General features: G+C 45.8%; 2 protein-coding genes across 2 annotated transcripts; both read left to right on the forward strand.

The window, feature by feature from the left end:
- The first annotated feature begins 1,599 nt into the window (after positions 1 to 1,599).
- On the forward strand, positions 1,600 to 18,934 carry LOC147358897 (membrane-spanning 4-domains subfamily A member 7-like). Its single transcript, XM_086341902.1, has 6 exons — positions 1,600 to 1,765; positions 5,540 to 5,702; positions 11,509 to 11,643; positions 13,402 to 13,458; positions 15,148 to 15,354; positions 18,472 to 18,934. Exons 2-6 carry the CDS (start codon positions 5,553 to 5,555, stop codon positions 18,589 to 18,591), a joined length of 669 nt encoding a protein of 222 aa, XP_086198028.1. The 5' UTR covers positions 1,600 to 1,765; positions 5,540 to 5,552; the 3' UTR covers positions 18,592 to 18,934.
- Positions 18,935 to 22,864: 3,930 nt separating this feature from the next.
- Positions 22,865 to 51,684, forward strand: MS4A14 (membrane spanning 4-domains A14). The gene is made up of 6 exons (XM_086341903.1): positions 22,865 to 23,002; positions 27,256 to 27,384; positions 30,014 to 30,064; positions 33,303 to 33,452; positions 37,884 to 37,982; positions 49,486 to 51,684. Exons 1-6 carry the CDS (start codon positions 22,865 to 22,867, stop codon positions 51,502 to 51,504), a joined length of 2,586 nt encoding a protein of 861 aa, XP_086198029.1. The 3' UTR covers positions 51,505 to 51,684.
- The last annotated feature ends 1,345 nt before the right edge of the window (positions 51,685 to 53,029 follow it).

Here is a 53,029-nt window from a genome sequence, read left to right on the forward strand (position 1 = left end):
CATGTGCCCAGATAGGAAACAAACCAGAGAGGAAGTTCATTACTCAGGGAAGGGGAAGTCAGGAGCTTGTCAACTGGGGGTAAGAAGGACGTTTCATACTGTTTATGCAGAGCAGAGACTGAAAACTAAAACTATGGGTGGGAAATATGAGTTGCTTAGAACAAGTCCTGCTGTGCATAGGTGATAATCATTTGTCAGCTTCAGGAGGTTGAATCAGTTGTAATGAGACATAGTCAGCTTTATTTCCTAGCGATACTTACCTTTTATACTCAAAATTAATTGCTAGCCAAAATGATGGGAAACACTGACAAACGAATGTTGGGCTTTAAGACACCAGTAAAGTCCGACATAACACAGGTGCTGTACATTTAAAACGGAAGATGCGATTCTTCCGCGTGCATGTTAACAATAACCTGCAAAGTCATGGTAAAATGGCCCCGTATCCATTCACTGCCACTGGCTTGTTTGAGGAAATACCTAGGGAGTAGGCTTATTAAGTCTTCAGTGTTCCATTTCATAATTTTGCAAACATTTTCGACTAAACCTTCAAAGGCAGGTGATTTTGTCAGCTTCGGTCTGCTGGTGCACCCTGCCATTCTCAAATGCCGCAGACAGTGCGGTGTTACAAGATGTGCCGTTCCCCACGGCCCTGGATGCTGGCAGGCGCAAGCTCAGGGTGCCAGGAAATGAAGAGACATCCAAAGGAAGCAACAAGTGGGCAGTGAGATGCCATAGGTTGCTTTCACTTTGCCAACAGCTGGGGCAATGGGGAAATATATCAGTTCTCCCAAGTTCAAAATTAGTATCAGTATTATCACAAGTTGTGGAATGCCTACATTCTGTAAACTCTTTCTGGCCTCTCCCTCTAATTTTCCCAACAGCCACAGAGTGGAATTAATATTGTCTACCCACATTATTATTGTCTACTTTCCCAGGTGCTCAGTGGTAAAGAATCTGCCTGCAATGCAGGAGACACAGGTTCAATTCCTGGGTTGGGAAGATCCCCTGAAGAAGGAAATGGCAACCCACTCCAGTATTACTGCCTGGGAAATTCCATGGACAGAGGAGCCTGGTGGGCTACAGTTCATGGGGTTGCAAAAGAATTGGACATGATTTAATGGCTAAACAACAAGCCTCATTTCAGTTCAGTTCAGTCATTCAGTCATGTCTGACTCTGCGACCCCATGGACTGCAGCACGCCAGGCCTCCCTGTCCATCACCAACTCCCGGAGTTTACTCAAACTCATGTCCATTGAGTCAGTGATGCCATCCAACCATCTCATCCTCTGTCTTCCCCTTCTCCTCCTGCCTTCAATCTTTCCCGGCATCAAGGTCTTTTCAAATGAGTCAGCTCTTCACAGCAGGTGGCCAAAGTTTAGCAGATAAGAAAACTCAAGCTTAAAGGAATTAGCTGAATGTACCCAAGGAAAAAGGAAATGAATTCTAACTGGGGTTGTGCATCTCACAAATCTTCACAAGCTCTTTCTCTTATCTGTTACTTCTCCTTTGTGTTATTTCCCAGACCTTGAAATTCAGAAAGAGGAAGAAGTATTTTTCATACATCAATTGTCTGTAAATAGAGCAAATCATTTCTTGTGTAATCAGAAGTACTGCTATTCTGAAGAAGGGACGGGAAGTGTCAGAAGTGGGAGGGCAGAGGAGCAAGGTCGCTGTGGCAGGAACAGCAGTGGGAGGTTCTGGCTGAGCTCCCCGGAGCAGAGCTGCCCCACCAGCCACAGCACACAGGACTGGGCTGCAGGAACAGGTAGGCACCTTGGTTTGGGCTTCCCAGGTGGCTTGGATGGTAAAGAATCTGCCTGCAATGCAGGAGACCCACGTTCCTGGTCGGGAAGCTCCTCTGGAGAAGGGAAGGCAACCCACTCTGTATTCTTGGCTGGAGAGTTCAATGGAGAGATGAGCCTGGAAGGCTGCAGTCCATGGGGTCGCGATGAATCGGACACAACTGAGCAACTAATGCTTTCACGTTTTCTTTTGACTTGGATCATGAATTTGCAGGGCAAGGACCGTCCTTTAAATGGGCAGCCAGGAACAGGACTCTCATTCTGTCTCTGACCCCCTGCTTGGCTTGCTAAGCCTTCCCAGGTTTCTGTTTATTTACTTTCCAAATCAGAGAATGGAGTGAAATGATTCTTAGGTTTCCTTCAAGATGTTGAGGGGATGATTTTCTATAATTCTCTGCATTTCCTGGTGTGTCAGTCTTACACAGAACACGCTCTCTGTGTTCTGTCTAACACTGTGCAGTTAGATTGAACCCTGAGCACCGAGCCCCACTGCTCTATTCTAATTCTGTAAGACAGAAAATTGCTCTTTGCAGAGCAGGTGGCCTCCAAGTGGTGACTTGTCTTCAAAGTTGGGGTTTTAGAAGTGTTTGCAAAGTTGGGAGCTACCACAACTTTATCTCCCCTTGATGAATGTGGAAGGAAAAAGGAGTTCTCTCAGACAGTGGAGCTTGAAGACAATGGCATCAGTCTGGAGCCTTCTTGCAAAGTCATAAAGAAACTTGGTGATATAGAATTCTTCCTAAAACCCAGCCATACGTGTCAAAATTCAACTAGTGTAGCCTTAAACTCATTAAAAACACTTCTAAATGTTACTCTCAGAAGGTAATTGAATAGACGTGGCACCACAGAGGGGCAAAGATATTCCTTGTGGCGTTGCTCATAATGGTAACTGTCAGAATGGGCTTCCCAGGCGGCTCAGCTGGAAAAGAATCGGCCTGCAATGTGGGAGACCTGGGTTCAATCCCTGCACTGGGAAGATCCCCTGGAGAAGGGCATGGCAACCCACTCCAGTATTCTGGCCTGGAGAATTACATGGACAGAGGAGCCTGGCAGGCTGCACGGGGTCACAAAGAGTCGGACATGACTGAGCGACTAAGCACAGCACAGTATCGAAGTTTCAGCTTCAGCATCAGTCCTTCCAATGAATATTCAGGATTAATCGCCTTTAGGATGGACTGTTTATATCTCCTTGCAGCCCAAGGGAGTCTCAAGAGTCTTCTCCAGCACCACAGTTCAAAAGCATCAATTCTTCAGTGCTCAGCCTTCTTTATAGTCCAACTGTCACACCCATACATGACAACTGGAAAAACCATAGCCTTGACTAGACGGACCTTTGTTGGCAAAGTAATGTCTCTGCTTTTGAATATGCTATCTAGGTTGGTCATAACTTTCCTTCCAAGGAGTAAGCGTCTTTTAATTTCATGGCTGCAGTCACTATCTGCAGTGATTTTGGAGCCCAGAAAAATAAAGTCTGACACTGTTTCCACTGTTTCCCCATCTGTTTGCCATGAAGTGATGGGACTGAGCCAGAACTGTGTCTGAGTGTCTCCTGCGGAGGTCGGGGTCAGCAGTGGCCTGCCACAGGGGCAGGGGCTCTGGGTGCAGTAGACCTGGGTGTGGCATAAACCCTCTTGGAGGAGGTCACCACTAACCCCACCATAGAGCCGCCAGAACTTAGACAGGACTTGGAAACAGACTTTTGGAGGGCACAAACAGAAGCTTGTGCACCAGGACCCAGGAGAAAGGAGCAGCGGCCCCACAGGAGACTGGCCCAGGCTTGGCCGTGAGTGTCCAGGAGTCTCCAGCAGCTGTACACTGGAACTCACACAGCATGAGAATCAACAGTAACGTCTGTAAAACTAAAGTTGTAAGTGGTGAAAGATAATAAACACACATGGTACATGAGAATACAGCGAGGCAGAGGCACCAACTAGGACTCCAGCCCCAGTCTCGGGCTTAGAGCCAAGCATAGACTAGAGCCCTTGGCTACAAGAACTGACAAATACAGCAAGGATCCAGAACCACAAAGATTTTTTTTTAATCTTTAAGTTGAAGGTCAATTTTTTATTTCTTTCTTTCGAATTTAATTTTTAAATTTTTTATTGTGGTAAGAGCATAGAACATGAGCTCTTTGTAAGAGAATTTTAAATGTACAGTATTGTTATCTATAGGCAAGATGTTGTACAGCACATCTCCAGAGCTTATCTTGCATAACTGAAACTTTATACATATGTTACATCAACTCCTCACTTCCTGGAAACCACCGTTCCATTCTAGTCCTGGCTTTTGTGAGTCTGCTGTTTTAGACACCGCATGTAAGCTGCATCGTGCAGCCTTTGTCCTCTGTGACTGGCTACTACACTCAGCCTTCCCTAGGAACAGTCTTAAAAGAGAAGGAAATGCCGCACAATGTGACAATATGATGAACCTTGAGAGGCTGGTTCCTAAGAGTGGCCCCAGCAGACAATCATGGGACTTCACTCAAAGTGTGACCTGAAAAAAGAGATGTTGTTCTGAGAACAGATCTGGGGGCACCCCAGAGGCAGCAGCGCTGCTGAGCTGGTGGGCGGCAGACAGCTCTCTCCTTGAGTCCATGCTGAAGCTGCCAGCGTTGGGAAGAAAGGAAGGGAAAGAAAAGGATGCATGTGGTCCTGAGAGGAAAATCACAGGTCGGATGGCCTTGGTGCTGACACTGCCCAGCTATGCGAATACAAGCTTGCACTAGTTACGTCGGCTACAGGATGGCAGGCCAAGTACTCTGCATGACACTTTCATTTAATGAAAACCACTTGAACTTATTATCCCTAAGTTTCTAAATGTATAAAGTGGATTTAATAACGTCTAAGTTGTTATAAGGATTACAGCTACTACAGCCCAGTGCCTAGAATTCATTGGGAGTTAAATAAAAGTGTTCATATTAACAATTGTTAAACTAATAGAGACAAGGGGCTTGTTCTGGTGCTGCCCCCGTGGTCATGTCTGGCTCTTTTCGACCTCGTGGACTATAGCTCGCCAGGCTCCTCTGTTCGTGGGATTTCTTTCTGGCAAGAACAGCTGGACTGGCTGCCATTTTCTCCTCCAGGGGATCATCCCCACCCAGTGACTGAATAGGCAGATCTTACCACCAGCACCAGCTGGGAAGGCCCCGTTCTAGGTGAGATAAGTCATTTGCTGAAAGGGACGTGGAATAGGATCGATCAGCATCTCAAAGGAAAGAAAAGAAGACTATGACGGAAGACTGGGAAGAATAGATGTAGCATAAAATTACAGTACGGGGGGGGCTTCCCGGGTGGTTCCGACTGCGCTTCCGCTGCAGAGGGCCTGGATCCGCCCCCTGGTTGCTGCGAGGGCTGGCCATACCATACCGGCGATGTGGTTGGGGATGTTCCCCGGTGAGGCCGAGGTACAGAGGGCTAAGGGAGAGGGTGAGAGCAGGGCGGCTGGAAGGAGAGTGAAGTGGGTGCGAAGCGAGCTCCCTGTGGACTGTTTGCCTGCGCACCGTGCGACTCCTCAAAATGCTTCCAGCCTTGTCGCCGCGACACGCGTCCTGTCCACAGCGAAGGCGCTGCAGCAGGCTTGCTGCTGGCCATCACTTCCACTGCTCCCCGCACTCAGCTGGCTCCTAAAGGGCAGGTCACCTCTTGGACAATGGGGAAACACGTTAAGCTCCTGCAAAGTCTGGTTTCCTGTCTTTAAGTCAAACCTTGGGTCCCAACTGGGTTCACTTCTTTTTCCAGCGTCACCAGCACCATGCCATCACCGCTCAAGCTCATGACCAAGCGAGCCCTCGATGCCTTCACTCCAAAGGGCGTCGTTATTTCCAAAAGAGAGAAGCCTGGACACGTCTACCAGAAAGATGACCTGCCAAAAGGTCTGCCAAAAGAAGCCACAGTTCTCGGAGTAAGTCCATCTCCTTACAAGGGGAGCCCTGGGGAAAATATTATGAATGTATCCAGACCACAATCTACAATGGACCTGGGAGAATCTCTGTTTTTACCCTCCTGACTCCAGGCTTATTGGGACATGAAATGGAGCTTTATAGGAAGACCCTCCTGTAAACTAACTGAAACCATTAGATCTTTTCCACCAGAAATCTACACAATAAATCCTCTTATAATTTATCTTTACTATAGTAGACTTAGGATTTAACCATTTGATTTTACTCAGTATGTTTCAACTTGATTTTATTTTGAGCATATTTCTCAAACATTTTGAAATGAGACAATCTGGAGTCGTCTCGCTGCCATTTCCTCCCGTTCACGGGAGGAACTGTGAGACGCCCAGGCGTCCTAGGTCACCACCCTTCGTATTCAGCACTGAATTCCCACGTGCTCCTTAATGTCGCCTTTAGAGACCTAACTCCCATGCATCCCCAGATTTGGAAATCTGCCAAAAGTCAGAATTCAGGGCTAGTTAACAGCACGATGGCGCTTCGCAGGTGGCGCTCGTGGTAAAAAATACACCTGCCACTGCAGGAGATGCAAGACACGCAGGGTCAGCCCCTGGGGCGGGAAGATTCTCTGGAGAAGGAAATGGCCGCCCACTCCAGTATTCTTGCCTAGAAAATCCCATGGACAGAGGAGCCTGGTGGGCTACATCCATGGGGTTGCAAAAGAGTCAGACAGACCAAGTGACTGAGCACTCACAGCTCACACACAGCACAGCAGCATCATATTCTTTATCCCTCATTTTCTTTTCTCAAAGCCTCTTCTGAGGGCTTGTGCAAACAGAAATCTTGTTCCCAAGGGTACAGTTTTCACTGACACACTCACTGCTAGGCATGGAAATGAAGGCAGTATCTTCCTAGCTTCTCTTGGAGACTTCCAGATCAATCTTTTCCTCTCATTTCTAGAAACTTCTAGAATCTCCTGTCATCCTGGTAGGTTATTCACTCCAGCTTTTAACAAAGGACAATGCAACTGTCCTTTTCATTTATTACTTGAAAAATCCCACTTTCAGTCTCTCACCTGAAAAAGATATTTTTGAAATCTTAGTTGTGTTCTGAACGATGGAAGAGAACAACTATTTCAAGCAATTGCAGACAGTCATAGACTTCAAAAGGCACTTGTTAGGGTAATTCTAACATTAGGGATAATTAAGAATTGATGGAATAAAATTTTAGGAAGATTGAGTTTGGTTTAAAAAACCTAAGAATAATCAGTGTTTTAGAAAATAACAGTAAATGATATACTGAAAAGTTTGAAACATGATCATCTTTAGGATAACCATCCGATGAATACGTTGCTTGAAAATAAAACCAATTACTGTTTATTATTCTACTATCATTTACCAGTAGTCACTCTCTTAATTTACTTCTTTCAAATAGCTGGTTCTGAGCTGACTTGCCTTTCTCCTCGTTTTGCCCATGCAGCCTATAATCTAGCCTACAGTTAGCCTAGAATCACAAACACATTTCACCATTTGCTTCAGCAATCAATAAGAGATATCAGTAAGAGATAAGTTTTCATTCATACATTCACCTGTCGTTTATCGAGCACGTGCGGTGTGCCAGCTACTGTTTTACACACTGGAGTTAATCAGTGAACTATACACTTCAGAGCTGTTTTTTTTTTTTTTTTAAGCCCCATTCCCATATTCCTTGAAGGAATTGGAGAGACAAAGACACATTCCAGTGAGTTCCCACTTCGTTCACTCTCCCAGATAATTCACTCTTTCCCTTTCAGATTTTGACTGTTGAGTCACTGTCCCTCCATACAGTAGAGTTTCCATCATAAGCCATTGCTATTTCAATATTGGTGTTTGTGATCTTTCCCAACGCCGTGCCCTCTTAGCTCCTTGACCTCTTCTCCCCAAGGATCTTGTCCAGCCTTCCTTAGACAAACATTCCCTGGGTCATACCCTGTACCTTATCAGTACTAAGAGCAGGAACCCAGTTGAGAAGGTAACAGGCAGGAAACCTCCGGGCCCCCACATGGAGGAAATAGGCAGCAAGCATCAGACGATTTTTCATCTCTCTCTTAAGCAGCAGGAGAAAACAAACTACAAATGTAAGATTTTTCCCTTCTCTATACAAATTTAAAAGGTTTCTTTTAAAATTCTGTGTTGCCATGACGACACCTGGTTCCACCTGAACTTCAGTTTTCTCAAACCTTGAGCTAGCCAATGCGGCTTTTCTTATGGAAATGCTTTTCTTAAGCTTTGTTAATGAACTAAGTATTTTCCTTAGATTCTGTCTTTCTTCAAGTCCATTCTTCCTAAGACTCAGAACGGATCAGGGCTCAACAAACCAGTATGTTTTACTCACGGAAATGTTCTCTTAAGCTATGTTAATGAGACTATATATTTGCTTGGAAACCTGCCTTTCTTCAAGATTCATGTCAATTGTCTTATGGCCTGGGATGACTCCCCTGGTGCCAGTGTTGTCTCAGAATGCATGTTGTGGGTGAGCAGCCCAGTGCCACTCTCTGAGTTTTGAGACATTTCCTTTCTCTAATTAGCAACCTACTAATGGGTGTATAACTTCTTGCTAAAAACTACCATGGGGCACTCTTTCTGTCCCCTTCTGATGTCTATGTTGGAAGCTTTCTCTACCAGATTTATGCTTTAATAAATCTTCATCACACAAAAGCTCTGAGCGATCAAGCCTCATCTCTGGGCCCGGATTGAATTCCTCTCCTCTGGAGGCCAAGAATCCCGGCATCTTCCATGGCTCAGCAACAACCTTTTGCAATCATTATCTATTTTTCAAGAATCTCATACTACAGCCACAAATTCTAATCTCTCAAGGTCGTTCCCTCTGACTTCCATTGACTCTTTGTTTAACCTTGCTGAAACTTACTAATAATAACCCTTCCTCACAGAGCCTTCCTCTCCCAGCCACGACCCCCAGGGGCCACTCTCTTGTGATGCCTTCAACAACCTCATCCTCGCATCCTTAGAGCACACTCTCCAGGAAAAAACCTATGACATTGATTTAACTCTAATGCTGCCCATTTGCCTAATCTGTACTTGAATTCACACAACTAACCATGCCTGAAAACATGCCCACATTCACATGCACACATACACATCACTTCTTATTTACGACCATAAGCCCAAACGGACTGTCAAAGCTGCCTGAAATGTGCATGGTATTTGTTTCATCTGTTCACTTTCCTATGACCCCAGAAAACCACTTCATACATTCTTTCCCTCCCCCGCCCCCAAAACCTCTAGAGTCTTCCTTTTCCATTGATCACCTTGCTTCCTAAAAGGCTAAGAAAGTTGAGCCTATCTGGTGAGAAAGTCTGAAAGCTGCTACACATCTATAATTACCCACATCTATGCTCATGTATTCTTTATCTCCTCCCCATTGCTGAAAATAAAATAAATGCCCACCTTCTAATTAAGATATTCTTCCCTGGGGGCAGTAGATCCCAACCCTTTTCACTTGCTCCAGTAATTCTCTGAAAATTTTCTTAATCAATTCCATGAAGGCAGAATCTTATTGCAATTTCCCCCCATCTTGAAAACAAATAAACAAAAAGCAAAAGCAAATACTTTTGACTTCACACACCCTCCAGCTGATGCCCCCTTCTCCCCTTGCATTCCCAGGAGCACTTCCTAATGGGGGAAGTCAGTGTCTCTAATTATTCTTGGATGATACTCTCTCTTGAGCCATATCTGGTGGTATCTGTCCCCTTTGCTCCACGCTGCTAACCCAGTTTCCAGGCCTTTGGTGTTGATTTTCTCAAGCTAATAGAAAGGTTTGATGCAGCTGATCACTCTCTCCTACTTGAAATACTATATTCTTGGATGGGCTTCCCTGATAGCTCAGTTGGTAAAGAATTTGCCAGCAATGCAGGAAACCCCAGTTTGGTTCCTGGGTTGGGAAGATCAGCTGGAGAAGGGATAGGATACCCACTCCAGTCCTGTTGGGTTTCCCATGTGGCTCAGCTGGTAAAGAATCCACCTGCAATGTGGGAGACCTAGGTTCGATCCCTGGGTCCGGAAGATCCCTTGGAGAAGGGAAAGGCTACCCACTCCAGTATTCCAGCCTGGAGAATTCCATGGACTGTATAGTCCATGGGGTCACAAAGAGTCAGACATGACTGAGCGACTTTCACTTTCTTTCTATTCTTGGACATCAGTCCTTCTGGTTTTCCTCCTTCCTTCTGGGTCTTGCTTTTTATGTTTCTATTTTTCTGATCCTAAATTTGGGGTTCTCCACAGCTCAGTCCTTGACTCCATTCTCTTTCCATATCTGTTACAATGAAGAACTCATCTGGTAATAGGGATTTAAATATTATCTTCACTTACAACTTGGAACAAGAAGGCTGTATCTGTTGCCAGGATCTCCCAACTTAAGACTCACATATGCAAAAGCCTATGTCCATCTCCACTTGGGCGTCTACTCGACACCTCTCCCTAGCCTGCCCCGGGCTGAAATCCCGATCTTCCACCCCAAGCCCAGTCCCCATACAGTAATGCCAAGTTTAAATCAGTGTTGACTCCATCACTTCAGATACTCAAGCCGAGCCCCTTGGAGGCACACTTCATCCCTTTCTCATAATCCACATTCACACCATTAGCAAGTCCGATAGGTTTACTCTCCACAGCGCATCTAGAACCGCCTCTGTTATCCACATCTTCCTCCAGGCTGGCGCCATCTCACGTGTGAATTACGGAAATGCCCTCTCTATTCATGCCCCTGCTCTGTCTCCTTACGATCTACTCTCAACTCAGCAGACACGACGATCTTTTAAAAACGTGAATTAGATCATGTACTATCCTTGCTCAAAGGCGTCCAGTGGGCTTGCCTTTTTACTGAGAATGACGGGCAAAGTCGGTAAAAAGAGCCTGCAATGCCGTACATAGTTTGCATCACACCCTTAGTACTTCTGAGGGCTCAGTTCCTAATACTTTGCTCTTAACTCATTTTGATCTCCAAGGAATTCATCAGGAAAGGACATAACACACGTCTGGTGACAGTGCTTTTTCACTCGCTTAATTCCCCTGATGTCTGGGATAGTCAATAAATATTAAAACAGTGAGTTTTAAAAGTGTTTAATAAGTATTAAACAGTGAGTAAAGTGAGTAAAGCTCCGTATCAGATGAATAGGGCTGGAAACCTGGTTCTTCCATCTGGCCACTGGCATGGGTTTTTACAAGTTATTTTGACTCTGGTGCCTCATTTTTCTTATCCATGCGTGAGACGAGATGAATAGCTAAAACGCAGAAAGTGTTCAACAAACATAGATGACTGTCACCACCATTGGTGTCATTAAAAAGTATGAATAATTATTAAAATCCGATGATGAATAAGATGAACTATGGCACTAAAGACTTTCTGCTCTACTTCAATTGAAATTGAGCCTTTTATTAACATTCCCATGATAAATTTGCTTTCTATAGCCATCCAACTGGACCATTGTCTAGAAAATTTTTCCCTATGTATTTGCCCTAGACCAAACCAAACCAAACAAAGACCTGTAAACTACCTTTTGCAAAATAAAGTTAAAAATGCATCTATCACTTCCTGATTTGCTAGGTTAATAATTCTATCAGAAATAAAGAGGTTAGTTGTATATGACTCTCTAATAGAATGCCTATTGGCACCTTGTAACACTCCCCCGCTCCTTCTAGTGACAGATGATGGCGTGTACTCTGCACTCTTCAGAATTCGCCGTGTGCGTGCAATGACAGCTCTCATCTGTTTACAGTGTTCTCTGGAATATTTTACAGTTTTCCCTCTTATTTCTTTCAGATCATCCAGATCCTGTGTTTCCTGGTGATTTCAAGTTTGGGGGTCATCTTGGTTTCTGTTCCCAATTCTTCCCAGCTCAGCCCAGCAATTTCCAGCATTCTGATGACTGGGTACCCATTTTTAGGAGCTCTGTGTGTGAGTAGAGTGGGGTCTCCAAGAGGGGATATGCTTTATAAGTGCCAGCTGGGTGCTAAGTCATGGAATGACTCAATCCCAAGAAGCAGGAGAAGACTGAGTTCCGCCACCTTCCCTGTATTATTATTGCACATCGCGTGTCTCTAGTTCAGGAAAAGCGGCAGAAGGACAGTCCATCCTGCGTGAGCCTCCCAGGGAGTGGCTGGCTGGGGCAGGAGGCAGTATGGTCACACAGTGGGCATGCCAGTGCAGCATTTCTTACCTGGCTTCATGACATACTTCCAGAAAGCAGGTTTTTCCTATCCTTCTTTGGCCCTTTGGTGAGGCCATTGGAATCCCTCCAGTTTAAGAGTAATCCACCTGTCAGCAGAAAGTGAAAAGCTGGTTTTTTCTTAAATAAAATGAGCGCTGCTGGTAGATGCCACAGATCTGCAGAGGATTAACTCACAGTGGTAAGACTCATGGGACTAGGGACACTCTTGCCACAGATCTGCAGAGGATTAACTCACAATGGCAAGACTCATGGACCAGGGACACTCTTGCTGCATAAAGTTTTTTTGAGGCCTTCCACATAGTGGCTCATGGCAAAGGGCCCAGCAGATCCTTTGCCTTGGAGATTAGCCAGGACCTCCCCACATCTCCCACAAAAGGCCACTTCTCCATGCAGCATTCCGGCAGAGGAGAAAAAGGCATGTTCTGGGCAGACAGACTTTTGCCACGGTGCCTCCTCTGTATGGACACCGTCCTCGTGTGGGCAAACCGTGCATTGAGGCAGGGGGAGCCCTGCTTCCGCCCCCAGAGCGCTGCTTGTCCTGACTCCTCTATCTCACCCACAGTCTGGGCTCCTGCATTTTCTAACGAAAGCTAGAAGTGACTCACGCTTGACCAGCTTTGTCTGCAACCACCCGATCCCAAGTTTAAACCACAAGCTTAACCCATGTTTCAGATTCTCAGAACATTATCCCTCCACCAACTGGACTCTTAATACCACTGGGATCAAATGCAGACTTGAAGGGCTTTAAAAGACTCTTCACATATAAGACTTTCACATCTGACCCTTCCCATTTTCCTCAACTCCCAGCCTAGCTCAGGTTACTGACACCAACGGCTCGATGCGCATGTGTTTCTGCACTTTGCGCCATTGGAGCCTGTCTGCTACATGCTTTAGGTGGCTGCTCCTGCCCTTCTGAGCCCTCAAGTCACGGTCTTTCTCGGTCTCCTCTCTTTCCACCTCGTCATCTAGCAACACTTGCCTCCCTCCATGTGTAGCTCCTTCCCAAACCTCCTCAGCTCCTAGTGATTTCACTAATATAAATTCAGCTCCTCTGTGCATCCTGCGGATTCTTCAAAGTCAATGGAGGCATCCTGGGGGTGAATATCAGGGGTCTCTATCCATATGGATCCCAATGAATTGACATGATGTATTGATTGAGCTGGGGCTTCCCGGGTGGCTCAGTGGTAAAGAATCTTCCTGCCAGTGCAGGAGATACAAGGGACGTGGGCTTGATTCCTGGTCAGGAAGATCCCCCAGAGTAGGAAATGGCAACTCTCTCCAGTATTCTTGCTTGGGAAGTTCCATGGGCAGATGAGCCTGGCGGGTTACAGTCCATGGGGTCGCAAGGAGTTGGACACGACTGAGGAACTCAGCATGTGCGCGTGTGCACACACACACACACGCACATTGATTGCCTGAGAGGAACATGGTGGTCACATTTCTGTAAGTCAACTGAACTGATCATTTCTCTCTTTTCTGAGCAGTTTGCCATTACCGGAACCGTCTCAATTATCTCTGGAAAAAAATCAAATAAGCCTTTTGTAAGTATGAGAACCATTGATTCTTAGCTGACTGGAATAAAAGGAACTTCAGAGTTAACTCTTTGGGGGGGATTTGGGCTCTTCCCTCCTAGACTAGTGCTCTTTGCCCTACAAAGAGGCCTCTAGCATCATATTCTAAGCATGGAGGAGGTTTACCTCATTTGCTTAAATGGTAGAAATTTTTGAATATACCACGGGCTCCTTACGACTTGCTATCTTGGCCCTGAAGGGGACAGACGCCCATCTTGCTAGAGCCTAGAGGTCCTTTCTAGGATAGGGAGATCCTTTTCTAGAGGCAGAGGTGTGTGGGCGTAGGTCCTGTTGCCATCTCCTCCACCTGCTTAGAAACAGCCGTCAGACTGCAGCCATTTTGCTGACAAGGTCAGGAGGGGGCGAGGGGAGCAGGCGCTGAGGTCTTTGATCCTCTCCATAGCAAGCTCCCCTTCGCACAGCCACACACCCACAAACATGACCTCAGGAGAAGCCACATCCCGACTCAGGAAGATCCACAGTCTGGTTAGCGATGGATGAGGGCACATCAGATGGTGTATGAGAGACGGTGTAGAGGCCAGTATAAGCTCCTGATGCTTGAAGCTGAACGTCTTAACCCCACAACCAGTGGACAGAAAAATGAAGAGTTCACAGCCTCGGATGGGGTCAGAGCTCTGTCGCTGACACTTCTGCGTGCTTCAAAAAGTTCCTTCCTTCTCCAGCCCCTGGTTTTCTCATCTACAAAATGCAGAAGAGAAACATGTGGCTCTCAGAGCTGGTTTTCCCAAGTGCCCTGAATTCACTGAAAAGGCAAGCCACAACCAGGATGACCTAACGCGATGTGACTTGCATGTGGGACCCAAGATGACACGGGGGCTCACATGTGGGACCCAAGACAGTACGTGGGCTCCACTGCCTACACTTGGCAACTCTGGGCAAAGACTCTGCCTGTTCAGGCTGCTGTTCCTTCAGGGATTCAGCATACAAAGCCCTGAAGCTATGGGGCCAAGAGATAAGAGGACAGAGCAACCATCCTCCCCAACAGCCGGTATCCCACTGTGATGTTAAAACAGAAAAGAGCGTGCGCTGGGAGCCTGACACCAAGCCTGGCTCATTTTTGTGGAGGAATCATATCCTGTGGAAGCTCTTTTCCCCAAGATGTAGAATACACCCCAGGAGAGAGTGTGACAGATGTGGTTCTCATTGCTCTGATTCGCCTCCAGATGGGTAGTCCAACTTCTCCAGCTGGTTTCAGCCTTTTCTCTGAAGCTGCTTCTTGATGGGAAGAGAGTCCGAGAATGGTCCTCACAGGAGGGACCAAAGGCCACATTCCAGGGCCCTTAGAGCAAAAGAAGGACGCTCAAGCTGCTGAGGGAGCCAAGGAGGCCCTGGCAGGCGCCCGGGAAGCTCCTTCTCCATCTTGGTGGCCCTCAGAGTCAAGGAGCCAGACCTCTTCCCCTAAGAAAGAACCGTTCATACATTTTCTCATTCAACAACCTTTTACTGATTATATCAGGTGACAAACCAGGTAGTGAGAAGGGCCTACAGAGTAAATAAAACACAGTCTGTGTCCCCAAGGAGCACACGGGTTGGAGGAGAACAGACGCAGGGAAGCCCCATTGCAGAGAGTGGATGGAGGGTGAACGGCCTCACGTGCTGCGTCCGTGATGAGGTCCCAGTGCAGAATTTTTCTTCCAGGCCATAAACAGCCTCATCTTCAGTGCAGTGAGCTCTGTGGCTGCTGGAGTGGGCCTCATCCTCCTCGCTGGCAGCCTGGTAGCCCTGAGTACGGCCTCCCAGCAGTGTGACTCCGGAAGGGATTACCTATCCTCGCTGCCTTATTCGACGTACTATTACTCGATATATGACGTCAAGGACTGTCTCCTGACCAGTGTCGATCTAACAGTAAGTAGACTGCACTTCCTGTCATGTGATACCTCAGTGTCCCTGCTTCGCAGACTTTTCTGCCTTTTCAGCAGTCTCCAGCCCTGTTGGTTTGAACGTCTGGAAGCAAATAGGAAAGACAAAAAATTATGGTTGAAAGAGGTTGGTCAGCAGGCTGCATAATACGGGCGAAGCACTGTGCGAGGTCAAAACAGGGAATCAAGAAGGGCTGTGCGTGATGGCCTGTTTGGTCATCCTTCTTAAATGATAAATACCCCATTCTCAGTAGCTTTAGCCCTCAAAGTGCCCCCTTCGTTGAACAGGCATTCCCACCGCCCACAGCACAGACAGAAACATTTCCTTTCGATTTGATTTGGGATTAATGCATCATATGGTAAGCTGGTATGGAACTTGAGCCTTAAGCCCAAGCACGGAACTACTAGACTGGCCTGGCAGGGCTGCAGACAGTGAGAGATGGTCTACCCAGGGAGGACTCTTAGCAGGAATGCCAGCATCCCTTGGCACCATCTTCTTGCCACACTTCCCCCAAACCTGATGGTCATCACCTGTTGATTATGACCATCTTGGCTTAGTCAGTCCTCTATATGCAGGCTCAGAGTTTGGAAACCATAAACTCTGGCCCTTTTAGGAGAAGGGTTACTCCCCTTGTGACTCCTCTTCGTCTGAGCTGGGGAGACAAAGGCAATCTGTGTCATCCCCTTGGATCTGTCTCTTGAATCACAGAGACTGTGTGTGCGTTTCTGAACTCACAGCCTTCTGTGAGGTTGCCTGTGGGACCCAGAGGTTGCCAAAAGCATCTGCTTTGATCCAGGAGCTTGAGGAAGTGGAAGGGTACAGAGACTCATCTGGCTGGAACTCAGCTTGAGGAAGCCCAGCAGACAGAACAACGCTGGTGCACGGGAGAGGTCAGGCAAAGCAAGGAGAATGAGAGAGGCGCTCTCCCGCCGTGGGTAATCAGACCTTAATTCAGCAAAAACGCATCTCAAACTGCCTCCCCCGCTCAGGTAACTAGAGCCAAAGAGAACTTCCTGCAACATCAGAGGAGCTGCGACTCGGCAGACCCGGCAGAATTCAAAGCCCACTCTCTTTATTAACGTAAAGATTACCTGGGGAAAGTAACAAAGTTAAAGTTAAAAATACATATCAAGAGATGGAAGACAGAAAGAAGGGAGGGTGGCAGGAAGGTCATCTTACATCCTAGAAAACTAAGAAGGATATTAAAGCCAGAGCAGAGGTCAGAAGACCGTGGCGGCCTGGAAGGAACATAGGTGTTGGAGGTGGGCTCATGGAAGTTTAATTCCCATGATACGATCTGAGGCTCTTCGGGCACGCTGGATGTAGGAAGCTCGCACCGAGTGCCCTGCAAAATGTTAGGAGCTGAGACTAAATATTTAGCCTATTTAAGAAATAAGACAAGGAGAACACTCTGTCCTGCATCTCAAGAAGCTTCCAGAAACTCTTCCATAAAGGTTTATAGGATGAAATCATCTCCCCAAGCCTTGTGCAGATAGGGTACCCAAATCCGAAATTACATATAAAATAGAGGAACCTTGACTAAAATGACTAACTTAAAATTGTCCCCGGATCTGTGAAACTCCCAAGGTACTATCAGAATCAAACCCAACTCCCATCAAGAGCTACTGTTGTTCCATCACTAATGCGTGTCCCACCCTTTGCAGCCTCATAGACCACAGCACTCCAGGCTCCTCTGTTGTCCACTGTGTCCTGGAGTTCGCTCAGGTTCTTGTCCACTGAGTCAGTGATGCTCTCTAACCGCCTCGTCCTCTGTGTCCCCTTCTCCTTGTGCTGTCTATCTTTCCCAGCTTCAGGGTCTTTTCCAGTGAGTCAGGTCTTTGTATCAGGTGGCCAAACTATTGGAGCTTTAGCTTCAGCATCAGTCCTTCCAATGAATGTTCAAGCTTCATTTCCTTTAGGATGGACTCTTTGCAATCTAAAGGACTCTCAAGAGTCTTCTCCATCAACAGAGATGTCTGTAAGTCCAAATTATGCGTTTCCTACCTACCATGAACTCTCCAACCATCACCGCCCACACACTGAAGTTATCTAAGAATGAAAATATTTTGAAAAACATTAAGGGAAAAAATGAGGGATAGCAGAAAATAGGACAAACATGAAATGTAGTTACCTGAGAGTTAGAGATTACATCATAATTTGAAAAAATGCTATAATGAAACTGCATTTTAAACAATTAAAGATATTTAAAAAGGAATTAAAACCAAATGAAAGAATATGGCAACGAACAAAAAAACAAGTTGATCTGAAAAAGAGCCAAATAGTATGATTATAAATGAAAATTAAAATATTTGAAATTAAGAACTTAGCATCAGTTAAATAGGAGATACAACATATAGGTCTGATTAAACCACATAGAACACAATACACTAAGATAAAAATTTAGAAAATATCAATGAGAAGTTAAAAGACACGGAGGACACAGTGAAGGGAGAAGGTTCAACACATCTCATATGAGCTCCAGTGGGACAGCGTGGTAGACAGGGAGGATGCAATAGAAATAAGCAAGAACTTGGCAGAATTTAAGAAAGATATGGGAGTTCAGACTGAAGGACTGCACTGAGATTGTTGCAGGATGAATAAAAAGCCCACACCTAGAAACAGCGTGGCAACCAAAGACACTCAAGAAAAAAGAGAAAATAATAGGAGCGCCTATAGGTAAGTGAGCGACCTCCCTGGTGGCTCAGCTGGTAAAGACTCTGCCTGCAACGCGGGAGACCTGGGTTCGATCCCTAGGTTGGGAAGATCCCCTGGAGAAGGGAACGGCTCCCCACTCCAGTGTTCTGGCCTGGAGAATCCCGTGGACTGTATGGGGTCGCCAGGAGTCGAACACGACTGAGCAGCTTTCACACACACACAGGGGAATGAAGGCTGACTCTCATCTCTGAGTGTGGAATACCGAGGTCTTGAGGGGAAACCCTTGCTATTCATTTCCCTGCTTCGGTTCAGAGATCCAAAAGGAAAAGCAGGAAAGAGGATGACGTGGTCCTCACCGCCCCTTCCTCTCTCCACTGTTAGAGTCTTCACTCGCAGTCTTGTCTCCTGAACGAGTCGGGCACCAACCATCCCTGTGTTGACTTACAGGGTGTCCTGCTGGTGATGCTCAGCTTCACGGTGCTGGAGCTCTTAGCAGCTGCATACGCTTCTGTCTTTTGGTGGAAACGGTCGACTGTGACAGCCCTGCGTTCATCCAGTCACGAATAAGAAGAACCGGGGGACTGGAGCCGACATACGCACATCACGACGGATGAGATAACTAATAAGAACCTGCCGCATAGCACAGGGCCTTTTCTCAGCGCTCTGGGCTGGCAAAGAGGGAGCGCGTGTGCATGGACGGCAGACTCACGAGACTAACACGATTCGGCAAAGCAGCTAAACCCCAGGAAAAACAAAAAGACGAGAGGATGTGTGGTCTTGCGCTGGTGTGAGCTGGCGCGTCGTGTGGTTTATAGGCCCTGCTTCTGTAGCGCTTTCATACTCACATTGCTTAAATTTTAAACATCATGGATTCCAAGAACACTTCAATTAAAAAATACTTCTACAATAATACGGCTCTATTTCTGTCAGTTAAATATGCCTCTGTTCTCTGTCTCATTTAACAACCTTATTCTTAAATATCTAAACTCAAAGATCGAATTTAACCAGAACGCTCTCTCCCATCTAAGTCCTAGACCAAACAAGAAATTAGACACATAGAAATATAATTAACTTGTTACTGTACTGGAGTGAATAGAACTGCCCAATAAAGAGGCTCCTACTGTCTCCCCTGGTCTAGGCTGAGGCCTATCCTAGAGGGAACGTGCGACAGAAATCCACAGCATGCCTTCCGAGTGACACGTACAAAGATGGGCACAAAGTGATACACACCAGAGCCCCTACAGGAAACTCCAAACACCAAAGTGATACACACCAGAGCCCCTACAGGAAACTCCAAACGCCAAAGTGATACACACCAGAGCCCCTACAGGAAACTCCAAACGCCAAAGTGATACACACCAGAGCCCCTACAGGAAACTCCAAATGCCAAAGTGATACACACCAGAGCCCCTACAGGAAACTCCAAACGCCAAAGTGATACACACCAGAGCCCCTACAGGAAACTCTCCAAATGCCAAAGTGATACACACCAGAGCCCCTACAGGAAACTCTCCAAATGCCAAAGTGATACACACCAGAGCCCCTACAGGAAACTCTCCAAATGCCAAAGTGATACACACCAGAGCCCCTACAGGAAACTCTCCAAATGCCAAAGTGATACACACAAGAGCCCCTATAGGAAACTCTCCAAATGCCAAAGAGTAGGAAAGACAAATAAAACCGTGGTGTAGTCGGACAATGGATGGGCTTCCCAGGTGGCTCGGACGGTAAAGAGCCTCCCTGCAACGCAGGAGACCCAGCTTCAGGTCCTGCGTTAGGAAGATCCCCTGGAGAAGGGCATGGCAGCCCACTCCAGTATTCTTGCCTGGAGAACTCCATGGACAGAGGAGCCTGGCGGGCTTCAGTCCTGGGGGTCACAAAAGGTACAGCTGAGCGACTAACACACACAAACAATGGCGTGTGATATACCAACGCAAGTGGACAAACAGCAATTATATGCCACATGGACGACTCCCACAGTGTATGATTCCACGTGTACACGTGGAATCTAACTGAGAGGGTCAGGATAGTGGTTACCTTTGCAGGTGATGATTGGAAGGGGACCCAGAGGGCACACGGGTTCCTGGAGACACTGTTTTTCTTGATCTGGATACTAGTGCTCTAGAGTGCACTAGAATGTTTTCATGTGTGTGTGTGTGTGTGTGTGTGTGTGTGTGAATATTTTACACTGGGGCTGGAGAAACTTTGAGATTTCTTTTTACCCAATAAGCCAAGCAATGCAATAAAATTGTATGTTATCCAAGAGCTATTTCTTATTTACTTTCTACTGTTAATAGAAAGTTTCTTCAGAATATCTAGAGGATTGTATTCAGCATTATCTAGGTTAATATTGCAAACTGATGGGAGGATTGGTAAGGACATTTCACCTTTCATTTCTAACCTCTCATCCAAACCCTTACCCCTAGCCTGGTTGTCTGTCAAAATTGGAGTGACCATCTGCTCAGTTCTAAAGTCAGAAATTTGGGAGTCTGTCTTGGCTCCTTACTTTTTGCTTCATAACCACATTCAGTTTGGGAAATCAATTAGCAAGAATCACTAACAGGAAGATCTAAGAAACTTGTAGCAAGAAAAGGTGTGAAAAGTTTCAACCAAGCCCAAGAAGACACTGCAGACATTTATCATACATATTAGAAGTCCAAGTTCTTAGCCCTGATTTTCTAAAAATGCATCTTCCTCAGAAACTTAACCCAGAATCACTGGCTGAGTCACACATACTCAGATCCTTATCACAAACTCTCTGATCCTTCTGATCTTAGCCAACTCCAGTGAGAGTCTCCTTGCTGAAGTGAGTTAGCAGCCTCACTGAGTAGGCAAGGAGCTGAAGGCATCCTCTAATCTCCAGCCCTGGGAGATGCTACAATGCACAGAACAACTTTCTATGGTGGCAAAGAGTCTTCAGGCCCCATATGCCAGCCATGTCAAGGTTAAGAAACCCTGCTATAACTAGGAAATACTCAAGGTAATATTTGAACATTATGGGAGGTTTTGTGAAACTATTTGCTTTATGGTTTAATTGTTAAAATCATAACAAATGTAAGAATAGCAAGGAGTAACATGGAAAACGGGGCTTCCCTGGTGGCTCAGTGGTAAAGAATCCACCTGCCAAAGCAGGAGACAAGAGTTCAATCCCTGATCCAGGAAGATCCCACAGGCCACATGGAACAACTAAGCCCATGCTCCACAACCGCTGAGCCCGAGCTCCAGGGCCCGGGAGCCGCAACCATTGAGCCCGTGCTTCAGGGCCCGGGAGCTGCAACCACCAAGCCCGTGCTCCAGGGCCTGGGAGCCACAACCACTGAGCCCATGTGCTGCAACTACTGAAGCCTGTTCGCCCGAGAGCTGGTGCTCCACAAGAAGAGAAGCATCGCAGTGAGAAGCCCATTCACCGCAACTAGAGAGAACTCCCATTCACTGCAACAGAGAAAAGACCCAGCACAGCCAAAATAAAGTAAGTAAATGAATAAACGTTTTTTAAAAATTACAAAAAGGGGGCTTCCCTGGTGGCTCAGATGGTAAAGAATCTGCCTGCAATGTGGGAAACCTGGGTTCGATCCCTGGGTTGGGAAGATCCCCTGGTGGAGGGCATGGCAACCCACTCCAGTATCCTTTCGGGGAGAATCCACGTGGACAGAGGACCCTGGCGGGCTACAGTCCCTGGGGTCACAAAGAGTCAGACACGACTGAGCGACTAAGCACAGCACTAGACTCAGACACCCTTTCTCTCCTACCATCCATCTGCTCTTCACTACAGTGGTGATAACACCAGCACTTACAAAAGTGTGCTATGCAGATTATCTCATTTAATTCTCACTACAGCCCTATGTTGGGCTGCCCTGGTGGCTCAGATGGTAAAGAATCCACCTGCAATGCGGATTCGATCCTGGCTTCGATCCCCGGGTTGGGAAGATCCCCTGGAGAAGGGAATGGCTACCCATTCCAGTATTCTGGCCTGGAGAATTCCACGGACAGAGGCGCCTGGAAGGCTACAGTCCATGGGGTTGCAAAGAGTCAGACATAACTGAGTGACTTTCACACACGCACACACAAACACGGAAAGCAAAATTCCATACAGAGTTTTACATTGTTTGAGTTGCATTTGCATAGCTCTAACCAGGAAGACTCTCACTTGACTTCATCTTACCTGTCTTTTTGAAAGCTAGAGTTACACCCTATGGAAGTGGCAACTACATCTGGTCCAATACCTGCATGTACTGATTTTCACGCTGGAAAGAAAGATGGTTAATCAGTACCGAGACAATCAGTCAACCACGAGTGGGAAACGCCTTTTGAAAGAGGGTGGCAGCCCGGCTGACGCAGAGTTTGGAGGTAGGCGGGCAGGGTCTGACTCCTTCCCCGCCGCTCGGTACGTGGCCTCGAACAGTTTAACCTTCTGTACCTCATTTTCAGGATGGTAGAAATGTTAAAAGAATCAATGTGAATACATGTTAAAACAGAACCCCTTCCGCAGTGCCAGGAACACCGTGGGTGTTTCCTCATTTAGTTCCTTTCTAGCCCATGAACACAGGCCCTGGGATTTGTTGGTACACCACCTGTTTATTTTGTGTTGACCATCTGTTTACAAATAAGTGGACAATAAAGCAAGTCTTCCAGATAACCGGATCCTTCACCAGGAAGACAGAAGAAGATGCTCTAGAATTCTAGGACTCTGTGACTCAATGACTGTGATTCTGTGGTTCTAGTGCTGGGTAATTGCTAAGGGCTCATTGCCAAGGACTCCATGTGAGACTGATGGCAGACCATGATTTTGGCTGCAATGGTTACTCACCCATTTTTTTTCATAGAGTTTTGCCATTGAATCATGGAATCATCATCTGAGGTCAAAAGATCAACCCACGTCATCAGTGTACAACCAAACGAAACTGTACTGACTGCACTTCCCTATGGCCCTCACAGTTCTCTGCTGGAATTCCTGAAGGGAGAGCCGAAAGTCCTGGGGGTAAGTCCTCGCCCACTCATGGGTCTTCTTGGAAAGGAGACCATGTTATTTCTCCAAGTATGTTTGCAGAGATGCTTTTCAGAAAAGACATTGATCCCCTCAGTTTCCCCTCATCTGTCATCTAAAATACATCCTTCTTTCTTATACTCTTTTAAAAAGAGATAGCCTGTCTATTTATTCATTTATCTGTTACTATTTGCTGCCTTGGGCCTTAGTTTCAGGAGGCGGGATCTTTTCGTGGCACATGGACTCTTAGTTGTGCCTCGTGGGTTCAGTAGTTGTGGCATGTGGGCTCAGTTGCTCCTCGGCATGTGGGACCTTAACTCCCTGACCAGGGGATGGACCTGCATCCCCTGCACTGCAAGGCAGATTCTTAACCACTGAACGGCCAGGGAAGTCCCTGCAGCCTTCTAAGTCATGAGCATGTACACATAATTGGATATTCAGTAGAAGAGCTAACATGTAGCCTACAAGACCACTTCCCTACATTTTACAAATTATTTCAATTCAGTTCAGTAGCCCAGTTGTGTCCGACTCTTTTCGACCCCATGGACTGCAGCACACCAGGCCTCCCTGTCCATCACCAACTCCTGGAGTCCACCCAAACCCATGTCCATTGAGTCAGTGATGCCATCCAACCATCTCATCCTCTGTTGTCCCCTTCTCCTCCCACCTTCAATCTTTCCCAGCGTCAGGGTCTTTTCAAATGAGTCAGCTCTTCGCATCAGGTGGCCAAAGTATTGGAGCTTCAGCTTCAGTACCAGTCCTTCCAATGAATATTCAGGACTGATTTCCTTTAGGATGGACTGGTTGGGTCTCCTTGCAGTCCAAGGGACTCTCAAGAGTCTTCTCCAACACCACAGTTCAGAAGCATCAATTCTTCGGCACTCAGCTTTCTTTATAGTCCAACTCTCACATCCATACATGACCACTGGAAAAACCATAGCCTTGACTAGATGGACCTTTGTTGACAAAGTATTTATTTATTTTTAATTGAAGGATAATTGCTTTGCAATATTGTGCCAGCCTCTGCCATACATCCTGCAATGCAGAAGACCTGAGTTTGATCCCTGGGTTGGAAAGGTCTGCCTGGAGAAGGGAGAGGCTCCCCACTCCAGTGTTCTGGCCTGGAGAATCCCACGGAGTGTACAGTCTATGGGGTGGAAAGAGCCAGACGCGACTGCGCGGCTTTCACTTTCACTGCCGGACGTCAACACGGATCAGCCTTTCTCGCACGTGTCCCCTCCCTCCTGAAACCCCCTCCCACTCCTCTAGGTTGTCACAAAACGTCCCTATGTTTTGATCAACAAGGGAATTAAAGTTCTGTTTAGAAACATGCAGGGTTTGCTCATTTCTCAGCAATGCTTCTGAGGGCTTACCATACACAAAAATAAACTCAAAATGGATTAAAGATCTAAACGTAAGACCAGAAACTATAAAACTCCTAGAGGAGAACATAGGCAAAACACTCTCCGACATACATCACAGCAGGATCCTCTATGACCCACCTCCCAGAATATTGGAAATAAAAGCAAAAATAAACAAATGGGACCTAATTAACCTTAAAAGCTTCTGCACATCAAAGGAAACTATTAGCAAGGTGAAAAGACAGCCTTCAGAATGGGAGAAAATAATAGCAAATGAAGCAACCGACAAACAACTAATCTCAAAAATATACAAGCAACTCCTACAGCTCAACTCCAGAAAAATAAACGACCCAATCAAAAAATGGGCCAAAGAACTAAATAGACATTTCTCCAAAAAAGACATACAGATGGCTAACAAACACATGAAAAGATGCTCAACATCACTCATTATCAGAGAAATGCAAATCAAAACCACTATGAGGTACCATTTCACACCAGTCAGAATGGCTGCGATCCAAAAGTCTACAAATAATAAATGCTGGAGAGGGTGTGGAGAAAAGGGAACCCTCTTACACTGTTGGTGGGAATGCAAACTAGTACAGCCACTATGGAGAACAGTGTGGAGATTCCTTAAAAAACTGGAAATAGAACTGCCTTATGATCCAGCAACCCCACTGCTGGGCATACACACTGAGGAAACCAGAAGGGAAAGAGACACGTGTACCCCAATGTTCATCGCAGCACTGTTTATAATAGCCAAGACATGGAAGCAACCTAGATGTCCATCAGCAGATGAATGGATAAGAAAGCTGTGGTACATATACACAATGGAGTATTACTCAGCCATTAAAAAGAATACATTTGAATCAGTTCTAATGAGGTGGATGAAACTGGAGCCTATTATACAGAGTGAAGTAAGCCAGAAGGAAAAACATAAATACAGTATACTAACGCACATATATGGAATTTAGAAAGATGGTAACAATAACCCGGTGTACGAGACAGCAAAAGAGACACTGATGTATAGAACAGTCTTATGGACTCTGTGGGAGAGGGAGAGGGTGGGAAGATTTGGGAGAATGGCAATGAAACATGTAAAATATCATGTAGGAAACGAGTTGCCAGTCCAGGTTCGATGCATGATGCTGGATGCTTGGGGCTGGTGCACTGGGACGGCCCAGAGGGATGGTATGGGGAGAGAGGAGGGAGGAGGGTTCGGGATGGGGAACACATGTATACCTGTGGCGGATTCATTTTGATATTTGGCAAAACTAATACAATTATGTAAAGTTTAAAAATAAAATAAAATTGGAAGAATAAAAAAAAAAAAAAGAAAAAAAAAAAAAAGAAATAGAAAGCTCAACTGTCACGAATAAGACCACTAACTCTGAGGAAATCCCTGGCCTGTTTCAGGAGGAGCTAGTGATCATCTTTGAATCCCAGCAGGGGGGACAGAGGAAACCGGGGCCACTTTTCTAAATATCTTATTTAAGGAGTGAGCTTGGGCTGTGGGAGCACCTCTCTCAGAGCTAAAAGCCTTTGGAGGTGAAGTTAAACATCGCCTTTGTGTTGTTACAGGCACTGGGAGCTCTTTGAAAACCACCCTCAAAGCTCATAGTGAGCTGCAGCGTTGATACACACACAATCTGTCATAAATAGACTAGAGCAAAGCTGTGTGCACAGCCCCCATCCTTAGTACAAGAATCAGAACACTACCGGGACAGTTGTGACCCAGGGCCATAGACGTGTGGCCTGGGGGAACCCAGACGCCTGAGCGGACGCAGAGACGCTCTGCGCTGAGGAAAGCCGCGGACCCCCAGGAACCACCACGCTCCCCTCTCCCTGTGACCCCTAATGGGCTGAGGGGCCCACGGGGTCACTCTTGGCTCTGGACAGGCCTTCGCATCAAGAGGTGAGGCATAACCTCCCCCCAACTTCTCTGCTCCAGCTCAGGGAACTTCACACACTTTCAGAGCACTGGACTGAGGCTACAATTCTCAAAAAAGAAAGAAAAGAAAGTGAAAGTGAAGTCGCTCAGTCGTGTCTGACTGCGACCCCATGGACTGTAGCCCACCAGGCTCCTCCGTCCATGGGATTATCCAGGCAAGAGTACTGGAGCGGTTGCCATAATTCTCAAAGGCTATATTTAATGTGGAAAATGTGTGTGTGTGTGTTGGGGTGAGGATGGTAACAGGAGGCTGGTTCTACAGAAGGGGAAAGAATGTCAAGGTGAGTAGTTTGGGATCGGCGTCCCGAGAAGCTTGCCGTCTAGGGCAGGGGTCCGTGGCAGCCCACGGTCTGTGAGAAACGGGCCGCAGAGCAGGCGGTGAGCCCCGGGCGGGCGGGGGCGAAGCTTCATCTGTGTTTCCAGCAGCCCTGGCTGCTCACGGCATCACCTGTCAGATCAGCAGCAGCTCTAGAGTCTCATCAGAGTGTGAAGGCGACTGTGAACCGCGCCTGTGGGGGATCGAGGTTCACGCCTCTTTCGAGAACCATCCCCAAACCATACTCCCCAGCGCCCACACCCCACCCCCCGGCTGTAGAAGAACTGTCTTCCGCGAAACTGGTCCCTGGTGCCAAAAGCCGAGGACCGCAAATTTAGAGGGAGAGTCAGACACATGCTCAAACCCGTGAGATGCAGACGGACTGATAACCCCAGAGACACTGTCAGCAGGGAAGGGTGAGCACGAAGGATTCGGACACGGACACAGGGGAGTGAGGGGAGGAAGGCCGCCGGGCCTCCTGAAAGCCTGAATGGTGGGTAAACAGGAGGGGAAGGCACGCAGGCGGAGGGGCGCGACATTCTAGTGGCGATGCCCACTCGCCTAGGAGGCTCCAGAGAGCCCGGGCACGCGTGGCCTCACCGGCCCATTCTTCTCTTCACAGGCTTCCCAGGTCCTGCTTGCCCTGATCATTGCCGGCATCGGAGCTATATTTGCATTGAATTACTTCAACTTCGCCCAAAGCTTCCCCCTGGTTTTCTTGACAGGATATCCATTCTGGGGAGCATTTATTGTGAGTACTGTTAGGAGCTTTGGAGGAATTACCAAAAGACTGGTTTGAATTGACTCCAGTCCTGAGACAATGAATCCCATGCAGGTGGTCCCCAAGGAGACCAGATAGCCAATCCCCTCCCCGGGAAAAGAAGTGATTCCATCTGGGTCATGGCAGTACCACCATCCTCATGGTGATAACCGCTCTTACGTGTACAGTGTTGAAAAGTTTTCCAGCCCTCGTATGTATAGTAAGTCATTTGCTCCTTACTACCAATCTGGGAGATTAGATGGGCATATATCCTACTTTTCCCTTTGCAAATAAAAAAAATGGAATTTGGGAGTAGGTAGCAATTTAAACCTGCCTGGCTAACACTCACAATCACAGCCTCTCAAAGCTTAAGGAGAATTTTAACACATTATTATGGCTCAACTGCTTCATTATGCCCAGAGACAGTTTATGAATGTCATTCATCCAGCTAATGAAAGAATCGTAAACATAATTCCTAGTACAGACCTATATCTGTCCAATCCCCACAGCCTTGGTTCCTAATCTTATGCCATCATATTTAAGGCTAGACTCTGTAGAGCTTCCGCTATTAAAACCTAGAGTCCCAAAAGGGCATGAGTGTTGTCTGTTAGAGTTGTCGTTACATTCTCAGACCTCAGAGTCATGCTTGCTGCATAGCAGGCGTGAATGAATCGCTCCGTGAACACATGGGTGAAGTAATGAAGAAATGAGACACTGTCTCTGTTAACGCCCTGCCTCTCTTGATGAGCACAAACACCCGGCACCTTTCCTGAGACACCAGCAGTGCTCCTAGCTTCCATTTCCCAAACGTCAATGGCGTGAGACAGCGTGACTTTCACAGCGCACACAGAAAGCAGGCAGACCAGCTCCTCGCTTCCCCACGTCACGAGAGGACGTTCCCAGCGTGATACTGTGTGATCGGCACGCGTGAACGACAATGAGGGTCTGGCACATTACTTTTTAAAACTCCACTCTTCACTGAAGAGGTATTTACTGAGCACCCATCCTACATCTGCAGGAGGGTCCTAGGTGCCAGGGCCCTGGTGGACAAGGCCCTCTTTGGGAGAAGTGACGAGCTGCGCTTAGAAATAGACAGGGTTAGGCATCTGGTGGCTAGGCTATAAGCGAAAGTGCAAGCAGCTCCACAGGCACGTCACCACATCCTGCTGCGCCCTCGGAGGAGTTCCAGGCGTCAGGTGAACATTTAATGGGGACTCACCTGTGCTGGGAGGCCAGGGAGGCGCTCTGCACGTGGGTGTTCACCGCACAAAGTAGAGGGAAAGCTCGCTCCCGGCAACAGTGAAGCATGAGCTGAGGGCTTGATGTGGGCGAGAGCAACAGAAAGAAGACCAATGAGTCTATTGCAGTGGCATAAAAGGAGGCCAAAAATGTAGGCTGGAACCAGGTCATGCCGATCCTTATGGTCGTAAAAAGAATGTGGTGCTTTAATACGAGAGCAAGGTTAGTAAGATCGGAAGCCTTGTTATCTCTAAAATGTTATGTCCCCTGAGAGGGTAATGAGCCCAAGCATGATAAGAGCAGATCTGGGAGAACCAGCTGCGGGGAGGCTGCAGGATTCCAGAAATGGAGAGGTGGTACCTTGAACTCTCTGGGCGGCAGCAAAGATAAAGGCGGACGGCTTCGGGAATGACCTGGAAGTAGAGCTAGCCTGATCGGTGACCCAAGCTGGGAGGTGAAGCTGAAGGAGGCATCAGAGGTAACATTCTGATCCCTACATGTCTTCTCAAGGTCCTTGACTCCAAGGCCCAATATCCCTAAAGTGGAAAACCAATTCCCATGGCAGAGGTTCTTATTATTGGAACATAAAAAAAAAATATGGACCCCACCCTGGGGGACACTGGTCTCATTTTTTCTGTGTGGTTCTAAGCTCTCTGCGCTTCCCGGGAGCTCAGTGGTAAAGGATCCACCTGCAGTGCAGAAGTTGCTGTTGTTCAGTCGCCCAGTCGTGTCCGACTCTTTGCGACCCCATGGACTGAAGCATGCCAGGCCTCCCTGTCCCTCATGATCTCCTTCATATCCATTGCATCAGTGATGCCATCCAGCCATCTCATCCTCTGATGCCTTCTTCTCCAGGAGACGTGGGTTCAATCCCTGGGTTGGGAAGATCCCCTGGAGAAGGAAATGGCAACCCACCCAATATTCTGGCCTGGAGAATCCCATGAAGAGAGGAGCCTGGCGGGCTACCGTCCATGGAGTCACAAAAAGCGACTAAACAACAGCCAGGCTCTTTGTGTCTCATATAAATAAGTGGGTAAGATAAGACTAGATTCCAGGCCCCGCACTTACTCAGAGCAGACAGAGCTCACCTTCACTATTCCAGGCCCAGAGCCCAGGACTGTCTTTCTTTTGGAGCCCAGCAGGGTGGTACCTTTTGGACCTTACGCGGGCAAAGAGCCCTTGTTGAGTGACAAGCATGGCCAGCACAGGATTTTTTTCTTACGTCAGGGCCCACCGTCCTTCCCTGATGGAAGAGGCCAGTTACGGAAGGGTCTGGGAGGGTCACAGACATGTCGGTTACGATATAGTCTCCGAAGGAGGTTATACTGTAGGGCAGTCAAGCGCTCCATCGCTGGTAACTTTTCTCTTTCCTTCCCCACAGTTCACTGTCACAGGGTACCTCACAGGAACCCACAGCAATGACAAGTGTGTGGTAAGTCGCCTTGTGACTTCTGGGCAGTTTGAAACTGTACTTCTTTTAGAGCATCTTTGGGCAGAAAGCCTTAGGTAATAAAGGACCCTCCAGGGAAGTCTTTGCGCATCAAGTGTGCAGTTGAGGCCCCTGCTATTTGGCAGCAGCATGAGCCCTGCAGCCTTCCCCTGGGTGCCACTGCCTTGGTCAAATCAACCAAAGGAGCTGCTTATTAAAGACCATTTTACACTCCTCTAACTCAACAGTGCTTAACTGGGAGTAATTTTGTGCCTCCTCCAGCTCCACCCCCAGGAATATTAGACAAAGCCTGAAGGCACTTTTTTTTTTCCTGGCTGCCAAGCTCAGAGTGCAGGATTTTAGTTCCTGACCAGGCATGGAACCCACGGCCCCTGCAGTGGAAGCCACAGGCTTAACCACTGGACCGCCAGGGAAGCCCCACGCTGAGGACATTTTGATCATCACAGCCAGGGGTGGGAGGGTGAGGAGGGCTGTTGTCATCTAGTGGGTAGAGGCTGGGGATGTTTCTAAACATTTTAAAATACAAAGGATAGTAAAAGAAAAAAAAAAAACTGTATCTGGCTCCAAATACTTATTGTGTCAAGGTGTATAAACCCTACTGTAAGCAAAATCAATCCCAGGGTCCCAGTTGTTACACCCTCACCCCAACAATGGGCTCCCCAGGTGGCGCAGTGGTAAAGAATCGCTTGCCAGTGCAGGGAATGTGGGTTAGAGCCCTGGGTCAGGAAGATCCCCTGGAGGAGGAAATGGCAACCCACTCCAGTGTTCTTGCCTGGAGAATCCCATGGACAGAGGAACCTCGCGGGCAGTGCATAGGGTCACAAGAGTCAGACATAACTGAGTGACTGCACACACACACACACACACACACACACACACACCCCAGCAACGACAGACTCTTCTCGTTGGGGTCTGCCCAAAGTCTGCAGGAAAGAGTCTGGCATTGATGCTGATTGTTCTAGGGCTGAATCCAGGCCACCACTCATCGCTGTGTCAAATCTGAAGGATTATTTTGAGGATTTAATAAGATACCACATATAAGACAAAATGATACTTAAATGTTTACATGCCTAACCAGTCTGATTTTTTTAAGGCCCTGGAGAAGTAGACCTTCTCTCAAAGCCATTTTACCTCTTTCTTTATGGTCCTCTGCCAATATCCCCTAGAGACAGCTACAAACCTCAGGGGCTTCTAGCGGGGACGAAGGCCTCCATCTCTCTCTACCTGTGGAGATAGATACGGACAATGCAGACGAAGCCTCAACTTTCATTCTTCTCTTGCACTGACTTCCTTTTGGACCTGAGGGATAGACCGAGGATAAGGCAGACCTGCCCACGACTCACTGAGCTGGAGGCAGACCGTTACGTCACGGGGACAGCAGTGCTAACCTGGGCGGTGTAAGACCTGGCTCCATCAGAGCTCTTCCTCCGAATTCACAATCACCTGACCCCAGAATCCTACTGACCTGTGACGTGGGGATAAAAGGGGGTTTGCCGACATCGTAAAACTGTCATGAGGATGAGAGGAGACTAAGCTGTGCACGCTCTTTGTAAACTGTAAAGCAGAATACACCTGAGGGGGTGTTGAGCTAGAGATGTTAGTCCATGAAATGTCCTCTGGGAGCCAGAACAGAGCCTTGAAGGGACAAAAGACTTGGGACTGAGCGAGACGGTATATCCGTGTGACCCTGGGTATTTTCTGCCAAAATCCCCGTGGGCAGAGAAAGATCTGCGTTTGGGGCAAACATTAAAATCATAGGTGTACTTCCAAGTTACACCACAGAGAGTCACACGTCCTGCCGGATAGGACAGGGTGTGTAAATGCATAAATGTATCACTGCACTTCCAACAGATGTAGCAAAGTCGAGTATAGTAACCATCCGCGGAACTGAGATAGGAGACTTTTCTGTTTCTCTTTTAAAAGAGCACTATCCATGCTGGGATTAGGTAATGAATGACACCTCTCTTCCTTCAAAGGAACTCAAGAGTTATATAACAAAACGAAACAAAATTAAAAAAAAATAGGAAGTAAAGGGAATAGGAAATTGGTGGGGCTATCTGAACTGTTAATAGCTTGGAGGTTCGAAAAGTGAGAGCCAAAGGAAGGAAACCATTAAATCTCAGTCCAAATTCATTGCCATCTGTAAGATGTTACTGATTTGGTTGCTTACGGTTTGAATCCTCTAGGGGGTGAGGTAAGCCACATGAAGGTAAGACCTCATCTTTCGTGTTTACCTTCGTGAATCACGGGCTTAATGTGGCACCTGACACACAGCTGACCTACATGAAATATCTATTAAAATAAGCAGATATGCCCTAAAGTTAGGTGACTCCATTCTCACTTGTAAAAGCAGAAATGGAAACTCCAAGAGATCTGTTGGTGTGTATAGGGTCCTAGTTCGCTGCTGCTGCTGCTGCTAAGTCGTTTCAGTCGTGTCCGACTCTGTGCAACCCCATAGACGGCAGCCCACCAGCTCCCCCGTCCCTGGGATTCTCCAGGCAAGAACACTGGAGTGGGTTGCTGTTTCCTCCTCCAATGCAGGAAAGTGAAAAGTGAAAGTGAAGTCGCTCAGTCGTGCCCGACTCTTAGCAACCCCATGGACTGCAGCCCACCAGGCTCCTCCATCCATGGGATTTTCCAGGCAAGAGTACTGGAGTGGGGTGCCATTGCCCTCAGACTGAAAAATCGGTTCTAATTACAAGGCCAAGATACTCTCTAGCACACAATTCTGCTTATAGATTATGAAAGATGACACATTAGGATAGAAAGGACGTTTTCTTTAGCATTAACCACAGAGCACCCCAGGGGCTTCCTAGATGGTGCAGTGGTGAAGAATCTGCCTGCCACTGTAAGAGACACAAGAGATGCAGGTTCGATCCCTGGGTCAGGGAGATGCCCTGGAATAGGAAATAGCAACTCATGCCGGTAACCTTGCCTGGAAAAATCCCATGGACAGAGGAGTCTGGTGGGCTACAGTCCATGGGGTTGCAAAGAGTCGGACCCAGCTGAATACGCACCCAACTACAGAGCATCCCTGCCTTCCCGGATTGCTTCCTTAGCTCCCTGGCTCATTCTAAAACGGCCTGGCCTATGACTTTGATGAATTCAGGATACTGATGGAGCAACTCCTCCCTGAGGGTTACGGGGAAAGATAAAAGCACAAGGAAATTCTTTCAAAGCGTTTATTTATTTTCTTGTTATTTTTTAAACTATTTTCCAGGGACAAGGTGTCACGGGCCTGAATGTTATCAGTTCTGTGGTCGCAGTGGCTGGAATCATTCTCACCATCATCAGCTACAGATACCAACACAAGTACTGCCAAGGGCCTTCCCTTGAAGGAATATGCGTGATAGGTAGAGTCCTTTACAATGTAAGTGGTTTCATTCTGGGCAGTGAGTCTGTATCATCTTGTGTGAACAATGTTCATGGTGCATCGACTCATTCATTTAGACGCCTGTGATCGAGGTTGCCTCAGCATTTGAGCTCACTGTTGAGAAGAGCCAGTGTGACTCAAGAGCCATAGAGTCTGGACTTGACTTCTGGTTTTGTCACTTATAAGCTTGTGACCTTAGCCTAGTATTTCATCTTCTCCAAGCCTCCATTTTCCTCATTTGAAAAATGAAGACGATAAGATAGCCCACTGGTGTATTATGACGATCACATACACCAGAGCATGACTCGGCACAGTGTAAGGGCCAATAGGATTTAGCTCTTCCTATTAGTGTTGACAGGGATTGGATTCGATTTTACCTTATTGGTCTTATCAAGGAATAGAATGATCTAAAAAGTTTGCTCAGTTCAGTTCAGCCGTTCAGTCGTGTCCGACTCTTTTTGAACCCATGAATTGCAGCATGCCAGGCCTCCCTGTCCATCACCAACTCCTGGAATTCACCCAAACTCATTTCCATTGAGACCGTGATGCCATCCAGCCATCTCATCCTCTGTTGCCCCCTTCTCCTCCTGCCCCCAATCCCTCCCAGCATCAGAGTCTTTTCTAATGAGTCAACTCTTCGCATGAGGTGGCCAAAGTACTGGAGTTTCAGCTTCAGCATCATTCCCTCCAAAGAAATCCCAGGGCTGATCTCCTTCAGAATGGACTGGTTGGATCTCCTTGCAGTCCAAGGGAGTCTCAAGAGTTTTCTCCAACACCACAGTTCAAAAGCATCAATTCTTTGGTGCTCAGCCTTCTTCACAGTCCAACTCTCACATCCATACCTGACCACAGGAAAAACCATAGCCTTGACTAGATGGACCTTTGTTGGCAAAGTAATGTCTCTGCTTTTGAATATGCTATCTAGATTGGTCATAACTTTCCTTCCAAGGAATAAGTGTCTTTTAATTTTATGGCTGCAATCACCATCTGCAGTGATTTTGGAGCCCAGAAAAATAAAGTCTGACACTGTTTCCGCTGTTTCCCCATCTATTTTCCATGAAGTGATGGGACCGGATGCCATGATCTTCGTTTTCTGAACGTTGAGCTTTAAGCCAACTTTTCCGCTCTCCTCTTTCACTTTCATCAAGAGGTTTTTTAGTTCCTCTTCACTTTCTGCTATAAGGGTGGTATCATCTGCATATCTGAGGTTATTGATATTTCTCCCGGCAATCTTGATTCCAGCTTGTGCTTCTTCCAGCCCAGCATTTCTCATGATGTACTCTGCATATAAGTCAAATAAGCAGGGTGACAATATACAGCCTTGACGTATTCTTGTCCTATTTGGAACCAGTCTGTTGTTCATGTCCAGTTCTGTTACCTCCTGACCTGCATATAAGTTTCTCAAGAGGCAGGTGGTCTGGTATTCCCATCTCTTTCAGAATTTTCCACAGTTTATTGTGATCCACACAGTCAAAGGCTTTGGCATAGTCAATAAAGCAGAAATAGATGTTTTTCTGGAACTCTCTTGCTTTTTCCATGATCCAGCGGATGTTGGCAATTTGATCTCTGGTTCCTCTGCCTTTTCTAAAACCAGCTTGAACATGTGGAAGTTCACGGTTCACATATTGCTGAAGCCTGGCTTGGAGAATTTTGAGCATGACTTTACTAGCGTGTGAGATGAGTGCAATTGTGCAGTAGTTTGAGCATTCTTTGGCATTGCGTTTCTTTGGGATTGGAATGAAAACTGACCTTTTCCAGTCCTGTGGCCACTGCTGAGTTTTCCAAATTTGCTGGCATATTGAGTGCAGCACTTTCAGAGCATCATCTTTCAGGATTTAAAATAGCTCAACTGGAATCCCATCACCTCCACTAGCTTTGTTCATAGTGATGGCCCATTTGACTTCACATTCCAGGATGTCTGGCTCTAGGTGAGTGATCACACCATCATGATTATCTTGGTCATGAAGATCTTTTTTGTACAGTTCTTCTGTGTATTCTTGCCACCTCTTCTTAATATCTTCTGCTTCTGTTAGGTCCATACCATTTCTGTCCTTTATCGAGCCCATCTTTGCATGAAAAAGTTTGCTCAGTTAATGCTAAATATAGTTGGAGAAAGTGTCTAAGGCACTTAATAAAGTGTTTTTTTAAATAATTTTAGAGCACAAATCATTATATATAGAGTTTTACACATTACAAGAGATGAACCGTATCTTTACCAGAAAATATAGGGATTATTTTAAGTATTAATCTAATAAGTATTTAATGACATTATTTTTATGCATGTCAGCAATTGCTAAGCAAATTTCGGCTTTCATTCAATCCCAATCAGTCAAATATTGAAGGCTTTTGTCCTTAAATGCTAATGAGGTTTGACTTGGGTGGAGAGAAGTGAAGTGGGAACATGGGAAATTGTCTCCTCTGATAAAGAAGGAAAACAGCCATCAGTGACTGAATGTGAGGTCTTGTGTAATCCTCATGTTTACCCGTTAAAGTGAGCCTGGTACACTCTCATGCGTTCCGAAATAAATTACAGAATTAGACTCATAAAAGGTTACTAAGGAAAGTCAGAAAACAGTGTAAGAGACAAAATCCTAACTGGACCAAGAACGTGACGCTCCCCTATTAGCCTTATCCCTTTTCCCAGGAGGCCACCACCGTGCATTACATTAGCAAATACCAGGAAGAAATTGTCTTCTGAGGTTAGGTGCGCAGATGAACGGACTCTGCTCCTGCCCGGCACAGATGTGCGTTGGAGGATTAGTAGCTCCTGCATTCAGCGGACTCTGCTCCTGCCTGGCACGGATGTGCACTGGAGGATTAGTAGCTCCTGCATTCAGCGGACTCTGCTCCTGCCCGGCACAGGTGTGCACTGGAGGATTAGTAGCTCCTGCATTCAGCGGACTCCGCTCCTGCCCGGCACAGATGTGCACTGGAGGATTAGTAGCTCCTGCTTTCAGAATCCAGGAGACTCTGTTCCCAGACCTCCTACGTATATCACTCCACAATTCCTTGCTGAGCACAACCCAAAGGTCAAAAACAAACTAAAAAGACCCAGGAACAGTGGGCTTTACACATCTCTTGGACTGACTTCTGCCCTGAACACCAATCCATCGTCTACACTGCAGCTAGTCGTCACTTAAAAACACACACCTGATCAGAATCACGCAGTGCCTTCCTGTCAAACACAGAATTTAGACCCAATTTTATTAGGTTTATAAGACTCTAACACATCTATCTGGCCTAACCTTCTAGCATTATTCCAGGCCTTTATCCTCACTGCATGCCGCCCTCTCCACCTTCTAGAATTCTTTAAGTTTTCTAGACCACGTTTTCTTTCTTCAAATGTTCCCCAGCCCAGCACCTATCTTTTCCCACCCACCCGCTGAACTCCTCCTCATTCTCTTTAAGGGGGTCCTTCCTGATCACACCTCCGCCCACCCAGGGTAGGTCTCCCGTTATATTAATAGTAGCCCCCAGTGTTTTTTCATAGCACTTATGATAATTTAGTGAAGTAAATAATTGCCTAATTATCCGTCACTGTCTGCCTCCCTTACAACGATGGAAGTTCCACAAAGACCAAGGTCAGCCCATCCTGCTCACCAGCTGAAGCTGGCAAATTCACAGTGAAAGTTAAAGTCAGTTGTGTCCAGCTCTTTGTGGCCCCATGGACTATACAGTCCATGGAATTCTCCAGGCCAGAACCCTGGAGTGGGTAGCCTTTCCACTGCATACATTGTGGTTTTCTTAAAAAAAAAAAAAAAAAGCAAAAGGAGAATATTCAAACTTTTGGCTGTGTTGCAGGGAAATCAAAATTTAGACAGACTCTTGTCCAAGGTTAAGTGTAACATTGGACCCAACTGCAGTCAGCTCTTCTTGTTCCCAAAGGCTAAACTTTTTGGACATCATGCTATTCCCTGCCACTTCTCCGTGCTTTAAGGCAACTAAACGCCACCTTACAGCAGAGTGTGCAAAATGGCAATTATAGGCTACGCCAGACCCAAAGGCTGTTCCATTTGGTTCACAGAAGTGAACAAATACCTGGAAAGTCTCACATTAACAGTGTGTAGATTCAGCTGCCTTAGGAAAGGAGAGAACACGAGGCATCAAGGTTCCCATGTTCCCACATGGAACTGTTGCCCGGGACTGAGTGATGGACACTGAGGGATATATCCCTTCTGGCCTTTCTCCGCCCTGTTTCACCTGTCTGAGACAGCTGTCAGGGGCCTCTACAGGCACTGGAGTTCACTGTCCCGGCCCATCAGAAAGACGTACATGGGATGAAAACAGTTCAGTCACTGCGGTTCTAGAGGCATCTGAAACGCGGGCTTTCCCGTGCTTGGTCACACCGTGTGCTGGTCCTTGGTTTATATCTTTGAAATGGTACAGCTTTCATTCCAAATGCCGTAGACTTATCTTCATTATTTACAGGGAATTTTGTCGGTCTTACTGATCATCAGCATAGCAGAGCTCAGCATCGCTGTGACCATCGCCTCCTTCAGAAGCAACTGCTGGGCAAATTCAAACGAGGTGCGTTCAATGACGTTTGTGAGTATGGATTCCTACTGGGACACGTCAAGGGGACCTCTAGCCTATTAAGTCAGCAGAGCTGTATTCTCAGGGGCTGAATTACAATTTCTAAGTTTAGGAAGATCAAGGAGGGACAAACTTAAAACTGATGGTTCACTCGACGCTCGGAGACAAACCATGTTGCTTTTTATTCCTCTGCTGTACACAGTCATCTCTGTTCAGACATAACTCCTTATCTCCCTGTCAAAATATATGGAAAACAAGACTAAATGGGGATTCATATTATTGTAACATGAGGTGCTTATACCTGGGCCATAAAGCTCTGAAACAACCCCCTCAACAGAGAGGAAGAAAACTATTCAAGTGATACCAATGTAATGTGTCCTCACTCAGTTGTGTCCAACTCTTCGTGACCCCATGAACTGTAGCCTACCAGGCTCCTCCGTCCATGGAATTTTCCAGGCAAGAGTACTGGAGTGGGGTGCCATTTCCTTCTCCAGGGGATCTTCCTGACCCAGGGATCGAACCTGGGTCTCCTGCATTGCAAGCAGATGCTTTACCCTCTAAGCCACCAGGGAGGCCCTCGTGATACCAATAGTATTTATAATAATCACTATAGCTCCACATTTATCGAATGTTCACTATGTTATTGTTATAATCACCTAACACAACTTAATCTTAATTAAGTTATTAAAGCATCTTTATTTTACATATGAAAGAAATTAATAATCTAATTGAGGATTCCTCATATGTGATGAGGCACTTTTGCTGTTTAAAAGATTCTCTGTCTTTGGCTTCAACAGTTTAATTAAAATGTGCTTTGGTGTGCATCCCTTTGGATTTATCCTGTTTGAAGTTCATTGAGCTTCTTAGATTTGTAGATGAATATTCTTCACCAGATTTGGTAAATTTTCAGTCATTATTTCTCTAAATATTATTTTTTCCTCTTTTTCTTTTTCTTCTGAGATCTCAGCAATGCGTGTGTTGGTCTGCTCGTTCATAGCTCACAGGTCCCGTAGGCTGTGTTCACTTCTCTTAACTATTTCTTCTTTCTGTTCCTCAGACCCAATGATTTCAATTGTTCTATCTTCAAGTTCATTTATTATTTCTTCTGCCTGCTCAGATCAACTTCTGAACCCCTCTGGTGTGCATTTTTATTAAATTTCTCAGCTCTAGAAATTATTTTGGTTCTGTTTTATAATTTATATCTTATTTATATCTTCATTTTGTTCATATATCATTTTGCTATGTTTGCACATGATTTTCTTCAGCTCTTCTAGGGTCTTTGAGTTGTTTTAAAGTCTTTGTCTAGTATATCTGAATTATGGGGTTCCTCAGGTACAATTTCTGCTCATTTATTTTGTTGGCTCAGTCAGTAAGGAGTCCATCCACCTGCACTGCAGGATACCGGGGTTTGATCCCTGGGTTGGGAAGATTCCCTGCAGAAGGAACTGGCAACCCACTCCAGTATTCTTGCCTGGAGAATTCCACAGGCAGAGGAGCATGGCGGGCTACAGTCCACAGGGTTGCAAGAGTCGGACATGACTTAGTGAATAAACAACCACCACCCCTGAACAAACCGCATTTTTCTGTTTCTTTGTAGACCTTGAGATTTATTTTGTTGGAAACCAGACATCTGAATCTTATAATGTATGAACTCTCGAAATCAGACTCTCCCTTTTCCTTTGGGTTTTCTCAGGGAGAGGGCTTGTTTGTTTTTATTGCCATAGAGCATCTCTGCGGAGAAGGCAATGGCACCCTACTCCAGTACTGTTGCCTGGAAAATTCCATGGATGGAGGAGCCTGGTAGGCTGCAGTCCATGGGGTCGCTAAGAGTAGGACATGACTGAGCAACTTCCCTTTTTTCACTTTCATGCATTGGAGAAGGCAATGGCAACCCAGTCCAGTATTCTTGCCTGGAGAATCCCAGGGACAGAGGAGCCTGTTGGGCTGCCGTCTATGGGGTTGCACAGAGTTGCACGACTGATGTGACTTAGCAGCAGCAGCCGAGCATCTCAGTGCCAGAGAACAGCCTGAGATGAAAGCTTAAGAGCTTCTCAGGACTTTTCTCAGCATGCATCTTTTCCAGGTCTGTATGGTGGGCTTCTACATTTTCACATATACATAATTGTTTCTGAACATCAAATCAAAACAAAAATAGTTGAAGATAGGGGTAGCTTCCCTCAAAGCTGCCTCAGCCAATATGGATTGAAACAATGGCATCCAGCCTCTGCACTTGCACCTCAGTGATGAGAAGCACTGACCTACAATTAAAACAGGAAACCTGATATTTGGGAGACAAGGTCCTTACTGCCCATCCCGACTCCAGCAGGTCACACTAGGGACATGGGTTGTCGTCTCCCAGCTTCCTGCCAGGGGCTGGGAGTGAGAGATGAGTGCTCACTGCTGTTCTGAAGGCTGAAACTGGCTGACATAACTTGCCAGTTTAGCAGCCAAGAGGTCCTTTGGAAGCTTCAAGTGTTCAAACAGACTCCAGAATTTCAAAATAGTTACTTCAGTTTCTGCCAGTATGAGTATTGCGCAGATGAATAGGCAGGTTCCAGGAGTTTCCTATTCTGCCTTCTTCCCTGTGACTTCTCAAGAGTGATTCTTAAAACCAAGCAGTGTACATCTCCTTTGTTCTTTTTCAAAACACTTTTTGGCTGTTCTAGGTGTTCAAGATTTCCAGATTTGATTTAGAAACTATCAGTTCCTACAAAAATCTTCCTTGGATTTTGATTGGAGCTCTATTGAACTTATAAATGATCTGGAGAAAATTGCTTACTCATAATATTTAGCCTTCTTACAAATGTCTGTGATATGTTTACATTTTCTTATATTTCCTTTCATTTCTCTGAGCAATAGTTTGTAGTTTTCAGTGTATAAATCTTATGCATATTTTGTTAAATTCACCCCTGAGTATTTCATGTTTTTTCTTGCTATTGTACATGGCATTTAAAATTTTTACTTGCCAGATGTCCATTCCTAGAAACAGAAATGCAGTTATTTTTATATATTGGTATGCTATGACTTTATAAAACTTAGTAACTCTAGTAGCTTTATTACTGATTTCCTAGAATTTTCTAGATAGACATCTATTTTCCCAGTAAAGACACTTTTATTTACAAATTTTATTCCTTATTTTTCTTGATTTACTGAACTGTGTAGAGCCTCCTGGACATTTTTTCGTATTTTGAATGCTGAACATACACAACCATTCTTTGTTCCCAATCTTAGGGTAAAAAAATGTTACAGTTTACCCTTAAATATGATGTTACCCTATAGGGTTTTCATGGACTAAATTTACCCTAGTTTGCAGAGAATCTTTTATTATAAATGAGTATAAATGTAAAGTTTCAACTCATATGTAACACTTTTATTATCTGAGCCCAAATGCCTGATTCATCACTCTTTTCCTGATACGAGTACAGAAGGTTATAAAGCTCTGCAGGACACTCTAGGAGCAAACTGCTCACACTGAATAACTATCCAATTTAATTCTACGAACAGAGCTTTGTAATTGCTCTGCAATATGCAAGCTACAATAGAAGATTTAAAGCTATGATGCAATATGCACCCTGATCTCAAGAGGAAAAGGAAGTGGACTCTGAATGTTTCCTGTGCCCACCACGGTGCCCACCACAGTACCTAAAAGCATGATTTCTTATAGTCTTTGGTCGTACCCACTCTGAAGTAAGGCATAACTGAAGTAGCTCGTACGAGGAAGCATAGGTATAGGAAAGCACAGGACCTATAATTCTACTTCAGCGTATGAATCCAAGTTCACAAGTTAACAGCTCTTGACACTAGTTGGATCACTTAAAATCTCTCTCTGAGCCTAGCTCTTTAAGTCATAAAACAAGGATGACAACCTCATACAGATGTCATAACAACTAGCTGACATGACTTTGGAGCCTTGCTTAGCACCTGGTAATCTCAGTTATTATTAGGGACGCTGCTGCTGCTGCTAAGTCGCGTCAGTCTTGTCTGACTCTGCGACACTATAGACGGCAGCCCACCAGGCTCCCCCGTCCCGGGGATTCTCCAGGCAAGAACACTGGAGTGGGTTGCCATTTCCTTCTCCAATGCAGGAAAGTGAAAAGTGAAAGTGAAGTCGCTCAGTCGTGTCTGACTCTTCGTGACCCCAAGGACTGGAGCCTACCAGGCTCCTCTGTCCATGGGATTTTCCAGGCAAGAGTACTGGAGTGGGTCGCCATTGCCTTCTCCACATTAGGGATGAGTAAACTTATTAAAATCATCGCACTTAAATAAAGCTAGGTAAACTATAATTCATGGCTCCAAACTGCTCTTTTAACAAATGAATGAATCATAATTCAAACGAAATGGAAGTTTGGGAATAAGTAAAAATTCAGACATCTGCCTTAAAGTACCATTTGTCTTCACATAAATGCCCTCCAACAAGGATGACGTGTAGGTGTGGAAACAAATTGCAAGAGTGGGGAACGATAATGTGAGAATGTGGACAGCCACAGCTTTAGCCTGTCATCCAGCCACTGGGTGACCACAGCGAGGTCATTTAATCACCTAGAGGTCCAATTGCTTCATCAGATAGAAGCAGTAGTCTCTTCTGACTCTATAGATGACCTCAGACAAGGACACAGGCTGACAAAACCCAGAAGACTGGTCTGTAATGACAACTCCTCTCAAATAAAAATAAGTTGTAAGGAATGGGAAGCACTGGCTACATCTTACTTGTTTGTAATGAAACTGAAAGGGTTAGTCACTCAGTCGTGTCTGACTCTTTGCGATCATGTGCACTGTAGCCCACCAGGCTCCCCCATCCCTGGAATTCTCCAGGCAAGAACAGGAGTGGGTTACCATTCCCTTCTCCAGGGGATCTTCCCAACCCAGGTATCAAACCTAAGTCCCCTTCATTGCAGGCAGATTCTTTACCATCTGAGTCCTGGGGAAGCCTATAAGGAAAAGTCCAAATTTCCTAGCCTAGTGTCTTAATCCATTTAGGCTTCTATTAAAAACAACAACAACAGACTGGGTGACTTAAACAGCAGAGTTTTATTTCTTGGAGCTCTGCAGGCTGGTAAGTCCAGGATCAAGGTTCCAGGAGGTTGGGTCCAGTAAGAGCCCACGTCCTGGTTTATATCTCGCTGTGTCTTTATATGGCAGAAGGAGCCAGGGAGGCCTCTGAAGTCTCTTTTATAAGATTGTTAACCCCATTCATGATGGCATGGTTCTCATGACATAATTTATCACCCGAAGGCCACACCTCCAAATGTAATCACGTTGTAGATTAATTTTCAATATATGAAAATTAATTACTTTCCATCCTTCAGTTGAGTCGCTTGGCCGTGTCTGACTCTTTGTGACCCCGTGGACTGCAGCACTCCAGGCTTCCCTGTCCATCACCAACTCCCGGAGCTTGCTCAAGCTCATTGTCAGTGAGCATCATCCTCTGTCGTCCCCTCTCCTCCTGCCTTCAGTCTTCCCCAGCATCAGGGTCTTTTCAAATGAGTCAGCTCTTCGCATCAGGTGGCCAAAGTATTGGAGTTTCAGCTTCAACATCAGTCCTTCCAATGAACACCCAGGACTGATTTCCTTTAGGATGGACTGGTTGGATCTCCTTACAGTCCAAAGACTCTCAAGAGTCTTCTCCAGCACCACAGTTCAAAAGCATCAATTCTTTGGTGCTCAGGTTTCTTGATAGTCCAGCTATCCATACATGACTACTGGAAAAGCTGTAGCTTTGATTAGACGGACCTCTGTTGGCAAAGTACTACTGTGTCTGCTTTTTAATATGATGTCTAGGTTGGTCATAACTTTTCTTCCAAAGAGCAAGCGTCTTTTAATTTCATCGCTGCAGTTACCATCTGCAGTGATTTTGGAGCCCAAGAAAATAAAGTCTCACTGTTTCCACTGTTTCCCCATCTATTTGTCAGTAATTTCCATCCTTGCTCCCTCCCCAATTCATGTCCTTTTCATATGAAAAATACATCCTTTCTATCCTAGTAGCCCCCAAAAGTTCCTTATTGTTACAGCATCAACTTCAAAGTCTAAGTCCAAAGTCTCAGCTAAAACATCATCTTAATTAAATATGGGTGAGAGTTAAGATATGGCTTAACCGGAGGCAAATTCCCTCCAGCTGCAAACCTGTGAAACCAAACGTGTTATGAAACCAAACTTCCAAACTACAGCAAAGGAATGGGCATGGGATACACATTCCCACTCCCTAAGGGAGAAACGGGAAAGAAGGACAACTAGGTCTCAAGTAAACCTCAGACCTGACAGCACAAACCATTTAAGGCTTAAGGTGAAAGAATGGTCCTCTTGGGCCTGATGCTCCGTCTTCCAAGCACACTGGGAGGACCTCAGCCCCGCTGAGCAGGAAGGCCCCGCGGCCACTCCCCGCCGGGGCTCTGTGGCTGCCGGCCTGGGGTCCTGCGCCTGCGGCTCTGTGTTTTGAAACCGAGGGTGCGGTGGCCATGTCCCCGCGGGTCTGCTGGGCACAGTGCCTGCAGCAGCCCTCGGCCTCGACCCCACCTCACAGCACGGGGTGAGGGCACCTTGACTCTGCCTGAGCCTGGGAGTTGGTCCCATCCTTTGAAACCACTCTTCAGGGGCCCTTGCACGCAGGGTCTGCAGTGGGAGTGCAGCCCTGGGGATCTCGGACGCCTCTGGGGGTCATTCTTCCATTGTCTTGGAGAATCGCTCCTGGCTGCTGGTGAGATCGCGGATCCGCAATACTTTCCTTATCAAAGCAGTCACTTGGCCCACTCTCCTGTTTTTGGTGGCTGGCTGGGTCTTTGTTGCAGCTCATGGGCTTCTTCAGCTGCGGGGTGTGGGCTCTCTAGATGTGGCATGTGGGCTTCAGAGCACACAGGCCCAGCTGCTCTGTGGCACACGGGACCTTAGTTCCCTGACCGGGGATCAAACCTGTGTCCTCGGCATTGGAAGGTGGGCTCCTAACCACTGGACCACAGGGGAAGTCCCCACTTGATCTACTCTTAAATGTTCTCATTTTTTTTGTAATACAAATGGACTGAGAATTTTCCACACCATAGAGTCCCACTTCCTTTTGGCTTAATAATTCCATCCTTACATCATTTTTATCTTCTCACATTATAGCATAAGCTGTCTGTAGAAGTCAAGCCTCACCTTCAACACTTCACCTAGACATAGCTTCAGTTAAACTTCATTGCTTACAAGTTCTATCTTCCACAGAATACTAGAACATAAACACAGTTCAGCCATGTTCCTAGCCACTTTATACCAAGATCACCGCCTTCTGGTTTCCAATGACATTTTCCTCATTTCTGTCTGAGACCTCATCAGTGACTTTTATCATCCATATTTCCACCAGCACTTCATTCAAGATTACTAAGGTGTTCTCTAAGACAGAAGTTTTCTCCACAGCTCTCCTTTTTTCTTCCTGGGCTCTCACGGAAATTGTCCCTAACAGTTCATTCACAATAATATAAGCCTTTTCTAGCATGCCCCTCAAAGCTTGTCCCGCTTCTACTCATTACCCAGTTCCAAATCTGCTTCTGCATCTTTGGGTATTGGTTACAGCAGCAATCCCATTTCTTGGTAACAGATTTTGTCCTGACCTAGCTGGGATGCTGTGGTAAAGATGTGTGTGAACTCACGTGTGCTCCACACTCGTTCCATGTCTGACTCTGTGATTCTATGGACTGCAGCCCACCAGGCTCCTCTGTCCATGGAACTTTCCAGGCAAGAATTCTGGGCCAAGTTGCCATTTCCTCCTCCAGGGGATCTTCCCATCCCAGGGATCAAACCTGCGTCTTGTGTGGCTCCTGCTTTGGCAGGTGGATTCTTTACCACTGAGCACTTGTGAATCCCCGTACTAAATACTGGGTAGTTTAAAGGATAAAAATGTATTTCCATGGTTCTGGGAAGGCCAAGATCAGGGTGCTAGCAGGTTCCGGGTCTAGTGAGGACCCGCTTCTTGGTCCACGGACGGCAGGCTTCTCATGGAAGAAAGGACAAATCACAGGGCTCTTTCACCAGGCACAGATCTCACTGACGAGGGCTTCACAGTCATGGCCCAATCACCTGCCAGATTCTAACTCTCAACCCCACACATGGGCAATGAGGTTTCAACGTGCGGCTCTGAAAGGACACGTTCGGCTCCCGGGACCTACACACCATCTGACAGTATCTAACTGCTGGCCACCGGCCGTCACCCTCGCTACACCCCCGCCTTATGTTCACATTCGGTTCTCAGGACCTACACACCATCTGACAGTATCTAACTGCTGGCCACCGGCCGTCACCCTCGCTACACCCCCGCCTTATGTTCACATTCGGTTCTCAGGACCTACACACCATCTGACAGTATCTAACTGCGCGCCACCGGCCATCACACTCGCTACACCCCCGCCTTATGTTCTTGTATCCACTCTTCCCGCTCCCTGGACTTTGGTTCCTTTCTTCCTTCATCTTACTTTATACCCAAGGAATCTCTGTTCATCCATCAGGACACAGACCAATGTCTCTTCTTCAGTGAACCCTTTGCCAGCTCTCAGAATTAGCTCATCTTGTACATTCTCGTGAAGCACATAGTACCTAGTTCTGTAATAGCATTTGATAGACTGTGCTGTTATCCATTTATATCTTGACCTATCTATAATTCTGAGCACAATTATAGGGAAAAACCCACATTTGACTATGATCTTGAGCGTCCAGTTCATCTAATAGATCAGATCAGATCAGTCACGTCCGACTCTTTGCGACCCCATGAATCGCAGCACGCCAGGCCTCCATGTCCATCACCAACTCCCGGAGTTCACTCAGACTCACGTCCATCAAGTCAGTGATGCCATCCAGCCATCTCATCCTCTGTCGTCCCCTTCTCCTCCTGCCCCCAATCCCTCCCAGCATCAGAGTCTTTTCTAATGAGTCAACTCTTCGCATGAGGTGGCCAAAGTACTGGAGTTTCAGCTTTAGCATCATTCCTTCCAAAGAAATCCCAGGGCTGATCTCCTTCAGAATGGACTGGTTGGATCTCCTTACAGTCCAAGGGAGTCTCAAGAGTCTTCTCCAACACCACAGTTCAAAAACATCAATTCTTCGGCACTCAGCCTTCTTCACAGTCCAACTCTCACATCCATACATGACCACAGGAAAAACCATAGCCTGGACTAGATGAACCTTTGTTGGCAAAGTAATGTCTCTGCTTTTGAATATGCTATCTAGGTTGGTCATAACTTTCCTTCCAAGGAGTAAGCATCTTTTAATTTCATGGCTGCAATCACCATCTGCAGTGATTTTGGAGCCCAGAAAAATAAAGTCTGACACTGTTTCCACTGTTTCCCCATCTATCTCCCATGAAGTGATGGGACCAGATGCCATGATCTTCGTTTTCTGAATGTTCAGCTTTAAGCCAACTTTTTCACTCTCCACTTTCACTTTCATCAAGAGGCTTTTTAGTTCCTCTTCACTTTCTGCCATAAGGGTGGTGTCATCTGCATATCTGAGGTTATTGATATTTCTCCTGGCAATCTTGATTCCAGTTTGTGTTTCTTCCAGTCCAGCATTTCTCATGATGTACTCTGCATATAAGTTAAATAAACAGGGTGACAATATACAGCCCTGACGAACTCCTTTTCTTATTTGGAACCAGTCTGTTGTTCCATGTCCAGTTCTAACTGTTGCTTCCTGACCTGCATACAGATTTCTCAAGAGGCAGGTCAGGTGGTCTGTGATTCCCATCTCTTTCAGAATTTTCCACAGTTTATTGTGATCCACACAGTCAAAGGCTTTGGCATAGTCAATAAAGCAGAAATAGATGTTTTTCTGGAACTCTCTTGCTTTTTCTATGATCCAGCGGATGTTGGCAATTTGATCTCTGGTTCCTCTGCCTTTTCTAAAACCAGCTTGAACATGTGGAAGTTCACGGTTCACATATTGCTGAAGCCTGGCTTGGAGAATTTTGAGCATGACTTTACTAGCGTGTGAGATGAGTGCAATTGTGCGGTAGTTTGAGCATTCTTTGGCATTGCCTTTCTTTAGGATTGGAATGAAAACTGACTTTTCCAGTCCTGTGGCCACTGCTGAGTTTTCCAAATTTGCTGGCATATTGAGTGTAGCACTTTCACAGCATCATCTTTCAGGATTTGGAATAGCTCAACTGGAATTCCATCACCTCCACTAGCTTTGTTCATAGTGATGCTTTCTAGGGCCCACTTGACTTCACATTCCAGGATGTCTGGCTCTAGGTCAGTGATCACACCATCGTGATTATCTGGGTCGTGAAGATCTTTTTTGTACAGTTCTTCTGTGTATTCTTGCCATCTCTTCTTAATATCTTCTGCTTCTCTTAGGTCCATATCATTTCTGTCCTTTATCGAGCCCATCTTTGCATGAAATGTTCCTTTGGTATCTCTGATTTTCTTGAAGAGATCCCTAGTCTTTCCCATTCTGTTGTTTTCCTCTATTTCTTTGCATTGATCGCTGAAGAAGGCTTTCTTATCTCTTCTTGCTATTTTTTGGAACTCTGCATTCAGATGTTTATATCTTTCCTTTTCTCCTTTGCTTTTCACTTCTCTTCTTTTCACAGCTATTTGTAAGGCCTCCCCAGACAGCCATTTTGCTTTTTTGCATTTCTTTTCTATGGGAATGGTCTTGATCCCTGTCTCCTGTACAATGTCACGAACCTCATTCCATAGTTCATCAGGCACTCTATCTATCAGATCTAGGCCCTTAAATCTATTTCTCACTTCCACTGTATAATCATAAAGGATTTGATTTAGGTCATACATGAATGGTCTAGTGGTTTTCCCTACTTTCTTCAATTTAAGTCTGAATTTGGCAATAATCATTATAAACCTGAATATATGAATATTGAGTAGATAACTTAAAATATCTTAGAAAGTGAAAGTGTTAGTCCCTCAGTCAGGTCCCACTTCTTTGCGGCCCCATGGACTATAGCCCACCAGGCTCCTCTGCCCATGGGATTCTCCAGGCAAGAATACTGGAGTGGGTAGCCATTCCCATCTCCAGGGGATCTTCCTGACCCAGGGATCGAACCCTGGTCTCCTGCACCACAGGCAGATTCTTTACCATCTGAGCCAAATCCTAAGTATGGGAAGACTAATCCCAGACAATCTCAATAAACTCCCCTCTTCAATAGATGAGACAATAGAGGCTGAAGACTTGTCCATAAAACAAACAAACAAAAAACTAGTGAGTTGGGACTTCCCCGGTGGTCCAGTGTTTAAGCTTCACTTCAGGAGGCATGCGTTCTATCCGTGGTCGGGGAGCTAAGACCACATATATGCCGTGTGGCGTGGCCAAAAAACAAATTTACAAAAAGTAAATATAAATAAGCAAAACTAATGAGTTGATGGTAAAAGCAGTCTTGGGTTTGTTTTCTGATTCCTCCTGTAGATTTTGCTTCCTGTATACTATCTTAAGGGAGAGAGGAAAAATAATTTGGGACTACAAGAAGAAAATAATGTCAAAGATGATTCTGTTCTATTGTTTCCCTCACCCTTTGGTTTTATAGATTGTGTTTTTCTTGCCTTCGGATGTTACTCAAGAGAGTGAACTATCTGTTCCTGACGAAAATGCCGTCATACAATTTGAGCTACAAGAAGAGTCTACTAGTGCTGATTCAACGACAAACATAAAACCTGTTTTCTTTGGAGGCTATTCATTCTTCAAGTTAAGAGTCACAAAAAATCAGTTTACCTTCCAACATGCAGGCAGGAGAGGCAGTAATAGTTTCAACACATCTTCTCTGTTTATGGAAGATGAACGACAGAAATATGTCCCTCAAACTTTAAGCCTTTATGGAGAAGAAGTGGAGGTGAAACATTCGCCTCCCATTCTAGAGCAAAAGTCCTCAGAAATCATGATGAATACTGAACCACTTAAAGACGAAGACCTACAAGCTGCTATCTCACAATCCCCAGAAGAGAAACCTCCACTGTTGCAGGACCAAGCCTCAAAACTCCAACTTTTTCCATCTTATTCTGTAAAAAGTGTCCACGATTTACCACCCCAAGACTTGCCATACCAAGCTCCGAGAGCCGAAACTTCACCAGAACAAGACTTGCTATCTGAAGCATCAACATCTCATGTCACAGAGTCTCATGGAATTACATCCCAAGACAAGGAATCCCAGGGCATACCACTGCAAAATACACAATCCCATGACATGCTATCTGACTACCTACCATCCCCAGACATGCCTGCCCAAGACCTTGCTTTCCAAAGACAAGCCCTGCCATTACAAGCCATACCATTTGGAGCCACGTCGTTACTTTCTGTGCAGTCCTCTAATATGCAACACCTAGATCGATGGTCTCTGGATTTTCAACTACACGACATCCAATCTAAAGAACAGAGAGCTGTGCATTTATCGTATCAAGACATTAAATCGGAAGTCATGTTAATGACCGAAGAATGGAAACCTGAGGAGGAACTTCAGAGCAGGAGACCATCAAAGCAGCATTCCCAACTGCAGCAAAGCAAAGGCTGTCTGTGTGCAAAACAGAAAGCCCTTGACGTGTACATTCAAGACCAACCACACCCAAGGAGGAAATCCCTAGACAAGCACATCAAAAGCTGGCTCTCTCCAAAAAAGCAATTCATAGATAAGGAAGTCCAAGTTAGTCAAACCATACTGCAACTCCCAGACCAGCAAGCTGAGAACCTGCGAATCCAAGAGGAGAAACCCCCGAGGCAGCTCTACCAGGATATGCAAATCCAGGAGTACCATGACTGGCAGTCTCCAGACAGGAAAGTCCAAACCTGGCAATCTTTAGGACAACAATCCCAAGAATGGAGAACTCAGGACTGGAAAAGCAAAGAATGGGAGAAACGAGAACGGCAACTTGAAATGCAGCATTCCCAAAATTGGGACTTCCAGGCCTGGCAAACCCAAGATCTGCAAGTGAAAGAATCCCGGAAGCAGAGGTCTCTATTCCAGGAAACCCAGACTCTGCACGCCACTATTCCAGCTGACCTAGATGAACAGTCCCAAGATGTTCTACAAGACAGTCAGCACCAAAATAAAGACCAACAAGACCTTCAATCTGCAGGAATCCAAAAAGAAGTTATGGAAACAGATGCTGTGCAAACAAGGGACATCAAGTCAGAGGATACGAGTTGTGGAAAAAGCCAGACTCCAAGTGACTTGCAATCAGAAGACGCGAAGTCAGATTTTAACTGTTTCTCCTACCAAAGCTCAGTACAAGAACTTCAATCCACAGGAAGTCAAAAACAAGAAATGGAAACAGATGCTGTGCAAACAAGGGGCATCAAGTCAGAGGACACGAGTTGCGGAAAAAGTCAAAGCCCAACTGACCTGCAATTAGAAGACATAAAACCAGATTCTAACTGTTCTTCCTACCAAAGCTCAGTACAAGACACATATCACGCCTATATGTCCAATAAAAATTCAGAGCAAGATGTGAAACAAGACACATCAACTTGCTCCACTGTATGCAAAGAAGGCCAGTCTTTAGCTTCCACCTCCTGTGGCTCAAAAGAAAGACAGCAATCTGAAGACTTGGGCTAATGTGCAGACTCTCCCACACACTGCACCACTCCTGATTTTGGAACCAAATTAGGGAAAAGCAATCTCCAACGTCTGTGTGCAGGTGTGGTTACTACCTTATTTACTCACCAGAAAACAAAGGGCAAGCAAAACACTCAAAGGACATGTCCTTAATTATAATAAAATGACAACAAATATTAATACTATATCAGAACTTTCTGGGGGTGAAGAAATAATTCACATTTAAACTCTGTTATCAAGGTTAGTGTCTCAGTTTATGATCACTAATTCTTTTTACAGCTTAATATTTAATGGACTTACTCTTCCATGGTGCTAACATGTTTTGCCTTCACCTTTGTGTATTACAGGAGCTCAGTAAGTCAACCAGGAAGAAGTCTACGCAGCTCCCTAAGGGCTCAAGGACCGAAAGAGTTGGCAAGGAATAAAAATCAATCCCACCATGACCCTGTTTTGCTGTTTCCAATCACCCAACTTACTCCCCGCTCCAAATCTAAATATATGTTGAGGATATGGACTTTGTTCAATTAATGAGGTAGGATGTGGCAGTGAGTACAGAACGTGGTGGAGAGCGAGAGAGAGAATAAAACATACCTAGAGACAGGGAAGTAAGAGGCAGGGAAGGGAAGAGATGCAGAAGTCACAGTAGAAATTATGACAGACTCATGAATTGCGTGAAGCTCTACTGCCCGTCATATGGCTCTGCTCGCCCCTTCTAATTTAATAAACTCATGACATACAGTGTCACCCTCAGTGGTCAAAGGAAACTGTGATCACAAGCCATCAGTTGCCCTCCATCCTCCAAGCCTGATTACATTTGCAATCTTCTTTCTCCTTAAACTGTGTTTGATACATTTGGGGTTATTCACCAGCATTTTTCCCGCTAATATTTATTAGCGGGAAAAATTAAGACATCACCCTTGTTGGTGTCTGCATTTTTTTTCCTTTTTCTATTTCAAGAAGTTTAAATAGTATTTCAGGAGTATCTCTTCAACTTCCTTCTTTTTTGAAATCACAGACACTCTCATAGTTCTCTCGTATTCTTATGAATACCCCAAGATTGTGCTGTATCTATGTCTTCTACAGGACTCTGCACAAAGGATCCTTCTAGTAGGGATTCAATAAATTATGTGTAAAAACATAAACATGAGCTTGGAGCCTTCACCGAGAGGCGAGTGAAATTACATGCAGTAGGGCAGTGATACACAGAGCTGGAGAGACTGGCTGTGTGCTTTTTTTTGGCTGGGAATACTAATTTTTTTTGGTCCATTAGCAAATAGATCTGCAAAAAAAAAAAAAACACCTTTAAATACAGGATAATAAAAATTGAACATTAACATTCTTCTTTAATTTTGTGTAAGCTCTGCAGTAGAGAAAAATATATGAACTTCAAACAGCTGCAAAAATATTGTCTTAGGGAGAAAACAGAGTTTCTACATCGATACCAAAAAAAAAAAAAAAAAACCTGGAATTTTTCTAATTCAACCCAGTCCTTGGGCAGGTGGAGGGTGGAGAGTTGCCACTGGTC

Source organism: Bos grunniens, chromosome 15 (genome assembly GCF_055505025.1).
Source record: "Bos grunniens cultivar Pamir isolate PY7600 chromosome 15, Bosgru_T2T1.0, whole genome shotgun sequence".
NCBI classification, from domain to species: Eukaryota; Metazoa; Chordata; class Mammalia; order Artiodactyla; family Bovidae; genus Bos; species Bos grunniens.

What these genes read in the sequence shown, in the direction of transcription:
- LOC147358897 (XM_086341902.1), top strand. Translation starts at nt 5,553, where the DNA reads ATGCCATCACCGCTCAAGCTCATGACCAAGCGAGCCCTCGATGCCTTC. An exon ending in AAGAAGCCACAGTTCTCGGA is followed by an intron (nt 5,703 to 11,508) that starts GTAAGTCCATCT and finishes TATTTCTTTCAG; the next exon opens with ATCATCCAGATCCTGTGTTT. An exon ending in TGACCAGTGTCGATCTAACA is followed by an intron (nt 15,355 to 18,471) that starts GTAAGTAGACTG and finishes GTTGACTTACAG; the next exon opens with GGTGTCCTGCTGGTGATGCT.
- MS4A14 (XM_086341903.1), top strand. Translation starts at nt 22,865, where the DNA reads ATGGAATCATCATCTGAGGTCAAAAGATCAACCCACGTCATCAGTGTA. An exon ending in CATTCTGGGGAGCATTTATT is followed by an intron (nt 27,385 to 30,013) that starts GTGAGTACTGTT and finishes CCTTCCCCACAG; the next exon opens with TTCACTGTCACAGGGTACCT. An exon ending in GCTGGGCAAATTCAAACGAG is followed by an intron (nt 37,983 to 49,485) that starts GTGCGTTCAATG and finishes TTGGTTTTATAG; the next exon opens with ATTGTGTTTTTCTTGCCTTC.